The following is a 72,089-nucleotide window of genomic DNA, read 5'->3' on the forward strand; positions in this document are numbered from 1 at the left end:
ATTAATAGATACTTAGGGACCACCTACCATATATAAAGCACTGTAGAGAACTAGATTGAGCTATGGATAGAACACAGGACTTGGAGTTAAGAAATTCTGAGTTCAATTCCTTCCCCAGATACTTACTAACTATATGAGCTTAGTTATTTAACTTCTCTATGCCTTAGTTTCCCCGTCTGTAAAATGGAATAAAGATAGTACTTACCTTGCAGGGTCACTGTGAAAATGACTTAACGTATGTACAGCATTTTAAACAATCAAATTACTCTACAGATACAAATAATATTAATTATTGTTGTTACTACTATTATTATTACACTTAGCTTTATGGAACAAATTTGTAGAAGACTATGCCTTATTGCTTAGAGGAGAGCTGAGACATCTATCTATGAATGAATATATTACAAAGTAGTATCACAATGCCAGATGAGTGGTAGACTATGCACATCATGGAACACAGAATCAACAAGCAGCGAGTCTATAAAACAACATCTTATCAATGTTCTAACAATCCTATTGCCCAAAGTAATGTGAAAACTTTGCATTTAAACACTAAACATAAAAAACATCTTATGAGAAACAAATAATTGAGTCAGTGGGTATCATGCTCAAAGAAAGTCAAAACTTCTTTTCTTGGATCTGGGAAATAGAGTTTTTTCTACTTAACTGAACACTAAACAATAAAATACAAACCATAGATGTTAAATGGTTTTCATATTAATCAAATGACAGACTCAACACACCACCAAATGAATATAATGTTCTGATAGAGCTAGCTGTCTAATGTACTGAGAAAGTAAATTTTCATTTTTGAAAAGACTAAAACCCCAGATGGGGGTTTTGTTTACTAAAAGTGTACTACATTCCAATTGATGGTCTATTTGTTGAAATACTCACTTTTGGACTTTCCCATAGCAAGTGCAGAGTTTACAGTTTACTATTTAAATCATTTAGTGTACTACATACTTTATTAGTTATCTAGTCTTATCCACTGATGCATTAAATAATGGGATATGTATTTTGGCAACTTCCCAAAATACTGTTTCCTACAGTAAGGACCTAAAAGTATAGTGTAATGAATAACACCTTCTCTTCTCTGTTCCCTTGTAATGTGTATACATATTATGTGTAGATATGAGCAATCATATATGTGTTAAATGTTTGTCAATACTGCATTCAAAAGTGGAAAGAAGAAAATTGAAAGATGAGAGAATTTTGAACAAAGAAATGACTGGTGACAGAAGAAACCCAAGGGGAAAGAACTTGTACCCAAAAGGAATGAATGTATCAGTGTAGGAGCTGAAATTCCATTTAATACAATTCAATAAGTATTTATTAAGCATCTACTATATGCAAAGTACCAGGAACACAAAATTTAAAAAAAAAATAAATAGTTCCAGCCTTCAATGAACTTACATTATTATAGTGAATATAGATACACATATTTATGAACATACAGAGATAAGTAAAGGCAAAATATATCCAAAATAAATACAAGATAGCAGAGGGAAAGAACTAATAACTGAGATGATCAAGAAAGGCCTAATGTAGGAAGGAACACTTGAGCTGTGCCTTGAGGGGAGCTAGGGATTCCAAGAGTCAGGTAAGAAGTGAAATGATTAAAATCATGGCAGCCAGCCTGTGAAAAGTCACAGAAGTAGAAGGTGAAATATTGTATACAGTGTAAGTGGGTCACTTTGGCTGGAAATAGTATATGAAGGAAAAAAATGTGTTGTGATCAGTCCAGAAAGACTGAATGGAGTCATATTGTAAAGTTTAGTAAATGTCACACAGAGGAATTTCATCCTAGAAGCAACAGGAAACCACTGAAGCTTCTTGACCAAAAGGATGACAGGAAGATCAATTTTAGGAAGATCAATCTGGCAGCTGTGTGGAGGGCACACTGACAAGGGGAGATATTGGAAGCAGGCAGACCAATTAGGGGGCTATCACAATAGTCCAGGCCACAGCTAATGAGAGCCCCAAGTAGGGTGGTGATTGTGTATTCAGAAAAAAAGGGACAGATACAAGAAGTGTTACAGAAGAAAAGTCAACAGGATTTGGCAACTGACTGGAGAAGCAGATGAAGGAGAAGGAAGAGCTGAGGATAACTCTAAGGCTGTGAACTTGGGTGACTGGAAGAACGATGGTGCCATCACAAAAGTTAGGAAGTTAAAAGAAGTATATTTGTCAAAGAAAGACAAGTTCTGTTTTAAACATTTTAATGCCTATGGGACATTCAGTTAAAAATGTCCAGCAGACATCTAAGAACGAACCATTTCCTCTGCCATTTCTTGTAGCACAAGAGTATTTCATCACAATTCTATACAACTTGTTCATTCGTCAACTGATAAGCAACCTCTCAGTTTCCAATTCTTTGCCACCACAAAAAAGCTGCTATAAATATTTGCATAACTATGGGTCCTTCTTTTTTTTTTTATCTTTTTGGAGCAGACCCCAAGCAGCATTGCTAGGTCAAAGGAAAACACAGTTTGGTGGAGTATTTTCCCATATGATTATTGATGGCTTTGATTTCTTCCTCTGAAAACTTCCTGTTCATAGCCTTTGATCATTTATCAATTGGGAAATAGCTCTTATTTTTATAAATTTGCTTCAGTTCCCTATATGTTTGAGAAATGACACTTTAATCAGAAAAATTTGCCATAAATTCCCCCCCAATTTCCTGCTTTCCTTCTAATTTTGGTTGCATTGGTTTTGTGTAAAAAACTTTTAAATGTTATATAATCAAAATTATCTATTTTACCTCTTGTAAACCCATCTGTCTCTTGTTTGGTCCTGAACTCTTCACCTAGCCAAACATCTGACAGATAACTTTTTTTCCTTGACCACCTAATTTGCTTGCAACATCACCCTTTATTTATTTATTTTTAAAGCAATCGGGGTTAAGTAACTTGCTCAAGGTTACACAGCCAGTTATTTCTGGGTTTGGTGCTGAGTATCTGAGCCCGGATTTGATCCAGGTCATCCTGACACTGGAGCTGGTGCTCTTATTCGCTGAGCCACCTGGCCACCCCTAAGCAATTGGGGTTAAGTAACTTGCTCAAGGTTACACGGCCAGGTGTTTCTGGGTGGGCACTAAGTTTCTGAGCCCAGGATTCAATCTCCAGGTCATCCAGACAGTGGGGCCGGTGCTCTTACTTGCTGTGCGCTACCTGGCTGCCCCAGCACCCTTTATTTTTAAAGGGTACCCATGTACCCATTTTAAGCAGATTTTGGTATATGGTATGAGATATTGGTCTATGCCTAGTTTCTGGCAGAGTACTATCCAATTTTCCCAGCAGTTTTTGTCAAATACTGAGCTCTTGTAGGGCAAGGGTTCTTAACCATTTTTGTATCAATAGATAATGAATGTTGGTAAAGCCTATCGATCTCTTCTGTAAGAATAATGTTTTTAAATGGAAAAAATATATATATGACTAGAAAGGAAACTAAAGGAATTATACTGAAATACAGTTATCAAATATTATGACTAGAATTGTATTCTCTGTGACTGTGCACTGCAGTCAAGGCATAGTAAAAATCTAAATTCTAGGCTGAAGCAGATTAGGTCTCACTTGGCTTCTTTCAGCTAAAACTAGTTCAGCTGTGGATGGGGTGGGGGTGGGGTTCCGCCATGAGGGTTTTCCCCTTTGTATCTCAATGTCTTTGATGATTTATTGGTTTTTACTGTTTCACTTCAATATTATTGAATATGTTACTGTTTGTTCCCCTACCTTTATTTCAATGCTCCTGAATACTGGTCCACACAGGTAAGGATACAACAATAAAATACTCAAGAACATCCAGATAAAAGAATGAAAAACCATAAAGCAATGAAAAAAACAAGATAACAGAAGTTCTAAAACAGGACAAACCTATCTATTACTTAGTCTAGTAAGGAATACTTGGTTATGCCCAGTCTCTGGGCTGAAGATAAATAATTTGTGCAAATACACAGATACAAAAGATAAAGTATATAGTTCAGCTAGCAGTCTAGTGTTGTAGGAACAGAGGGTTCATGAAGTGAAGTAAGAGGTATAAAATATGGCTACAATGACATGTGGGGGCTAAGTTGTGAAGGTTCTTAAAAGTTAGGCCAAAGAGTCCCTATCTTATCTTAGAAGCAATAGGGAACACCTAAAGGTTTCTGAGTGGACAATTGATATGGTCAGACTTTTCCTCATAAAGATTATATTGGAAGATGGCGGAGTAAAAACAGGGACTTACTTGAGCTCTCCCCCAAACTCCTCCAAATACCTGTAAAAAGTGACTCCAAATAAATTCTAGTGCAGGAGAAACCACAAAATGAGAGAGTGAAACAAATTCCTGCCCAAGACAACCTGGAAGGTAGACAGGAAGGGTCTGTTGCACCAGTCTGAGACAGAAGCACAGTCCAGCGTGGGCTGCACAGGAACAGACAGGACAGAGCAGGCCTCAGGGCAATGAATCACTGGCAGCTGTGGTGGTTTCCAGACTTCTCAACTCACAAATGCCAAAGACAATTTAGAAGGTCAATAGGAAAGGTCCATGGGACATGGGTGAACAGGAGCATGGTCTGGCCCCAGCCCCAGGGTAGGGGAGGTGGCAGCAGCGGATGTTTCTGGATCTCTCAGCCCACAAACAGTGGGGGATGGAGATGATCAGAGGGGGACTGCATGGATCTTTTGGCTGGCACTGAGGAAGGATTCTCTTGCTTTGCCTATGCCTGGATCTGGGTACCAGACCTGGGTGATGATCCTGGCGCAAGGAAAAGTACTAGCAAGGCAGAGTTTGTGGTGGTAGTGAAGAGGGAATCCTCCTCACAGTTCCAAGGCAGAAAAGAGTGCTTGTGGTCACTCATAGATCAGAGCACAGGCCAGGAGAGGAGTAAACACTTCTCCTTTGATTATACCACCTTTGAAACACTGAAAATTTACAGGTCCCTAGAATTGTCTCTGTAAATAGTTGCACAAAACCCCTTAAGTTTGGGACAGTGTGCCCTCCTTCCTGGAAGCAAAGTCCTACCTTAACAAAGAGTTAAAAAGTCAAGTCATTGACTGGGAAAATGAGCAAAGAGTGTAAAAAAAAAAAAAAAAACTCAGACTATAGAATCTTACTTTGGTGGCAAAGAAGATCAAAATATACAAGCAAAAGAAGACAACAAAGTCAAAGGTCCTACATCCAAAGCTTCCAAGAAAAATATGAATTGGTCTCAGGCCATGAAAGAGCTCAAAAAGGATTTTGAAAAACAAGTAAGAAAAAGTATAGGAAAAATTGGGAAGAGAAATGATAGAGATGCAAGAAAATCATGAAAAACAAGTAAACAGCTTGCTAAAGGAAACCCCCCAAAAAATACTGAAGAAAATAACACCTTAAAAAATAAACTAACCCAAATACCAAAAGAGGTCCAAAAAGCCAGTGAGGAGAAGAATGCTTAAAAAAGTAGAATTGGCCAAATGGAAAAGGAGGTCTAAAAGCTCACTGAAGAAAATAATGCCTTAAAAATTAGAATGGAGCAAATGGAAGCTAATGACTCTATGTGAAGCCAAGCAGTTACAAAACAAAACCAAAAGAATGAAAAAATAGAAGACAATGTGAAACATCTCATTGGAAAAACAACTAACCTAGAAAACAGATCCAGGAGAGATAATTTTAAAATTATTGGATAACTAAAAGCCATGATCAAAAAAAAGAGCCTAGACATCATCTTTCAAGAAATTATCAAGGAAGATTGCCTTGATATTCTAGAACCAGAGGGCAAAATCAAAGATTTAAAGAATCCACTGATCACCTCCTAAAAGAAATCCCAAAAGGAAAACTCCTAGGAATATTGTAGCCAAATTCCATAGCTGTCAGGTCAATAAGAAAATATTAAGAGCAGCCAGAAACAAACAATTCAAGCATGGTGGAAATACAATCAGGATAACACAAGATTTAGCAGCTTCTACTTAAGGGATAGAAGAGTTTGGAATATGATATTCTGGAGGTCAAAGGAGCTAGGATTAAAACCAAGAATCACCTACCCAGCAAAAATTAGCATAATCCTTCAGGGGAAAAATGGAAATTGAATGAAATAGAAGACTTTCAAGCATTCTTTTTTTTTTTTTTAAAGCAATTGGGGTTAAGTAACTTGCCCAAGGTTACACAACCAGTTATTTTGTGTGGGTGTTAAGTATCTGAGGCCAGAACTGATCCTGGGTCCTCCCGACTCCAGGGCTGGCTCTCTTACTCACTTTGCCACCTAGCCACCCCTGACTTTCAAGGATTCTTGATAAAAAGACCAAAGCTGAACAGAAAATTTGACTTTCAAAAACAAGACTCAAGAGAAACATAAAAAGGTAAACAGGAAAAAGAAATCATAAGGGACTTATTAAAGCTGAACTGTTTACATTCCTACATGGAAAGACGATATTTGTAATTCATGAGACCTTTCTCATTATTAAGGAGGAAATAGGTAGGTACATGGATAGGTAGATAGGTAGAGAGATAGATAGATAGATAGATAGATACATACATACATACATACATAGAAAAATAGATGACACAGGGCGAGTTGAATATGAAGGGATGATATCTAAAAAATAAATTTAAGGGGTGAGAGAGGAATATACCAGGAGGAGAAGATAGGGAGAGGTACAATGGGGTAAATCATCTCACATAAAAGTGGCAAGAAAAAGCTTTTACGTGAACTCATTTAGGGGGCAAAACGAGTTCTATTTTAGACATGTTTAGGTTGAGATGCCTACAGGACATCACAACATGTCTGCAAGAATTAAGAGACCTCAGATAACCCGGATTTTCTTAAATAAGTGAGAGATCAGGTCATATGTTTCAAGTGTAGGAGTAAGAGCTTGAAGAGAGGAAAAAGTTTATGACATTGCTATAGGGAATTAAAAAGAAGTTTGGGAAAGACAAAAGTAAGGGATTCAAGAGTGGGAACTAATCAATCATTAAGGTGGCTGCAGAGAGACAAGTGAAGTTGAAATGAAGGAGGCAAACCTGGAGCATAATGGGAGGGTGGGGGTGGAGTCAAGAAATGAGAGATCATCATGCAAGTGAAAAATAGCTTACTATGAATGAAAGGGTAGGAAAAATAGGAGGTTACAGTCAGAAAATAGAAATTCTAATACTCTACCTTGGAGGTCATATAATTCATAAGATGGTGAGGTCATGCAATTTTTAAGTGTGTGACTGCTATTGGTAAGATCAGTCAAGATGGGGGTAAGAATTCCTTGGAATGGTTGAGGACTGTAATGGGAATGTAAATTTTTAAGATCTTCCCTTCCCCTAGGCACCTAATGCACCTGGAGCCTGTGGTGGGAGGCTTGTTTTTCAGGAGATACTTTGTGATTGGGCAGTGGGTCAAGAAAGTTGTTATATTCTCTGAGCCAGGAGAAGGCTATATAAATTCTGTTGTGAGGCATTGTTTTGGGGACTCACTTTGAGAAGTGTGGTGTTATTTGATCAGATGAGACTCTGGGAAGCCATTCAGAGCCCCCCGGCTTTGAAAAACCCAGATGTTGATGTTTCCCTATCTGATAACTGTGATTTGGTATGGATATAATGGTTGGACAGTTTGGAAACCTGTCTGCTTGATCTGTTTCTCTGTCTTGATAATTCTGTCTGTATACTCTGAAGTTAGGGGTGCTGACCTTTTCCCCCTGAACTAGGTAAATGATATGTTTGATTGATTAAAGTAAGCTTGTTAACCCTTTTTGAGTTGTTTTCCTTTAGCAAAGCAGATCCAAGAACCTGTGTTGGCAGCCACCCTGGGAACACTGGGGTGCTTACTGCTACAAGGACTTATGTCACTAGGATGTTAGAAAAGTCAGAACAATACTTCTGAGGAGGGTGGCATGGGCTTGGGGTGGAGAGGAAAATTGTGAGTCAGCTGCTTATGTCAGTGAGGAGGTCAGAAGAATGACCTGGGGGGATCAGTAGATGGTAGCAATAAAGATGGGTAGAGGGTGGTATAATTGAGTTGTTTAAACTTCAAAAGAGGAAAGAGTATTCAAGGAAGATGGCAACAGAATGCTCAAGGGTACGGAGTGGGGGTGGGGAATGAAAAAGTACATTAGTCCCTTTTAGACCAGTGTGTCACTGAATCATAGAATTAGAGGGAGAAAGTACCTCAGAGGTCATTGAACCTAAGGGTCTCATTTTACAGATGAGGAAACTAAAATCCAAAGAGAACAAGTGACTAGGCCAAGGTCATAAAGGTGTGAACCATGTCTTCTGACTCCAAATCCAGGGGTGTTTTTCTCTATGCATTTCCTTCCACTCTCCATTGGCAAAAATAAATGGTAGGACTTATAATATTTGAAAGTAAAAAAAAAAAACAACAAACTGATGACTGGATGTTAAATGTTTTGTTCTAGTTCTTATATCCAATTTATTTGCAGAGTCAGGGCCAGAAGCCAGGTATCCATACTCTTGCCCTTTCCACTGTACAGAGATACAGGACATAGTTAAAATGCTGGCAGCATGACAGCACATCTACCACTATCTGAACTCTGGATAACAGTATCAGTTTATAATTCAAGCTGTCTGAACCTAGAATTGAGATTTTTACCCTCATTTGGGGAGAAAAAAGAATCCTGGTCATACATACTGCAATTATGTAATTCAATGAAAAGGACAAACCTTAAGTTCCTTTTGATTTTAACAACATTGAGAACATAAACATTGAGAATATAAACACAATGTAGACATTTATTCAAAGTATAAGGTGGAAAGAGTTTTATGCAAATAAACTTTTTCAACAATGCAATATTTAATAAGTCACAACATAAATGCTCACCTTCTTAGACTGCATGTGGACAGCAAGTAATTTAATTCTGATGGGTATGATTCTAGAATATAAAAATATTTTTAAAATTTCCAAAAGACATTATAATTATAGTGTGAATTATAATTTCTCTACTTATAGAGACAGACAAAAATTCTGTGCTCAACACCTAGCTTTCACAAATCATTAGCTGGGTATTCCTGTTTATGTTGGTTAATTTCATTCCAGCTCAGTTCACAATCACAGCTGGACAGGTCCTCCAAGTTCATCTAGTCATCTACTCTAACCTGTATCTGAAAAGAAATCTCAGTAGCTTAAACAAATGCTCACCACCTCCAGTGAGGAGGAACCTATTATCCCTTGAATCAACTTATTACATTTTGAACATGTCTGTCACAAAGTTTTTCCTTAAATCAAGACTAAATCTCTCTCCAACTTCTACCCCTTACTCTTAGTCCTGGCCTCTGGAACCAATCAAAACAAATTACTGAAATCACAAAACCAGAACAGAATTCAGTGACCATCTAAGTCTAAAACATATCTGCAAAAGAATCCCCTGCACCTCTAATGAGGGGAGATTCTACCACCTGTCATGGAAACACACTGCCCTCTGAGATAATTGTCATTGTTAGGAAGTCTTTCTTTACACCAGGCCAAAATCTGCATACCCACTGCTCCCCATTCGGGGACAAGCAGAATAAATTTAATTCCTCTTTCATCTGATGGCCCTTCAAATACTTGAATACTATCATATGCCCTTTAAATCTTCTCTTTTTCAGGCTAAATATCTCTAATTACTGCAACCAATCTTTACATGGCATGGTCTCCATACCCCTTTACTATCTTGGTTGTACTCACCTCAGTTCTTTATGAGTGTCCTTCCTAATATGTGATACACCAAATTGAACAAACTCCTGATGTGATCTGGTCAGGACAGTGTATAATGTCACGATCAAGTTTTGTTCAGATACTATGCTTTTTTTAAAATGCTTAAGATCACATTAACTTTTTTGGCTGCCATGCTGTGAAATCATTCTTCAGATTAAGTTTTCTTAGCTTTAAAAAAAATAAAGATGACTTTATTTTCTCTGAATTTATGGGAATTCAGATCAAAGGGATAGAAAATGCCACATATTTACTACTAAGTATTCATGTGTCATTTGAAATTAATAAGTGATTAATTGTAAAGCATTAAATATCTTTTGAAGTCTTCAAATAACAGAACAGATTCCCCAAAAAATAATTTTCTAGCAAAATTGTCTGTTTTTTTTTAAATTGTTGCTTTTTAAAAATGATTAAAAACTGATGAGAATCCTTCATTACTAAAAAAAAAAATAAAAGCTTAATTATTGCCTAATCACAGAGAAATAACAAATTTACTATATTTTTTGCTAGAAGTAATCTTCACCCTATATAAAACAATTCAGAGTTTTATGTTTATTGTTTAAATATATAACTTCACTTTTTTGTGGCTGGAGGCAATAAGCATTAAATGACTTGTCCAGGGTCACACTGCTAATAAGTGTCAAGCATCTGAGGTAGAATTTGAACTTGGATCCTCCTGTCTCCCAGGATCAGTGTTCTATGCACTGGACTGCCTAGCAGTCTCATAATGATGTACTTTTGAGAGTCAGTGGAAAGATCACTGGACTGAGAAGAAGGATACCTGGGGTTTGGGCCTAGATCTACCATTAATTAACTTTGTTATATGACCCTGACCAAGTCATTTCACACCTTTCTGGGTCTCAGCTTCCTTTTCTTCTAAATAGGATAGCTGGACAAGTTGATCTAAGATTCCTCCTAGTTCAAATATTCTAAGATTCTATGGTTATATTCTTTGTGCCCCAATCTCTCAGTTTAGCTTCTGGACAGCAGGCAATATTTGGCTTTTACAAATGTGGATTTACTGGTTAAAGTTACAAAAGTTACAAGGGCATACATTTTTATATCTGCTCCCCACAAAAGCAACATTCCCAAAGTTATACAATTGATTTAATGGGAAGGGTCACCCCTATTGAAAGAAAAAAAAATATATCCATCCCTTTAGCACCCAAGTCTTTATAGGTAGGCCATACATTTAATGACAATATAAATTAGCAACTTAAAAATTAGATAAAACAAGATCTGGGCAGTTCAGGAAACTGCCTGAATCAAATACATCACATCAAAACAAGCTATAAGTTCACTACTTCCCAGTAGTTCTGACTTTCTTAGCTTTTACTCCTGTCTAAAACTTTTCTCAGGCCTTTGTCCAAAAATACCTTTATTTTATTTAGCCCTGAGATAAATGTCTATTTTACATGTTTGTACATGTTTTCCTCATGGCTTTTCCAACCTGCTTCCTCACTTTTATATCTTCCACTCCACCTCTCCAACTATATCTACTTACATCTACTTGTAGATCATCTCTCACCCCCAACTTAAATATATCTGGAAGTGTCTCCTGAAATTCACTATTGGCAAGCTACTCATTCATGCCATACTACTTATACCTTGTGCATATCATCACAGATTTACCCTGCCATACTCATACATCTCCCCTAATTTCTTAAGGGATATATACTGTCATCACCTTAAATGTTATTTCACTGTAATTTACTCACTAATCCTCTCATTCAGTTTGCACACTAATTTATTTTTCTCCTAACTAAATTCACCTTGCCAATTATTTTTGTTTACACTCCTTTTAGACACTTCTAGCTTTGTTTCCCCTCACAGTTTTAATTTGGGTGTCCTCCTCAATGAACTCATTTCTATATGCCAACAGAACCACCTGTATTCTTCCTCCTCATTAACGAATCTAACCTATAAGTACCTAAACTTGAGTTCACTAAATTGTTAGTGTTACCTTTATCAGTGTTTCCCTATTACCTCCTGACATTTCATCTATCTTATCTAGACAGCAGTACTATGCCTTTCTAGAAAAATAATGTATCAAGGAAAGGGTGCTCAATTTTTACTCTGGAGACCGGTGCTGGAATCGCACTTCCAACTCTTAGTGGCTGCGTAACCCTAAACAAGTCACTGGCTTCCCTTCTCCGTAAAACAAGAAGAATACACACCTGTACTTCACAGGGGTGTTAAGAAGAAGACCTTCGTGATTCTTAAAGGATCATATAAATGTAAGGTAGTGTTGTAGAATCTCTTATCAAACTACGTCTGGGTCTTCACTTAAGTTTTAGCAATTCTTGTTTATAATTCAATATATTCCTCCATTCATTCATTACCAAAGGTCATCAAGATGCCAGCACAGCATCTAAAAGCTGCTTCAGCCTTAAGGGCTTCCCCTCATCCAGGGTCTCCTCCCGCCCCACATCTCTTAGTTGGGGGTACAAGTTGGTGAAAGCGGAGCAGGGTTAGCAGGATCACGTGTCCACATCCCATCCAAAGGGACTTGATGCCCGAGCCATCATTACCCATGAACTTGAATCGGACCACCTGCACTTCCAACCCTCGATGCGGAACCCGGCCCGCCTCAGTTTCCTCCTCTGGAAATGAACTGGGGCTAATCTGCTCCGTGCCAGTGAGGGTCACCAGAGTCGCGCCACGCCGCTGCCCCTTCAGGGCTCGGACTCGAGCTCGCCCCGCCCCCTTCGGCTCCCTTTCTCCCCTCCTCGTTCTTCCCCCGCCTCCTCGCCCCGCCCCCGCCCGCACTCACCATCCTCGGGGCTCCACAGGGGGCGGTCGCTCCGTCTCATCCTGGGGCTGTCTCCGGCGGGCCCGGAGCGGCCGGTTCCAGCGGGCAGCCGGGTTCCCGCGGCCAGCGACGAGCACACGCTCACAGTCGCCGCTCCCAGGGCGGGCATGCCCCCGGGCCGGCGGCCCAGGGCCCCATGGGGAGGGCCAAGAGGCCTCCCGGGGCCCGGCTTGTCCTCCCTCACCCCCAGCTGCGCTAGAGCCGACCCCGGTGGGGGCGGAGTCAGCGGGCCCTGCCCGCAGGTGGTGGTTCCGAGGGCAGGCGCCCCCGCCTGCCGCCCTTCCCCCCCCACCCCCACACAGCGCGCGTGTTGCTAGGTGCCCTGGGCGCGAGCGCGGGAGGGGTGGGAAGGCGGGGCCCGAGGCCCCCCCAGAGCAGCTTTAGTCCTCAGGACTGAGGACCAACGAAAAGCAGTCTCTGGGGACCCAGGGAGGGCGGGGGAGAAGAGGGTGGGAGCGGCTAGCGGCTACTTCTTCCGGCGGCTTAGGGATGCAGGGCGAATGAGCCATCTCATTGACCAAATGGCATTAGGTTTAGCGTTCTACTTCAAGCCGAGAAGTGCTCCCCAATATGGGGATAGGCCACTCTCAGTTCTTGGCTCATCCATGAAAAGAGCTGCCAGAAGTTAAGAACCCAAAGCGGAAACAGCATCTGTAATCAGCCAAATGGATGTTCCAGTGGTTGCCAGTGTATTGAAATCTGAACCTGCTTTGGGCTCTTAATAGAAATTGGGCATGATCCTCTTTGTAGATATTGGTCTGATTTTGAGCCACTCGACCAGGATCATTCCGAAATTTAACTGGTTAAAAGCTAGATGACCCTTACCAATAAAGCCAAATAGTCTTTTCCCACTTCTTAGCACCCCGGACTGCTCGGCATTATTACTGCAAATGATGCAAACTTGTCCGTTGACCTGACCCTGGTTTTTGGGTGTTTAGTCCACTAAATGTGGTCTCTTCCCCATTGATTCTGCTTCTTTCTAATCTTCTGGGGTCTTACTCTCACTTCAACTTCGACTCTCACCTCTACAGGTGACTTAGGAATCACACCTCATGCTTCTCTGCCATCAAGGCAGTTCTACTTCAGTGAATCACCACGAATCAAGCAGTTTACTAAGCACCTTATGTCAGGCAGTGAAAAGGCACTTTAAAGTTATTTCCCACTGTGCCAGAATTAACAATTGGGGAGGTAGGGAAGCAGTAAAGATCTTAAAACTTTGCTGAGCTTTTAAGGTAGAGATTGAGATGAATAGTATTATCTAAAAATCTGCTCCCCTCATGTGCTACTCATATAATCTGAATTAAAGCTGCAAGAAACTTTTACAGGTCATTTAGTCCAAACCCCTTTTTTCAGTTGAAAAATGATGCTCAGAAATTACTCGCCCAAGGTCACACAGGTAGCAAATGGAAGAGTTGGATTCTATCCTAGGATAACTCCAAACCCAGCACCTTCTGCCCATAGGGCCCCTGACTGGAAACACAGCCTCCTAGAACCTCCAAGGAGACCCTACACTAGCCAACTTTCATTTCCTACTCCTCTACCATATGGGCCCCTTCCTCAGCCCCATTGGTACCCTTCACCCCTTTCTGAATCCTTTGTTTTCTTCCACCATGGCATTGTAAGCTTCAGGGCATTAAGTCTTGCCTTTGTAATCTCTTAATTCTTAGCACAGGAGATGTTTATTGACTTGTATTCCAGATGATCAACCCCTACTTAAAAGAAATCTGCCCAAATATTCTGCCAGCACCTGTCATTCAACCTATAAGCATACCAGTCCCCAGAGTTAGGTTCATTCTTTTTTAATTGTCCCACTTAGAGAACTTCTATTTAGGGGTTCCAAGCTACATGCCCTCCAATCCATTCTTTCCATGACCAGTCTTCCTAAAGCTAAAACATTGGCTTCTTAATAGTTAAAAAAAAAAAAAAAACCTGGCCATAAGCCTTGTTTCTTCCACTTAAAAGTCTTGCAGCATGTTATTTCACCTTAATTTCCTTAGCTACAAAAAATTTTATCAGTCCAGGCTACAGGATAGGGGTGGGCTTGAGTGACATGTTTAGATCAAAACATTTTGTATACAAAGCCCTATAAAATATGACAGATCTATTAGAGCATAAACCTTATATCACTTCCCATTAACTAGGCATAGTTCCTAATAGGGTAGTCAAAGCCTAACTCTTCTCATAACACATGCTGATATAATCCTTGTGTATTTCATCCTCTCAAATATCCCCCACTCCATTCTTTTAACAATTAGTCTTTGGCTTCTACATTCATTGTTCCCTTTCATCCAATGTTTTCAGAGTACCTATCATACTGAGGTGGGAAGAGCTCCAAAGCAAGGGTCGGAAGTCTAGGTGGTTTAAAGTAAGGGTTGATAATCTGGAATACTTGTCAATAAACATCTACGTAGTGCTAGCCACTGTGCTAAGCAGTTAGAGATAAAAAGGGAAAAAACCATTCCTGTTCTTTTGAAGCTTACAATCTCATGGTGGAAAAAAACATACAAAAGGATTCAGAAAGGGGTGAGGGGCACCTGTTGGGCTGAGGAAGGTGCATGGTAGAGGAGTAGGGATGAGTAGGAAACGTACATAAGTATATAAACTCTGCCAGGTTACAATCCACTTGAGATGATAAACCATGTTGGTCCAATAATGGCCTACTCTTAAAAAAAAAAAAGATTTTAGAAGGCATATTGATGACACAAGTGTAGAGCAGAGACCAAAATGATGGCCCCCAAAAATGTCATGTATGTAAAAGGTGGGGGGGAGAAGGGGTAAGAGTGTGTCTTAGGGATGTGGCACAACTCCTTTTCTAAGATTTGGAAGTTGAAGCTACATAAAGCACAGGGAGCATCCAATTATTGAGTGATTTTATCTTTATCGCTCTTTTGGCCTTCACCAAATTACCTTGTATGGGGTTTGCCAAATGAATCAAAAGCTAAGTGCCTACACAAATGTGAAATAAGACTAAATAAGAGGACTAAGACAGAGACCCAAAATATTATTAAAATTAAGTGTTAAATGTTCAAGGAGGGTACAAAATGCCAGAGGAGATTCCAAGATTGTTTCTGGAAAGTATAAATATTCATTCACTCACATAGTTTCCAGTTTCTAGCATGTCAGTTGGGCCCTGGGTTCTTAACCCTGGAGTCTATAAATTACAAAAAACAAAAACACCAAAAACCCTACTATTGCCATTTAATTGATTTTCTTTGTAATCTTGTATATTTTACTTTATGCATTTACTAAAAAGTCTGACAAAGAAAGTCAACTGCTTTCAGCAGACCACCCAAGGCCCTTGACACAAAAAAGATGAAGATCCCCTTTTCTAGGCAAGGACCATAAAGCAACAATGTGACACAATAGGCTTATGAATGACTCTAATGCCCTGAAATTAAACAAAAAAGTGAAAACTGGTGAAAACCTCTTAAGTTAGACATACACCTACAAGTCCATTTTAATCAAACTTTCTAAATAAATATATCTGTGTCATCAACAATGATGCTGTCAAAACATTCCCTACAAATAAAAAGTTTTCTCCAGTAACAGCTACATATACTTCAGGTAGTTACACAAACTTCTCAATAATCAAATGTTATTTTGTACGGTAATGTCTGAAAGCAACATGCTGATGTGGTCTTAATGGCTTTGATCCATTTGCCACCAAATATACCCTACTCTATTCTCCAGGGTTTCTCTCTCTAGGTCCCTAGACCTGAACTTCATTCAGCTTTAAGGATAAGACCAAACACATAACCTGATTAATCAGAAATGTGTCCAATAAAGCAAATATCAATTCTGTCACAGGCATTTTTATTAACAGACCATTAGAAAAATAATCATGGTGTAGAGACCTGAAAATGAGAAAAAGAAAAAAACATTAAAATTTATTCAAATACATAAACTCAAATCAGCATCAGACTAAATATATCAGATGCAAATGATTTTTAAGGCAATACCCCATCAGAAACGTTTTTCTCTTAAAGTATCCCTTTAAGCATGGGACACTAAACAGGATCCATTAAACAATAATGCAGTAGTCACAACCACCTTGAAATAAGACCATATGACCTAATGATCTCTGCCCAACTAAACAATTAACTTATTCACAGAAACTGAACTAAGAATATTTTTTATTGGTTTTTGCCTTAAAGGTCAAAACATAGCCCTCAAATCCAACGATCAAAATGTAAACCAAAATTTTTCTTCAAAATGCTTGAAACTCACCTTTAGTTCATTCTTCTAATAAGCCTGTTGATCTGGTCTTCCCTGTTACCAGCATCTCCACCTTCCACAAAATGTGTAGTCTTTTTCTTCATTCCACCTCGTGGAGAAGATAATTTGAAGGGCCACAGGAAGTTGTTGGCAGCTTTGAAGTGCTTGCCAACAGTGTAGATCTCATGGATCAAGTCCTCCATGCAGATAATTCCATATTTACCTGAAATTTACTTTACACTATTACTTTTATAAGCTACGATCAATTTATTCAAACATATGCTCGTTATTCGAGTTTTAAAAGTTCAAATATACTAAATTTTCTATGCTTGAAAAATATTGGTAGAATTCACTGGTGAAACCAACTTAAAACATTTTATTTTACTGCAACAGGTAGAGTCCAAATCTTACTCTACTGGGAAAAACACCAGACTTGAAATCAACAGACAAGGGTTAGAATATTGATTCTACTACTATCACCCTGTATAATTAGAGGCAAATGATTTCTTTTGCACATTCTATTAAATGAACCAATCATAATGACCCTTCCTGCTCTAAATTCAACAACAATCTCCCCAAATAGGTCAAACTTACCTAGAGATTTTGCAATAAGGGCATTATCTGTTAGGGCAATTCTCTGTTTCTTGATCTTGCCATAACCACGTTTGTAAATCAAGTCATTCACAGACTTCAGGTTTGGATAACTGAAATAAACAAATGAAAAAATGAGCTGTGTCTATCAGTAAAAGAATTATTTCACTAGCCCGAATGAAATTAAAATAGAACTCTTTACCCCCATGCAATGTATGGTTCCACAATCCTCAGCATGTTAATCGAGGCCTTGTTAAGCTTAACAAAAGTGCCATTGAAGATTTGGCGAAGGCGAAGAAGCTGCAATACTTTTCGGACCTTTGGGCTAACACCATTGATACTGGAGGAGAAAAAAGGATTTAAAAATTTAAAAATTGATCAGGCATTTACTTCCTTATGTGCCCCACAATTATAGAAGAACAGTCACAGAGTCCAAGAGGCAAAGATACATGCTTCAATCCTATGAAGGTTTTTATCTGAATGTTTCCTGAACCAGGGAATCAAATTACCTGGGATTGAGAACTTGGTATTTCACAAATAAAAATTAACCTCCAAAGTCAGGACTCAACTTACCCCCTGATTCTGATCACAAAAGCTAACTTGGGTTCAGCAGGTACGTAGTAGTTGCCAGCTTTGCGTGCCATTCTAGCCAGCCGGATTTCACTTCTGTACATCTGTCTGTACTCCTTATGGTAGGCTTTAGCTTTTTCATAGATAACTTTTCTCCGTATTTTACGGAGCTGAAAAAGAAACATCCAGGTTTCACTAAATATAAATTTAATTCAAACACTATTTCAATCTGTTGGTTGATAATACTATCTATTATCCCAGTATCCAAGTGCTTAAAAAAAAAATCATTTTAGATCATGTCGCTGAAGTCAATCTCAAGGAGATTCCCAACAGTCCAATCCAAAACTGCTGCTCAGGAACTTTGTCTCAACCTAAATAGTAAATATTAGTTCTATCTTCTAGGTGATGAAGCAACCAATGAAATGCCTTCTTTAAAATCCAACAGTGAATCAGAAAACATAATGCACTCATCTTAAAATTCAATCCAAATACCTGTCTATTTATAACATTCAGAGTAAGTTTAATTTTTTTAAAAAATCAAATACCTTTTTTATAGCCATCTTCTTCTTCAAACGTTTGGCTTTCAGTATTGCAAAAGCCTTTCTTTTTTTCAGAAGGGATTCTGGAACAGATGGTAGCTTCTTCTTTTCTCTATTAAAAAAAAAATCCTAACTAGTATTTCTCTTTCAAATAAATGAAATCTAATAATCCAGCTCTAAATACAATTATGCACTAAGGCACACAAGAAGATAGCAGATAAAGTACAGAGTCTGAAGTCAGGAAGACCTGAGTTCAAAAAACCAGACTTTAGACACTTAACTAGCTATGTGATATTGGACCAATCACTTAAACCTCTATTGCCTCAGTTTCCTCTTCAGTAAAATAGGGGTAATATTGGCACCAAACTCCCAAGGTTACTGTATCAACTAAGATAGTACTTGAGAAGAACCTGGCATATAAAAGCACTATATAAACAGGATCTATTATTATATCTACAATATTTTTAAGCCTATTTTAATATCACAGAATTCTGAAGAATTGAGAGGTCAGAAGGCCTCACCTGGAAAGGAATCTATGGTTTGCAAAACACTTTACAGGTATCTCATTTTATCTTTACAAAATGCTGTAAGGTAGGTGTTATTATCATCCCCATTTTATAGTTGAGGAAACTAAGACTGAGAAAGTAAATGGCTTGCCTATGGTATAACAAAATACCTGAACTATTTGAACCAACATTCAGTCTGCAATCCTACCAAAGTGGCAGGCCTTGGAGCCACTGAAGAACTGAGGTCAAGGGCTTCCTTTAAACATCTACAGGTTATGGGCAAGTCACTTAACCTCTCTCTCACTGCTCTAGACAACACACTTAAATCACAAGTCCAGCTCCCCTAATAGGTATGCTTTACCACAGATAATGGAATCCCAAACCAAAGACACATTACTCCTTCAACTTACTAATGTCCAATAAGCATTTATATCACTCATGTGCCAAGCACAAAAAGTTCAAGCACTGCCTTCAATTAGTTATTCATTAAAGGGAATATATGTGTAAGTGTGTATGTCAATGTGTTGCACGTGGGTACAAGAGTAAAAATAGAGAAAGGGGGTAGGGGGCGGGGATGCTTGGAAATTACTGTAACTGAAGGCAAAAAGGCCTATATTCACTAACAGTAGCAAAAGAAGAACCCTGCACTGATTTCTACCTGGATCCCTTGGAAACAAAGAAAAAAAAAGAATTCTGCTTTTAATTTCTGTTTCTCACAGACATTATCTAATGTAGGGAATAACATACTGAGACTGGATCCCAAGTCCACGACTAAGTGGCTACTACGTGCACGGCACTGAACGCCACTCATTCACGGGAACGTCCTGCAGAAAATTAATGGACTTAATACCCTTGGGCTCTGAGGAACGGTCGCTCCGTACTTTAGGAACCGGCCCCTTTCGGCCAAACACGGTCTTCTGGCCACAAGGAGAGAACCACGGAATGACGCCGGCGATCTGAGGCGGCAGGGGCAGAAACGAACGGAGGAGCGCGTGCTCGGGGGGCCTGGCAGAGCTGCGGCCTTTGCCTCCCCAGGCCGGGCCCCCTCCCTGGCTTGTTCCAATTCCTCCCGACACCTTTTCTCCCTCCACCCCAAGGAGGCCTGCATCCCAGCCCGGTTTCGAAGGATCCTACGTCCAAAGGAAACTCAAACTACATGAATAAGAGACATAAAGTCCAGGCTACCGCAAGACTGAGGGAATAAGGGAAGGTAGGTCTCCATTCTCGAGGATGGAAAAGGATTGTCAAGAGGAGCGGCATTTACTTACTCTACGCCCGCCATGATTCCGGCCGGAAAAAGAGGAAGTGCGCGCATGCGTACTGAACACTTAAAGACTTGGCAAGAGTTGGGGTCCTAAAACGTATTGGTGGCTAATGTAGTGCCTGAGTATAGGAGAGAAAGATTAGATAGCTTTTGAAAGCGGAAATCGAAATTCAAGCAATATCTGGTTGGGGACTCTTCTGACCAAACTACGGAAGGAAACAGGTACTGTGGAAAAGAATACAAATAAACTTTTCCATCAAAATGCTAATATTTTTGTGTTATCCTACTTGACAACCTGAGGTCCTAAATCTCCGTCTCGCATTCATTAATCGTGTTTGGGTAGGGAGTTCTCTACCGTAATTACAACTTGCAGAAAAAAGAAAAGAAAAAACCAAAACACTCCCCTTCCTTTGAGCTACCTAGTTCTCGAAGACTACACGTCCCAGTATGCCTGTCTCACGTTCTTGCCCGCCGGACGGGAAGCACAGCATGCTGGGGAATGTAGGCAGATCCAGGATTGGGAAGATTAAGGCCACTACCCAGGTTCCATTTTAGGGATGGCGGCGATTAGGCATTGCTGCAGCGGATGTGCTTGTTACCGCCTCCCCGGCTCTGCCAGTACTAGTTATAGGCTCTGGTGGAGCTCTGCCGAGGCCCTTCCTTCCCTCCTCCCCGGCTGGCTGGGCTGTCCCCCTTAAGAGCCTGACCCGTGGCCGGGGGCAGGAGCGAGTCTGGGCCATGCCTGCCCTGGAAGCTGGTGTGGCTGGAGGGGGTCGGGGCGGGGGGACCACAGAGGGAGATGGCGGTGGTGACTTCCATGTACGGGGCTGCCGGACTGGGCAGGCAAAGGCCGGGGCACCCCCTGGCGCGGGGCGTGAGCGGGGAAGGGAGGTGCGAGCTGGCTGAGCGGCTGCGGCCCGGGCCAGCGAGAGGGGCTGCCCTGGCGCGGCGGCCGCTGTTGCGGGGCTGGCGGGCGGACTGGGGGGTGGGTGGAGGGGGTCGGGGCGGGGGGGGGGGGGGGGGGGGGGGGGGGGGGGGGGGGGGGGGGGGGGGGGGGGGGGGGGGGGGGGGGGGGGGGGGGGGGGGGGAGGGAACGAGGGCTGCCGCCGCAGCCGCCGCCGCCGGCTTTTCCCCCCGTCCCGGTTTATATAGCGCAGAGCGTGGAGCCCGCTCAGTGCGCGCGGGCAATCCTGCGAGTTGCAAGCTGCGCTTTGCTCCGGACTCCCGGTGCCCGAGTGACAGCCGCGGAGCTGAGAGGGGAACGAGGGGGTGGGCGACACGAGACCTCTAGGGGGCTGGCAGGTACTGGGGGTACTTCAAGCCGTTGGGCTGCTCCTGCCTCTGGGGAAGGACTGACCACTTTCTCAGGTCCCCCCTCCATACCCCGCTCTTTAAACTTGGGTTAAGTTGACAACTCCTCCTTCAGCCGGCCTGCAGGTCCGGGCAGTGCACGGCTCTTGCCGGGCCAGGGAGGTGCGGCCGCCGCCGCCGCCGCAGCAGCAGCAGCCACAGCGGCAGCTGGAAGCATGAGGGCAGCTTAACGTGTGGCTGTCACCGCAGCTGGACCCGGCGCCCCGGTAGCGACCGGAGCCTTGCCGAGCGCTCCCAGGCGGGCGGCTAGCCAGCAGGAGGCGGCCCGGGGGCGACTGCACCGCCCTGGGGGGGCAACAGCGCCTAACTGGGCAAGGGGGTGGCACAGCCGAGGGCGTACGGCAGCCTCTGGAGCAGCAGCCGCGCTCCAGTCCCCCCGAAAGTCAGGGAGGCAACTTGGGGGGAGGGGGGAGTTAGGTGTGGGGTCTTTTCTCGAGTCCTTCCTTCCCTCCCCCGGGAGCTTCTCGGGCTCAAAGGAGGGCGGCACTCGGCCACCTCCTGGGGCAAGGAGCCAGGAGGGTCCCTCAGCCGTTCGGCTGCAGGAAAGCAAAAAGGCCAGGGTCGGTCAGTGCGGGTGCTGCTGCTGCCGCCGCCGCTGTCGCTGGACTGGGCGTCGCGATGAATATCGTGGTGGAGTTCTTCGTGGTCACTTTCAAAGTGCTCTGGGCTTTCGTGCTGGCCGCGGCCAAGTGGCTGGTGCGGCCCAAAGAGAAGAGTGTGGCGGGACAGGTGTGCCTAATCACCGGGGCCGGCAGCGGCCTGGGCCGCCTCTTCGCCCTCGAGTTTGCCCGGCGCCGGGCTCTGCTGGTTCTGTGGGACATTAACACCCAGAGCAACGAAGAGACGGCGGGCATGGTGCGCCACATCTACCAGGACCTGGAGGCAGCTGATGCGGCTGCCCTGCAAGGTAACCCGAACGGCACCCCCATCCTCCCCATCACCCCCTCCTAAAGGCTGTGACAGCCCTGTGATGCCTCCCTCCGGGGAGAGAAAATGGATCTGAACCAGAGTCCCTGCTAGTATCCCTGTCCTGAAAAGTGAATATAATTTGCCTAAAGGATAAAGCAACTGCGTATTTGGTCATCTCACAGTATTAAGAAGAAAATGTGCTGCAATCCAAGAACAATACTGGTGTGTTAATTGGATTTCATTTAGTTCCTAAGGAAAGAATAGGGTTAGCAGAGCTCTCCGAAGACTTAAACACTCCTCTCCTCTCCTCTCCTCTCCTCTCCTCTCCTCTCCCTCTCTCCCTCTCTCCCTCTCTCCCTCTCTGTGTCTCTGTCTCTGTCTCTGTCTCTGTCTCTCTCGTTATTACCAAGTGCTTAGGTTCTGTGGGGGGTTTCTCACACCCATCTGCCATGGGAAGGGCACACATTGTTGGGAAGTACTTCTGATTGCAGGTATCTGGTGGCTACAGTGTAGCATCTTGTAATCCTAAAAGGTTGGTCTAAGGGCAGGATTAATTGCATTGCAACTGTCTGCCCAGGAATATGTTCAAATTGTTTCACTGAAGATAATACATACATGTTTGCATATACTTATATACACATGCAATATATATTACCAAGTGATTGAAAATCCCCTTAGATTTGAGCCTCATTTTTGGAATCTCTTTCCTACCTTTGGTAACCTCAGGGACACCACAGCATTGTGTACAATAGCTGTTCTTAAATTTGGTTAGTTTTTGATGGAATTAAAGCCCACCTTAAACTCACTTCTTGGTCTAGAAAACTTGGTATTGATTTTTTTTTAATGAGATAGTTCATTTCAAAGGACATGATCAGATATTCCCCTCTCCCTCAAGGAAATGTACAACATTTAGTCTTTAAAATTAGATACTGCATTTTTCAAAAAGATGAATTGGGCTGCTTTTTATGCCAGAAAACCTAAAGTACAAAATGTAACTTTAAGCATTAAGTTATTAATATTTGGGGGCATAAAATCTAGGTCATATCCTTGTTTGCGGAGAAAACCTAATGAATAAATGAGATTTTTCTAGTAGAGATATTTAGTTTAAATGTCATTTACCCAGAATTTAGCATAAGGGAGCTTCATATTCACCTGAGATGTTGACATTTGCTGGGGTATCTTTTTGAGAGGTTGGTCTCTCTAAGATTAATAAATCTCCCTTATAATGATCAGTTTCTTTGGCACATGTGAGACATTTAGATTACTAAGAATTTTTTTTCTTTTCGATCCTGAAGTGAGTTTCCATTTTGAAGAACTTTGTATTGGTTGTGAGAAGGAAAGGAGAATGCAAAGAGATTTTGTTCCTGACCACCACTAGTTCCCAGAAAAGGGAAGGGAGAGAAACTTTCTGGAATGAAGTCAGTTGTTTCCAGGTGTTTTTAGATCCCAGTAAGCTGTTTTCATATAGTTCAGGGTACTGAACCTTATTGCAGATGGTGTGGGGTTTATTCTGGCTTGTATTGTACTTGTCACAATTATGTTATTTTCTCTTAAGTAAGAGTATCCAGTAAATTGCTGTAATTCTTCAAGACTGTAGGGGGAGAAAAGCAGCTGTAACTTTTAATAATTGGCAAACTTTTTGTTTATAGAAATTGTTGCTTGCTGTAGTATTTTTACTTTGTGTGATCTTTTGTCAGATTACCACTCCAGTCACTTTTTCTCCCTCCTTGTTCTATTCTTTCCCCTCATTTGTGTTCCTGAGAACAGCTGGCAATGGTGAGGAGGAAGTTCTACCTCCCTGCAACTTACAGGTTTTTACCTATACCTGTGATGTGGGAAAAAGAGAGAATGTCTACCTGACAGCTGAAAGAGTTCGGAAGGAAGTTGGAGAGGTGTCAGTCCTGGTTAATAATGCTGGTGTGGTCTCTGGGCATCATCTCTTGGAGTGCCCTGATGAACTTATTGAGAGAACCATGATGGTCAATTGCCACGCACATTTCTGGGTAAATATGAACATGCTTGATTTATATCTTTTTTTTCCTTTTATGGGATGATTGGGAGGGAGGGAAGATTTGGGCACATAGCAACTGTATACCACTTTGTCACCATAAAATATCCTTATAAATAATTATTTGCTTGTAATACTTCTGCTTTAGTGTCGATGTTGAATATTTTATACAAGAATGTTGACTTTGTTTTACAAACTGGTTACCTAATAAGATGAAAGTAGGCTTCATTAACATTGTATATATTTTCAAGGTTGCAATAAAAACAACCAGGTATAAAGGAAATGTTGGTACTATATTTTTCTTCATGCTAAATTTATATAAGAGTAATATTTTTGTTCTTATATACTTCTCAAGTTTGAGTTGAGCCATGTATATTTTCCAGTTGGTCATATATATCAACAATTTGCCTGAGATTTTGAGATCAGTATTTGTGACTCAGTAGGGAATCGTTCTGTCTGTCAGAGCTGTCCTGTCAGTCAGTTACCATTGATTGAGCATCCACAGGGTACATACATGGTGTTGTACAGTATCAGGGGTAGCCCATCGCCTTCTTCTCCTACCCCTGATGATCTGAGGTCACAGCAACTTTGAAAATGCTCCGTGTGTAAGCGTAAAGGTCATCTTAATTCTGGCAGTTAGTCACTACTGCAAGGTAGGGGACAGGACAAGCCAAGGATTTTCAAAGCAGTTGTATCTCTTAACCAACAGGGGGCTGCTGCAGCATCTAAGAAAGTAATAAGAATTCCACTTCCTCAACTTCCCTTAGACGACCCCCGAGTGGTCCTTATTTTCCGAGCATGGTTCACAGGGCACTAAAAGACTTTATCTTTGGTTTCTTTCTGATTCATGCTTTTTCTTGCATCCTTTTCAGATAGTTTTAATTTAGGGAAGAAAAGTGGGGGATGGAGGACTTTGTGCTTCTTTTCCAAGTGGATAAGGCTTATGGTAAAATATGACAAAGAATTTTCTTTCCTAATAGGGCACACATTAAAAATCATTAATTTCTTAAAGTAACTACTTGAAAAAATTATGTCTTTGGAAATGCCTATCCAAGTTCCATTTCACAAAGTGGACTACGCTGGATTCATTTGTCAGTTAAGGGATGTGTGTTTGTGCCTGTGGAAATGTGTATATACATATACACACACTCATACATATATATTTTAGATATATAAGTGTATATATAGTTTGTCTCATAGAGATGAACATAGGTGACTTTTCTACTAATGTTGAAAAAAACTGAGATTCCTTTTTGGTACATTTCTTAAATGGGGCAAGGTAAAATGATTCCTAGTTAAACCATATCTCTAGTCTATAGCATTGCTGGTAATAGAGAAATGATTCTAGGCCAAGATGTAAACTTTAAAGGAAAGTAGCAGGGAGGAGAAGATAAAGAGGCAAAAGACTAATTGAAGAGGTGGTACACAACTAACCAAAAACTGTTAACAGTATGTGCACAGGATTCCCAACAATGTATTTTGTAATCTACTTTTAAGTAAACCAAAGCACTCCCATTTGGGATAAGGGGACTTCATAGACTATGCAAAAATGACAAAAACTTTAAAGAGTAACACATGAAGCTGCTATGATCTCCACTTGAATTTAATTACATGTATTTTCATGCCATAAAGATAGAGTGAATAAATAAATTAGAATAGGACAGGATACTCAATGAGTTAGCAACAAGCCACAGTTAAAATTAGAATTGTTCTTTAACCTTTGAGGTGATGCAAGAATGTTTCATAAACCATTAACTTGAATGACCACTAAAGACTGAAATTCAATCTATCTTTCTGCTGTTTTAGCATGTCATTATATTGTAAAGCTTTAAAAATTTCAAATACATTGTTAAAATACATACCCTAAAGGAACCCCATAAAACCTGCTTAACAGTAGTCAATCTCTCCTAGACTATAAAGCTCATCCTGTTTTTAAGGACTTTCATAGCCTTGACTATGAAAATGCACCTATGTCGAAACACTTGTAATTCTATGTTTCTCTCTGCCTTGTGGAAAAATTGAATCAAATATTTAATTGTAAAAACTATACTTAGATGGAATTTGTGCATTAAGCAGGATAATATTGGCTTTCTGGAGTTCTTGATCTTCTGGATGTTGCTTAACTACAGAATTTAGGGAGTTCTTGGAAGCTTTGTCAATTATGACATCACTTCGTATTAAAATCTGGGAGGCTCCTGAATTCTCCAGCTGTTTTTGCCTTAGGCATCTAAGCTAAATAAATTCTTTTCAATATTGAGTCAGCTCATTATAAAGATGCCCTTTCCAAATTCTTGTAGTCTTTTAATCCTTCAAGTGAAAACTGAGTTCTATCAGTTTAAAATTTTGATACAAAACTTGGCAGTGCATTTGGTTTTAAATGTTAGCAAACTCACTGACACTAGAATTTGACTTAATACAAAAGTCATGATTCCTTTTATAGTACCAAGACATAGATAATCTCTGAACAAAGGTATTTTCAAAGGTACTAGTTTCAATCCAGAATTCTTTCTACTATATTTGGGTATGGGAAGGGAGTTGATACAATTGAAATGGGAAAAGGGGTAGAATTGTAAGAGGCAAGTTTATTTCAAAAAGTGAACCAGCCAGACAAAAGCTGCATATGCCATTTGACCAGGTGATCTTGAACCTACTTCTAAGTATAAGTATGTGCCTTTACAGGGATAACTAATAGTCTGGATCCTGACTCAGAGATCATATACATGTACAGTCATACACAGTAAAACAAAGTCATTATGGAGGCTCATCTGTTCAGTACACAGAACATAGCTATGACTTCCTGGACTGTATACCATGGCTCCCACCATTCCTCCTAGCTGAAATACCTTAAGATGGTTCTTTAAAGGAATTGTATGACCTGGATTAAAAAAGAAAGGAAAAGGAAAGGGTGGGTGTCTTCTATCTCGCTTCTATAGAAGTGCTTCTAGTTTGCATTTCTGTTTATCTTTTTCTGCCTTTCCTGCTTTCCCAATTAGATTGCAAACTACCTGAGACAGAAATTGGGCCCTATGCATCTTTGTATCCTCAATTCTCTAGTAAATTCTCAATATATTTACATTGGCGTGGTCTACTCTAGACCATTGTCCAAATCTTTAAAGGAAAATAATTTTCTATTAGGAGAAAATCTTGTGTATTCCCATATTCTTAAATCTGAAAAGGTAAGCATTTCTTTAGCCCAATAGTCAACAAGCATTTATTAATCTCCTACTGTGTGCTGGGCACTAACAGCTATGTATATGTTAGTGTCTCAAACTAGGGTTCCATGAAAGTCTACCATTAATGGTTATAGAATATGGAACCACTGCAAAAAAAAAATTTGAAATTGTGACTTTGTTTTTTGTTTTTATATCCTTTTGCCATTTCCTTGCCTTACTGCTCCCACCAGTAATAATAGTATACAATTTTTTTGTTATGAATATGCTGTGTTTACTGTGGTAATTGGTATTTAATGCAGCAGTTTAAGTAGCCCAAGTGGTACTACCAGATTGTCTGGGACTTGACTCAACTGCCTAATATCAAGTAGAGGAGTCAGTACTGCAGTTTGTCTCTTACTGGGTCATTCGCAATTTATCTGATGTTGGAAATTTTAAAGATTGATGGTACTAGTCTTTGGGATTCTTACAAGTCTGTTATATGACTTTACATCTGCCAGTGTTATATTACCATTGGCAGCTTTCCCAGTAACCTTCTTTTTGGTCAGCATTCAAAAAGTGATGGATTTTGGGTAGATCCTAGCCAGCATAATCTGTTGGGAAACAATTTAAGGTTATCATGAGACCCTGGACATTGTACATTAGCTAACACTCTTTAACTTCGGTACAAGTATTACTGGAATGTATCACTTTGGGTTTTTCTTTGCTTCATTGTGACACAAATACTTGAAATAAACTTTCACTGTTTTGAATATGGAAAGTTTTCCGAGTATGGGATCTGCAAATCTGTTTTCTTATTCTTCAAATTAGCATTGGTATCTTTGTGAGAGGTAGGAAAATCTTCCTAAGAGTGTTTATCTGAAGATTCTTTTTGGCCAAAGGACAACATCTGGCCTTTATACAAGAGCAAATTGATCCTTGAATAACCAAAAGGGGGAAGCAAAAGCATTTAACTCTAGTCCTTTTATGTTCTGAAGGAATTTTGCATGGTAAAAGACTAAATCTGTCAAAAAGCTAGTCAGTAATTTACTTCTATTGACATGGTAGGCAGACAAGATAATTGGTAGTTAATTAATAGTCCACTTAACTTAAAAGGTTTCACAGTTTTAAAATAGTAATTACTGAATTAGGCATTTATATCCAAATGTCTAAAGCCTATTTAGGTAAAAATCCATTCAGAAAAGTAAAAGCTAGGTCTGAGTAATGAAGCACTTAAGGACATTAGTGCTACTACTGTACCTAGTATTAGATGTATGGTCCCTGGTCATTAATGTTTTCCAAGTTCTTGTGTGATTTACCTGATTTTAATCACAAGTATACTGTTCGATGGTTATAAGGAACCCAGTTTTCTTTAGACTTAAGATAAAAATCCCATTCTATAAGTAATCAAATCAATAATCATTTTAGGTGTTTTGTTGAAGATTTTTTATGCTAATATTAAGGATTTTTAAGGTATGGTATGTTATAGAATTTTACTGCTGAGAGACCCTCAGGAATTATTTAGCTCAACCCTTCCTCATTTTACAGGTGGGAAAATTGAGACTTAGGGAGGTTAAATAATTTTACTGTGGTCATGGTATGTTGCACAGCATTGTTTATCTCTAAGCATAGCTGCTAGGACACTTTGAATGTATGACTTCCTCAAAAGGAGATTAGATGCATCTTTGGAAATTTTAGAGTGCCATTTTCTTCATAGACTTTAATTTTTAAATGCATACTTAAAACAAAATTACAAGACTGTGTCTAAGTTGGACTGAGTTGAGCTGAGGAATAAGACTTTGGTGGTTTACTGGTAAATATTACTGGCTTGTCATGTGAAGTACAGCATTATATGTACAAAGTAACTGAACAGGGAGTTGTTCTCCCTTAAATATACATTTCTATTAATTAGTAGTTTTGTCTTATTGTAGGATGTGCTACTTTTCTAACTTCCTAGAAGGAAGTTTTCTTTATTTCTGATTTTTCTTTGTTTCCCCTTGTTTATAGGTAGTTTGATGTGTGCATTACAGACATTATTCATTCTGTTCTCAAGAAGAAGCTGATCTATAGAAAAAGTCCAAGGAAGCATTCTTGAACTTAGACTAAACATTCCATTGATTGAATAGCTTTTTCAAAGGACTGGTTTGATTACCCCTATATATAGTTCTCAACAGTTCATTAGCAGGATCTAGTAGTGATAAGGGTCTAGTAGATCTCTTAAACCCTATGGTCAGATACTGAGGACTTTCTGACAGTATTCTCATTTTTTTCCCCCTATCTTAAATTTGCTTTTCTAATCGACACAACATCTGATGTTTGTATTTTCTCTTCAGTTAGTATTTGGTCCTATTAATAAATCTAAATATGTATTCTATTAGGCATTTTAGCCCTTCTCAAACTAAAACAATTTGTGATTTGATTTTCCCCCAGTACTAACTCTTCTTTTCTCATTAAGATATATTGTTGAGTTGTTCTGGGCTGAGGTTGTTTGCTTGTTTTTAGAATGTTAGTAGTAGAATTGGAAAATGTTTGCTCTGGGTTTCATTGAAATTTCTAATTTTAGATTCCAAATTAAAATAATATATAGGTCTCTGGGCTCAGATACTTAGCACCACACCCAGAAATAACTGGCCATGTAACCTTGAGCAAGTTACTTAACCCAGATTGCTTTAAAAAAAAATAATATATAGGTCAGCAACCTTCATGTTTGAAAACAATTCAGATAGGGATGGAAGCAAAAATAGTTCATTTGAATGGTTGATGGACGTGTTAGTTTGTTCTGACAGTTATGTGATAGAAGTCAGGTATAGAAAATATATTTCAAACTTGTACTAATGGTAATGTAGCTTGAGTAGTTTTTCGAAAGGAGTAGGAGGATAATGCCCGGAATGCTAGGTCAGGATATAGTCTCGGCTCCCAGCTTGAATCCTACTGAAATTCCACCAGGGGGAGTGTAGTCAGGGTGAATTCATATTTGCATACATTTCCTTCCACTTATGTAGGTACCTGCTGTCTCTCTATGAGACTGTCATTCAGTTTATCTATTTGATTCTAAATGGTTTAATATTCTAGTGGCATTTAAAAGAAAAAGTGAAAATCCTTTCAGAGATGGTCTAATTCAGTTTTTTGAAATTAAAATTCAAAACTGTGCATCTTGATTTTATTCTGTCTAGGTTTAATCAGTGATTTCTTGTAAAAGATAACAATGACTACCAATTAAGTATTCAGTCCTATTCAGAAGGAGTTCTCCTAGTCTTCTTCACAATTCTGTGGAGTTCCTTCTGGCAGGAGGCTGTTTGTTATGATAATATTAGAGTATGTTTGTATACAATTTTAATGTTTGCAAAGTACTTTACATATATTATCTCACTAGATCCTTACAACAACCCAGTGAAATTATGATCCCAAATTTACAGATGAGGAAACTGAGGCTTAGAAAGCTTAAATGATTTACCCATCCTCCTAAAGCTATCTAATAAGCATCTGAGGTAGAATTCAGGTCACTTGAATCCAAGTCTTGTACCCTAACCACAACACAAACTTCTTATTAACACACGTTGTCATAAGCTGTCAGTTAAAAGGGACTTCAGGTTTAGAGTTCATGAACTTTATGGAAATGAAGCACTTGGTGGCAGAGGGAAGATCAGTTAGCTGTATAACTTTCTCTGCATGCAGCTGAAGTGAAATTAGAAGAGTAGACCACTGGAATTGAGCAAATCAAGAAAACAGAAGTTAGGGTAGCTGAGGGGTTATCAGTATATGTTGAAGTTGCCTAGCATGAGGACAGAAGTTGGATGAAGAAACTGATTAAGGCATCGACCTCATTGAGGAAGGTAAAAGAATGTTCTGGAATTTGATAAGTAAAGGTTACAAGGACTTGAATTGTGAGATAAATTTGAATAGCATGAACCTCAGAGGAGAGACAGCAAGTGGCAGTAGGGAGAGCAAAGAGTGTTCTGACTTCTCTACTATGAATATCGGGGAAGAGGAGTATGAGAGAAAATATACTCATTAACCTTTATCAGCATCCTCTGCCTCTTTATCTGAGTAAAAGTTAAGTTGAAGGGATGCTGTTCATTTTAGTATTCATGTTTAAATCCTGATATCTCTTTGCCTTTTGGTAATTTTTCCTAATTATGCTCTTTTTTTCCTCTTTTCTTCTCTAGTTCAACCCAGATAACCTTTCCTTAATATATAGAATGTAGCTACATTTCCTACCAAAAAGGGTCAAAATGGGAAACAAAGGAACAATCTCCCATTTCCTTAAACCAAAAGGTACAGTGTCAGACTTGGTGTCCTTGGTCCTTAGTTCTTGCCTGGACCTTAATGATTCTAGCCCTTTGTGAGTTTAACCTCTTAACCACCATAACAAAAAAGAAAGGAAAGAGAAAAGGAGGCTACTGTAGAAGTCATTTCATCTAATCCATGCCTGAGTGAGAATCCCCTTCTACAACATCTTCACACTCACACTCACTCTCTCTCTCTCTCTCTCACACACACACACACACACACACACACACACACACACACACACACACACACACACACGGCATGCCAAAAGGGTCTCAGGACTGTTTTCAGTCTATGTAAATGTAGATAGGAATTAGGCACATATTTTACCCACAATCAAGTGGCCTTGGAAAGGTACCTTTTGTCATCAATTTACCTAACATATACTGTAATGTTCTACTGTGGAGATTGAGTTAGATTTTACTTTTACATATTCTACTAGCTCACTTTAAATCCCTTTTACTAGTATTTTTTTAAACTTTTTTGAAACAAGATTCTTTAGAGTCTTACATAACTTTATTTTCATCTTAAGAATTCATTTTTCTAACAGCTCTTTTAGAGGGGCATGTTGCCTAACTCTTTTTCATTTTATTCATCTATAGTCTGCCAAAATATCTAGTTTACAACTTTTGGAGACTGCCTTCCTGCAGGCCTAAAGCTTAAATAGCAGAGTACAGGGAAATAATTGAATAATTATCATAAAAACTTTCAACACTTTGCACCAAATGCTCCTAGAATATGTTAACAAATGAAGAAAATTACTGGAGAAGTTTAGAGTTATGTCACAGAATGTGACTCATACTGTTCACCCAATTGACAAGTCACTTATAATGAATTCACATTTGGGAAAAAACATTATTAGATTGTTGAGACTACCAAGAGAATAGAATGTAAAAATGTTTTAACTTTCACAGAAGCATTTTAGGTATGTTTTCCGAAATGCAATGTTAGTAATATTGTTTCACTTCCATTTGTCACAAAGATGTGAATGTCTTATCTTTGCTGCAAATAATTTACTAGTAGGCTCCAAATGGTGAACTACTAAGTTCTTCTGAATATTAACATTATATAACTTAGTATCAGTTTAAATGACAGAGCCCAAAATAACACTTTTCTTCAAATAAATGCAATGGAGAAATACTTGCGTTATAATTTACATAAGTATGTGGGTGCTTTAAGGATATTAAATTCAAACAATTGCCTCCAATTTTGCTTCCTATGAATTGGTAATTAACATACTTCTTCCTGTATTGAAAAGTTTGAATGGGATCTTTTCTGTAGGTGAATTAGATGTAGAGGAAATAGAGAAGTATGAGATATCAGGCCACATTTGAAAATTTTCTTTACTGATTTTTGGATTCCTCAGTCCTTAATAAACAACATAATTTTTGTTCCAGCAATTTTTAATTGCCACCTTTTGACTTTTAAATCACGTTTATTTTCAGATATGTCTCCTGAGAGTCAATTTTTGTAATAAAGAATTAAAAGGATGGGTTGGATGCATCGGGGACAGTTAAGAAAAGATAAATTGCCATTAATGAAATGTCTCTTCTCCCATAGTTATCAAGGTTGTTTCTAGAAGGAGTTTGGAGCTTCTATTCTAGGAGCTTCTAGAAATCTTTTTATAGGCCTCCCACTATAATAGTAAGCTATCCATGCTTCATGCTAGCATAACTACATTTGCCTGTTTCCAAGGAAGGCCCTCCTATTTCTAAATGTGTAATACATTGCTCAGTTAAAACATTAGCCAAAGAATTCTTTTTCATTATAGTGTTCATTTCAGTTTATGTAGTTTCCATTCCTTCTTTCTTTCTTCCTTTTTTGGGGAGTTGGGGAATAGCAGAGACCAGACCTATGATTTGATACAGGAGACAAGCTTGCTCTATTCAAATAGATCTGCACCTTTATCAACAAGCATTTGTTTTGAGTCCTACTATGTGCCAGGTACTGTGCTAAAATTCTGAGAGACTTGCCCCAAACACTCAGAGGTTAAGTAATTTACCCAGGGTCACATAACCAATACATACTAAAACATGCAGTTTGGAAGTTGGAAATGAAAATTACGCAGTCTGCAGAAAAAATATTTAGCTGCTGTCAGGAATCAACCAACAGGCATGCATCGTTCACTTACTTTATGCCAGTTCCTGGGCTAGGTGCTATCAAAAGTAAAACAATCCCTGCCCTTCCTGATATTATAGTCTAGCAAGGGGAGAGAATGTGTATGTAGAAAAGGATATACCAGATTGTTTGGTTGGGGCAGGTGGGAAGCACTGACAGCTGGGAAATCAGGAAAAGCTTCATGTTAAAGCTAGTACTTGAACTGAGCCTTGAAGAAAGCTAGGAATTCTGAAAAATAGAGGTGAAGGAGTGCATTTCAGGGATGAAAGAATGCCAGAGCTAGGGCATTCGGAGAGGCAGTATATGTGAGAAATGGCACAAAGGCTAGTTTGTCTGGATTGTGGAGATCATGGAGGGGAGCAATGTATAATTAGTCTGGAAAGGCGTTCAGTGATTACTATGTGCCAAGCATTCCGCTAAGTGCTGAGGATACAAAGACAGACAAAAACACTATCCCTGCCCTCAAGGAGGCCACATTCTAATGGAAGAGACAACATGTAAAATAGCTGTGCGTTTGGTAACTGACTGGATGTGGGGATAGTGAGGAGCCAATGATGACCCCAAGGCTGGAAATCTGGATGGCTGAAAGAATGGTTGTCCTCTAGATATAGGAAAGTTTGAAGGAGCAATAGGTGTTAGGGGAAAAACATCATGTGTTGGACATGATGAATATGAGATACCCATAAAACATCCAGCATAGTCTAATAGACATATAATAGTCTTAATGGACATAAAGTCTAAAAGACAGTTGATGATACAGGACTAGAACCAAGGAGAGAGTTTAGGATTCAATTTGTGGATCTCAGAATTCTCAGTATAGAGAAACTTAAGGCAAAGGCTTAGGAGGAAGTTTGGGGTACCTCCCCCCAGTTTATGAAGCAGGAAGCAAATGATGATCTAGAAAAGGAGACTGGAACAAAAAGCGATCCAGCAGGTAGGAGGAAGATGAAAGCAGTGTCGCAAAAACCCAGAGAGGAGACAGTATAAGGGAGGGGATGATGGTCAGTAGATCAAAAAGGCTGAAGACTGAAGGATCTTCACATTTGTCTTTAAGAGATTGTTAGTAATTTTGAAGAGACCAATTATAGTTGTGATGAAGTCGGAGGTGAGATTGCACAGGGTTGAGAAGAGATTAAATGAAGGTGATGGGAATATAAACAACTTTTTCTAGGAGTTTGTCTCTGAAAGGCAAGAGAGATAAAGGATGAGAACCTGAAGGAATGAAAGGCCTTAGAAAGTGCTTAGGGTTTTGGTTTTAGTTTTCTTAGGATAGAGCTGACTTCAACGTGTTTGTAGACAGCAGGAGAGGAACCAGTGGCATATAGGCAGAAAACAAAAATGGGAAAAGGTATGGTTGTAAGGGTAGTTTGCTAGAGAAGATTGGTGGGGATGGATCAAGATTACATGTAGAGGAATTGACTTTATAGAGAAGGGCTTCCTCATTATTAAAGACTAGAGAAAAGGAGAGAATGGGGGATTATGCAAAGAAAAGGTTGTGAGATATAGAAAATGGGCAAGAGAAAGCTCTCAGTAAATGGCTTCTTTTTTTTTTTTTTAAAAGCAATCGGGGTTAAGTAACTTGCTCAAGGTTACACAGCCAGTTATTTCTGGGTGTGGTGCTGAGTATCTGAGCCCAGATTTGATCCAGGTCATCCCGACACCTGGTGCTCTTATTCGCTGAGCCACCTGACCGCCCCTAAGCAATTGGGGTTAAGTAACTTGCTCAAGGTTACACGGCCGGGTGTTTCTGGGTGGGTGCTAAGTGTCTGAGCCCGGGATTCGATCTCCAGGTCTTTTCAACCCTGGAGCCCGTGCTCTTACTCGCTGTGCTACCTGGCCGCCCCTAAAATGGCTTCTTTTCACTGTAAAGTACTAACTGAAGTTCTTAGAAATATCTCATTTAGACCCTCATCTAATACATACTGGTTATGTGTGTGACCTTGGGAAAATTACTTCATCTCTTAGTGCCTGAGGCTACTCTCTCAGATTGCCTGGTACATAGTAGGGCTTACAACATGTTTGTTGATGAAGGTATAGATCTGCTTGAGTAGAGCAAGCTTCTGTCCTGGAGATCCCTATAGTAAATCATAGGTCTCATACTCACCCTGCCCCACCGCCCCAAAAAAAAGAAGAAATGGAAATTACATTAACTCAAAAGAACATTATAATAAAAAAGGATTCTTCAGTGTTTAAGAGGGCCTTTCTTGGAAATAGGCAAACATTGTTACACTGGCATATATTAACTTTTAACTTACTAGTTGATTTCAATGTCACTTATTCTTCTGACTTTGAGTACAAAATTGAGTGTCTTTGAATAAATTTTGAGTTTGATTAGCATGGCAAATTTGGCGTTGATTAAATGACAACTTTTAAGTTAATATCGCCAGAAAGTTTTTCCCATAAATTTGGCAATTACTTAACACTATAATCCTAAAGAACCACCACCATGCTGGTATGTATCAAAATCTAATATTCCTTTTTTACTTTTATCTTCCACTTTTTTCTTTTTTTCATTTTCTAGTTCTAATAACAAAGTGTAGCTTTTACCTCAGAGATGGTAGGTTCCATCCCTACCAGTGATCTTATTTTTCCTGCTTAAAGCATTTGAATGTTTCTCCTCTTTGGCAGCTCTGGTAGCCTCCCCTGTAAGCAACTGAGCAGGTAATGCTGAGATTTTCTGTAAGAAAATGTCAGATATGTCACTGTTGTTATCTGACTTTGCTAGGCATGAACTCTAGTTTTACAAAAATTCAGTACGCATGTTGAAGTATGATAAATTGGGCAAGAAAACGTGAAGGATGCAGTAGCTCTTGTTGATTGGGATAGGAAAATTTCAATAAGCAATGAATCTTACATTGGAAGAACTAGGTTATTTCAGTACTTAGCACCAAGGGGTTTTGGTTTTTTTAAGGATTTATTTATTGTAGGAGGGCAGTATGATTTTCAGTCTATCCCTGTCAAAAAAGCTAAGCCTTTAATCTGTTACATAATAAAGTCTTAAGGTACCTTGTTGATAATTCAGCCCTAATTCCCAATAACTACTTATACTTTGTCTTATGAAATCAGATTTATTTTCTTTTGCAAAAACCAAGCGTCACAAGACCACAAATTTCAGAAATTATGACAGTTGTGCCAATAATGAGGTTTATCCTAGCATCTGTTTTAAGAGGATTTTTTTCTTAAAATGAAGGTCATTTGGAGAGTAGGTGTACTTTTCTGTTTCAGAAAAACACCATTAGAGAGTTGAAGTCCTCTAATATTGAAATAGACATTCTCAAGGACCTATCCCTAGAGTAAAATGAATTGGGCAATACTCCAGGAGGCTAAACTGCTTGTGCTAGGATGAGATAGGAGAGGGGCGACAATAAAGAAGAGTTCTACCAGCCAAAAAGAAATGGGGGTAATAGAGGTATGAGTAGGTGCTAAATGTCCTCATCATTTCCAAAAGCTGCCTTTCTATTCTACTCCCAGAGTTGCCTATTATCCTTTTGTGGCTTTTTTTTTCCACTTTAAAGCTATTGATGATTGATTTTAATCTGATTTTTCTCTAGTAGAATTATAGTCTCATCAGTATGATTGATTATTCCCCCAAAGCAATGCAGACCAAAACCCACCCATACCTGCTTGTCTGTTGTGTGTTTTATATGTGTTTTCCCATGTATTTGCTCCAGGGGGAGGGAACAAGTTTTTTCCAACATACTTAAGTACCTTCCTTATCTTCTTGAAGTGTGGATATGAAAAGCATTGTGCACCATCCATTGGATATCCCCATGATATCTTGCCACATGACTGGCTGACCTTTTCTGATTGCTCATCTTTTATACCACTTTTTTGGACTGATTCCTTATTTTTAATGTGCTGCAGCCTGCTCAAACCCTCCATATATCTTATTTCCCTATGAACCATTTTCACTTTAATTCTTAAAATAATTAGTATTCCATGACTTGTAACTATGTGATATCACCAGAAGAATACTGATATTAAAAGGTGAACCTTTACTTCAAGTAGAAGCTTAGGGTCATTAAAGGAATTGTATAACTTCCCAGAACCTGTTTATGCCTATATAAAAACTTTGAAGGAACAGCACATATTACCTTTTCCCCAAGAACAGCCTTTATCCAAACATACTTGTATGTGTGTGTACAAGAGCAAGTACACAACTCTTGAAGTATATAATGTCTTCCCATCTCCCTCCACTTTATTGTAAACCCACCCATTTTCATGTGGTCTTCTATACCAGGGATATTCTAAAACAAGCTACTTGGGCTCACCTGGATCCTCCTAAAAGACACCACAGGTTTCTAAGGATAAGAGATGGGGCTACCCTTCAGATTAGTGTTCATTCGACTGCTTTTTGTTTGGTTGTAGTTTCCCTGGATAAATATGAAGCATCTTACGTGAAAAGTAAAGCCTTCCCCTTAGAGACAAAATAACTAATGGAAATCCTGATGAGAAAATTGTTTGCAGTTTAGACGGGATGAGAAATTTGCTGTTGATGACAAACTGTCTTTGTATTTTATTAACAACATAAAAATATTTTAGCAGTTTATGGTGGTCTTAAATACTGGAATATAGCCACAGTTCTGATTGTTAACTGATTAATATTGATCTTATTTCTTTTTACTGTGGTTTTCCTTTTTGTTTTTAAAGAGACTTATGAAAGCAATGAGCAATCGTGAACATATGAAAACAATACCCATTATTTACCAGACAGACTGAATTTGTATTACTGATTTTTATAAACAAGCTATTATTTTTTTAGTTTAGTAGTAGGATTGTAATTGTATAAATCATATAAACTGAAAATTACGTGCTTCAATCTAGATTTAAATCCAGATTCTTTTGTTAGAGAAGTTCTAAACCCCTGGAAAAATAATGTGGAAAAACTTGGGCTATAAAGGAGAAACTCAAGCTCCTTCACTACTAGTAGGGGTTTGTCTTCTTTGGAATCCTGGGCCAGAGAAATGAAGTAGTAATGAATAGTGTTGGACTTGGAGAGACTTAAGATCTTAGTTTGAATACTGCCTTAGGCACTTACCAGATCTGTGACCCTGGGCAAGTCACTTAATCTCTCCCAGCCTCATTTTCCTCAAATGCAAAATAGGGATAGTAGCATCTACCGCACAGAGTTAGGATTAAATGAGATAAAATTTATGTAAAGTTTTTTGCCATCTTTTAAGTGCTACATAAATACTACCTCAGGTTACAGATGCTTCTGGCAGATAGTATAAATTAAATTGATGTTTTTCTGACTTAAAAAAATAGAAATTAATTTGGGGGGGGCTTTAAGTTTTGCTTATATTTATCACTTCATTGAAACTGGTTATTTTACTCTTTGAAGACCATCAATTAGCCTACTCCCCCACTACCCCTGCCAAAAGGCCCTAAATGTCCAAGGAAGGCACACTTTCTTTTTAAGTCTTGAGAAGGAACTTGTAGACTGATGACTTTTAAAGAGGTAGAAGAAATATAAAAAAAAAAAGTAGTATATAATCATAATAAGGAAACACCTAGTAATTTGCCACTGATTCCAGAGGCAAGGGGAATAGAGAGCAACTTCTGTGGCTTGAACAAAGTTAGCATATATCCATGCCTAAGATAAATGGTTATTTATAATTGGGGTAGTTCCAGTATTTCTACTTTTTTGGAAACCTGATTAAAGTTCTCAAGAGTTGTGTGCTGATTTGGGGTGAAAGAAAAAGGAATCATGATCATCTAAGCCCTTCTAAGAAGCTATTCGGAGGGTTCAAGAATAGTCCTGAGGTGTATAGGGAGGAAAGCATTAGCTAGAAGGAAAAGAGGTCTGGATGTCCCCCAGATAAAATCATTTTCATAGTTCTTGTATGAAATGATTTAATATAGGAGGAAATAAGCATGAGATCATCCAGGTCCAGCCCTTAAAGTAAATAAAAAGTTAGAAGAATCTGGTATTCTGTTCTTGAGGTACAATGACATTGTTGAAAAGGAAGAGGAAATAAGATTTCATAGTGTTGAGCATTAATAATTTTGGCTGATATAATTACTATGAGCTTTGTAGAGAAAACCAATTCTCAAATTATTAGTGATTTCTAATCTGCAGATTGAATTAATGATCTCTGATGTACCCTGTCTCCTGATTATAAATAGATCTGGGACTAAGTTCTTTAGATAAGTGACTTATCTATTGAGTTATAGTTGATCCTGGTATGCTGTACATAAACTTTCAGCTTCAGAGGAAGATTACCTACTAAGCTAAAAAAGGGTAGGAAGAACATTCATAAAATCTTGAGCTTCTCACCTGAGGGAAAGGACTGTCTTTTCCCTTTCTTTGTATCTCCAGTACTGAACACAGAGCATGGTGCTAGTAGGAAGACTTGTTGACTGAACTGGAAATTTGAATTCTAATTGCCAATATGATGAAAAGAGAGAAATGACTTTTTAAACCGTTAAATATTCTATTTACTGACTGTCAAATGCTAACAGTTACCTTTTTTTTTTTTGGAGGGCAGTTGGGATTAAGTAACTTGCCCAAGGTTACACATCTAGTTTTTTTGTGTGGGTGTTAAGTGTCTGAGGCCAGAGCCACCTAGCCACCCAAAGGAGGACTTCAAGGAACTTTTTTTTTTCTTTTTGGAGAGGGGAAGGTAGGGCAATTGGGGTTAAGTGACTTGCCCAAGGTCACAGGTCTATTTTTTGTGTTAAATGTCTGAGGCCACATTTGAGCTCAGGTCCTCCAGAATCCAAGGATGGTGCTCTATTCACTGTACCACCTAGCCGCCCCACCAACAGTTATCTTAATGGAATTGATACCTCATTAAGTCATCCAAAAAATTACAAGTTTTGCTCTGAACTCCATTTGGTGTTAAATTTTCTCTGTAACTCATTACACTTATGTGTGGAGCCAAGCAGAGCCTCTGGATGTATCTTGTATCATGCACCTCTTTGCCAGTCTGGTGAAACCCAGAGGACTCCCTTTGAGAATGTTTTTAAATGCACAAAAAATAAAATGAATAAACTTTCAAAGAAAACTAATTATATCAAAATACAGTTATCAAAATATTTTTTTTTAAAGTTCATCAACTCTAGGTTAAGAACCCCTGATTTAGTTCAACCACTTAATATTATAAATGAGAGAACAGTTTTAGAGAAAGTTAGTAATTTATCCAAGATGACACAGTTAATGGTAGAACCCAGGTTTCTTGATTACATCCAAGTTCATCATGCTTTCCAGTATAACACATTGCATCCTATAAAAAGCATAAGTCAATTAAAATTTTTAAGTTAACATTTTATTGATTACCTTTTTCACCTCATGGTTATTTCTGGATGTATCTCCCTACCCCACCCCATCTGAGGAACTTTCCTTTGTAACAAAAAAAGTTAAGTAAAATCAGCTAGCAGATCAACCATGTCTGACAATATAATATAATTAATATAATATAATATAGTATTCTTCACTGTAGGATCTCTGCTCCCATCCCCTTCTCCCCTTCACTACCACCCCCCTCCCTACACACACAACCACTTTACAAAAAAAGGAGGAAATGTATTTCTTCCTCTCTTGGGGGGAAAATGTTTATTACAATTAGTGTTCAGATTCACTTAGCATTCTCTTTACATTTACATTATTGTAATCATTATATATATATATATATATATAGTCCTGGTTCTGCTTACCTTGCATTGGATCAGTTCATACAAGTCTTCTCATGCTTCTCTGAATTCCTCTTTTGTCATTTATTGTGGTACAATAATATTGCTTGCATTGCATTAATATGTACACAATTTATTGAGTCACTCCCCAATCAGTTACTTTGTTTCCAGTTATTTGTACCTACCACAAAGAGTAGTGCTATGAATATTTAGTATTTATGAGACCTTTCTTCTTATTTTTTGACTTCCATTGAATATGTGCTTACGGATCTGATGGCCAAAAGTTATGAATAGTTGAGTGATTTCTCTTACATATTTCCAAACATTTCCAGAATGGTTGAGTCAGTTCACAGCACCACCCACAGTGCATTAGTGAACCTGGTTCCTGTAACCCCTTCAGTACTCTTTCCATCTTTCCCCACCTTTTCCAATTTCATGATTGGGAGGGTAAAGCTTTAGAGTTGTTCGAATTTATATCTTTTATTGCTGTCTTTGGACAGTCTTTTATATGTGATTATTGGTGATCTTTTGAAATTGTTTCTTGTTATTTTGTCTCTTATCTATTGGGAAGAGATTGAATTTTAAATATGAGACTTGAATTGGAGCAGTAGATATACTAGTACTGTTGTGAAATTTTTGTACTTCTGAGTCACCATTTGAAGTAACATCATCCCATCCTTTAATAGCAGCAGTCACTGTTTAACGAGCACTTATTTTTGCTGAATTATTAGTATTGCCATCATTCTAATCTTATCCACTTAAAGTCTAGCAGCTTCTTTTATTAGCTTTTTGGCTGCAAGGCAACTATAGAAATGTTCTTGCATATATGTATTAGATATTAACTGCTTCTGCAATTTAATTTGAAATCTCTCTAGCCACAAAAATAATAAATCAAAAGCCATAGGAGGGGTAACTTGGTGAAAATTTGACTCTTGGGCTTTTTCTCTTCCCTTTTCTTTACTTAAATAATAGAGACAGAACTATAGTGTGCCTTATATTTGTAAGGAAAAGATATCTTGCCTTAATTCAGAAATGACCGACCTATGTCTAGGTACCTTAGAGGATGCTTAACCTTTTTTTTGTATTATAGATCCCTTTGGCAAGCTGGCAAAATCTACAGACTTTTTCTCAGAGTAATGTTTTTTTGTTTTTGTTTTCTTTTTGGAGAGGGGAAGGGAGGGTAATTAGGATTACATGACTTGCCTAAGGTTACATGGCTAGTAAGTGTTAAGTGTCTGAGGCTGAATTTGAACTCAGGTCCTCCTGACTCCAGGGCCAGTGATCTATTCACTGCACCACCTAGCTGCCACTTGAGTAATGTTTTTAAATGCATAAAATACAAGATGTAGGATTACAAAGGAAACCAATTATATTGAAATGCAATTTTCAAAGTGTTTTCTTAAAAATGCTCATGGACCCCTACCTTAGAGAGCTACACCTCCATTGTTATCAATCTCGAAAGTCTTGGGAATGTATCACACAATTTGGTTAAGCATCCTTTCTGTCACTCTATATGTCCATTTAGATAACTCTTGATTGCTATCATTCAGTGGTACAAATTTCAAAATAGCTGTTTGCTAGAACTAAAATATGATTTCATAGAGTTTATATATTAATAAAGGTTAGGTTTGTGTTTAGTTAACATTTAAAGGTAACTTCATAATTGAGAAAAGAGATTTTCTAAATAGTTCTATGAGTATAGTAAAGTTTCAAAGTTTTGGTGGTCAGCATCTTAAAACATTAACACTTGCAAATTTAAGAATCCTAGTTCATTTAACCCGTATCTTTTTTCTAGGTTCCCAACTCTCTGATTTCCCTTCCCCCTGTTTAAGCATTTGACTAATTTTTCACCTATTTTTAGAATTTTTGAATTAGTTTTACAAAGTTTTGTATGTCTTAGTGCCTTAAATAGAGTTCTGCACCATCAGTACATTAATTACATAAACTTTTGAAATGGAGAGGAGGGATCTTAAAAAAAAGAACCTCAAAATATCACCTTACTTTCATATAAGAAGATAAAATTTCCTTTTTTACATTTTGTTTATGGATGTTTTTTGTTTTGGTACAAAATGCACTTCTCTAAAAACTCCCCAATAAAATATATTTCTCCAAAACAGATTAACAAACCTTCTAATTACATGATTGCTAATGATTAGAGAAATGCTAATTAAAACCATTCTAAGTATTATCTTACACTAATCAGATTGACTAACATGGTAGAAAAGGAAAATGACACACACTGGAGGGGATGTGAAAAATAAGTATACCATTACACTGTTGATGGAGTTGTGAACTGGTCCAACCATTCTGGAGAACAATTCGGGGCTAAAGAATTAGAAATTGTGGGGATGCCCATCAATTGGGGAATGACTGAACAAGTTGTGGTAATATGATTGTGATGGAATACTTTTGTGCTATAAGAAGTGATGAGGGAGATAATTTCACAAAAACATAGGAAGACGTAGAAGAATTGATGCAAAGTGAAGTGAACAGAATAAAGAAAATATTGTAAACAATAACAGCATTATTGTAAGGGTGAGCAACTGTGAAAGACTTTAGCTACTTTGATTAAGACAGTGATCCAAGACAGTTCTAAAGGACTTATGATGAACAATGAAAAATCTCTACCTCCAGAGAAAGAACTGATGAATTTTGAGTGCATATTGAAGCATGCTTTTTCACTTTCTGTATTTTTCTTGACTTTTTATTTTTTGCAACATGACTAATAAGGAAGTAAGTGTTTTTCATGAGCATCTATATAATGTTATCATATAGCTTGTCTTCTCATGGGGTGGGAGAATTAGAGGGAGGGCAAGAATTTAGAACTCAACATTTAAAAAAATGAATTAGAAAGTAAGAATGGTGGGCTAGAGCCAGATTATGAGAGCTGTAGGGGTTTTATTTTATTCATCCTATAGGCAATAGGGAGCCACTGGAGATTGTTGAACACAGGAGGGATATTATCCTACTTATGCTTAGGAATATTTATCTTGGAGGTTGTGTAGAGGGAATTGTAAAATCGATTGCAGAGGTAAGAGACTCAAAGTTCAGTTAGAAGGCTATTGTCCAGAGGATAGGTGATCGGACCTAAACTAGGAAGATCACTTGGTGGTGAAGAAAAGGAAATGGATACAAGATATGTTTTCCAGGTAATAGTAATGGCAGTAAGATCTAGCAACTCATTAGATGTGGGTGGGTGAGTAAGGGGGAAGAGTGGTAGATACCTAGGTGAACATGGAGCCAGTTAGTGATATCAGACAGAGGAGACCAAACCACGTAGTGGAAGGAATGGTAGGTTTAGTCAGGAGACCTTAGAGCCCTAAATCCAAGTGTCAGAGAAGTGAGGAAACTGGGCCATAATCATAGAACTAGTAAGTGTCATTTCTCATTTATAAAACAGAGGCAGTGTTTGTTACCTATAGGTAACCATGGGGTTGTGGTGAGGAGAAAGGGCTTTGTAAATTAAAAGCACTTCATGTTTTTAATCAGTTAATCAGTCATGTTTGAGTCTTTGTGACCTCATTTGGAGTTTTTTTGGAAAAGATGCTGAAGTGGTTTGACATCTCCTTCTCCAACTCATTTTACAGATGAGGAAATTGAAGCAAGCAAGGGTGAAGTGACTTGCCCAGGGTCACAGAGCTAATAATTTTTGAGGTTGGTTTTGAACTCATGTCTTCCTGACTTCAGGGCTGGTGCTCTATCCATTGCACCTAGTTGCCCTTTAAAAGCACTACTAAACATGTAAGCTAATAACAATCATATTCCTATCCTAGAAGTACTTTATCATCATTCATCACATTTTTTTTGTATTTTTGATTAATAACCTGCCTGCTTCTAACAAGAGTGTGAGGCAGTAAGGTATTTTTTCCTATTCCTATCATAATCTCCATTGTGTTTTTTAGAATATTATGGGCCTAACCTTGAGATTCTTCCTCTGATTAGTATAATAGGGAATTAGAAAAGCTCTGAGGAAGGATGCTTTTTAGAAGTGTTTTCTTGATCAAGAGAATACTATACATATGCGTTAAGAATGTTTCTCTTTTGAGAATTTGAATTTCATTAGTGTCCATTAATTTGATTTATTCACAAATAGAAATTTAAGTATGCTTTTGTCTACATCTTTAAAATGTCATCAGTCTCAGAATTTCAAAGCCACACTTTGCAGATACAGCATTTCTTTGCATTTGTTTAGTTTTCAACTAATTTGTCCTGACACTGCAGCTGCAGTCCTCTTTGTGCTGTAAAATCTTTCATTAAGGACCCCAAGAATGAACTAGAGGACTTTTGGAAAGGAGAGGGAAGGAGTAATAGACTGTTAAGAGTTAATTTGCCGTAAACCTGTAAGGACAAATTACTGAAGATGTGACATAGCTTATAATTGTTCATTTAGTTTCACTCATGTGTTTAAGAAGTCATTAAGACTATGCAAACATAGGAAAACATGAGGTTTACAACTACCATTGAAAGTTACTTATGGGGAAAAAGAAGTTGCTTATGCTTTTAAGAGAACTGTTGAGATATTATGGAAAATATGTGGGATATTTCACAAAATGTTGTAGCATCAATTAGAATTTCAGTGTCCATCTGTCTTCCTGTTTATACAAAACTTTCTGACTGAACTATTTAGTAAGAATTTGATATTGTAGCTTCTTGGTAAAACTCTTCATTTCAGAATTCAACTTTTAAAATTTGTCATATTTGGCCAAGGTTGAAATATACAATGCAACCATTTATGTATAGCTGTAGGTCTTTATAGTAAAAAAATGGCAAATTATATACCATGTGAAAAAGGATAGATGACCTTTTAAGGTCCCTTGCAACTGCAAACCCTCCCATTTTATAATGTGACAAAGCATTGGGCAGTTCTCTAGAATGTGAAACCCCCAGGGATGAGGGCCCCAACCTTTTTCCTGATGTTCAGACCTACTTTGTATTTTCCCGAAGTTCTGTGATGGTTGCTGAGAAAGCATGCAAGTCTCTGCCAATTGAACTGCCTGCTGGTATCCCCTGCCAGCTATGGGGAAGCAGGCATAATGCCAACAGCCAGCTTGAGTTCTGCCCAGGTAAGTCTGACAGTCAGTGATAGACTGCTGTCTACTGTTTGGGGAACCCACTGACCTAAATAATCACTTATTATCATCTGGGTAACAAAGCCAAACTTCTTTCAGGTGGACAGTGTGGACTGGCAGAAATTCATCTGGTAATTGTGTAACTGGTGTTTTCCACTTTGGCACCACAGCCGTAGACTCGTACATAAGCTGTTGGATTGTGCATTTCAAATATTTGCCAATATCTTTTTTTCTCATGAGTATTCTGAAACAAGAGAAAAGCTCTCAGAACCTTACTCTGAACTGACTGGTGTCATAGCAACTGACATTTCACCCTTTGCTGATCCCTACCTCATTCTTGGTGTAATATTTGTGTGCATTAATAATGCATTATGAAGTGCCACATTTCATTCTGCCATCAAACCATGTCAACCAGTGAATACCTTGTACTAGTCATCTCATACAGCATCTACCAAACTGCAGGGGACAAGAATAATTAGGAAGATAAACTAGTACATAGAGTCAGGCTGCTTTTGAAAATTACCAAATGTGATGCTTTCCATATAAAAACATGTAAAAATAAAAAGTACATAAAACCTTTTTCTTGTTTATGATAGGATTGATGTTGATTAAGTAATTTGCTGTTGTTCTTGTGAATTTAAAGCCTGAGTTTATTTGTAAAAGCATAAACAACATAGTTGATTCCTTCCATACAAGCTGCTGAGGAAATTTAATGGAAACTCAGCACTCAGTCACATATTGTATTATGCTACAATGTGAAACCTAAGCCAGGGTTTAGAAAGGAGACTGATTAAGTGGTAATGATTTGAACATCCTCATCCTAGTCCTTGCTGTTGGGTGTTCATTCGTAGAGTAGTTTTGTGGTGCCTACAAAATGACATTCTTTCTAAAGAAAGGCCTTCAACTGATTAGCCAAAGAATGTTTATCTTAGAGCTATAGAGAAAGCTATAGCAAATTTAGCTTTTATTCACAGAAAGCCAAATTTATCCTTGATGGGGAACAGGATTGGGAAACTGCTAACCAGAAACAAAGTTTCCTTTTGTAAAATGCTGTTCGGTACAGTTTTTTGTTAGCTGTTAAAAGTGGGACAACTCACTGAGGAGTTTTTCTGGTTTTATCCTCTAATTATACTGTGTCCACAAGATACCAGTTGAAAAGCAGAAATCTCCATCAAACCAAGGTTGTTTTTCATGGATTTCTTGAAGTTAGTTACTCTTAAGTTGGGGGGCATACTTGGGGGGGAGGCAGTAAGGTGGTTTTTCTTTCTGTATGAAATTGACCTAAAATGATTGACTTTTGTGACAGATGGACATTTCCTAGAATGTTTGACCCAGTTGCCACATTATACAAAAAGATGCACAAACCAAATGCTAGTTTCTTTTTTTTTTTTGAGGGGGAATGGCAGGGCAATTGGGGTTAAATGACTTGCCCAACATCATACGGCTAGTAAGTAAGTGTTAAGTGTCTGAGGCCGAATTCAAACTCAGGTCCTCCTGACTCCAGGGCCAGTGCTCTATTCACTGCTACCTAGCTGCCCCTCAAGTGCTAATTTCAAAGAAAAATATAATCTGTTTAAAGATGCCATCACAACTGGGAAGAAGTTACCATTATCACTATCAGAATCCGATAGCCAATGAAGCAAAAATAGAACCCAGTTAAACTTCTCTCTTCTACCAGATGTACAGAGAAGAAAGTATCTTCCAAGGTCTACAGGAATGGATAGGCCATTTAATACCTATAGGCAAAAATGTCGTATAAGAATATGTAAAGATTATTAGAGCAAAACTACTTTGCATTTTTCTAAACACAAAAACCAGACACCTAGAATTAGACTGTAAACAGCCGTTGTATTCTTGTTTGCAGCAGACATGATTCAAAGTGTCACTTAACCAAGTAGCAAATGTTAGGATTTTATATCATGTAAATTTCTCAGGAGTTAATGTTGGACCATTTAGCACATATATATGTAGAAATTCTTAAAATTACTTTGGTTAATTCTCTTCCTTTCAATCTAGTCTTAAAAAGGTAATAAGAACTGATTTAGAATTTGTCCTTAGTGGTTCTTGACCTACTACTACTTTTGTGATACATTTAGAGACTATAAAGACCATCAGCCAAAACAGTATTTGTTCCTAACTAAAGACCTGGAAACACACAAATACTTTTCCTGGCCTATTTTGAGGATATGTGTGCTCTGTAACAACGTAACTTTATTTTATTTATACAATTGAGTATTCATTCTAGAGTTTAAGCCAGAGCCTGAAAACAGATTTTAATGTCCTGAAACAGGGGTTCTCAAAATTTAGGGTTCATGAACCATTTCAGCAGAAGACAATCAAGATAATGACATGACCTACCTACCCCAGCCACTCCTACTTGACGGTGCTAAAAAAAAAAAAAAAAGTCAAAACTTCTGCAAACTATATTATCTTTAACTTGTGGCCACCAAGGGCCTAGTATTGCTACTTATTTTAGGAATACTAGAAAAATTAATGACACAGTCCATACCGTTGAGTGAAAATCTATTTGGGGGGGCTGTTAATACTGGAACAAACAATGCTACAAGGCAGTCTGTGTACAATTAAGTACTAAACCGTATAGTACATAGTGTCATATAGGATTTTGGGGAAAGGAGGATCAGTTATTGTGGACGGGCATATTCTGAGAAGACTATAAACAAGGTTGAGTTAAGAGTCTATGATGTGGGATTCTTGTTGGGATTAAGTGAGAGAACATCTGTGAAGTACTTTGAAAAGTGTAAAGCACTATACAAATATAATAGTAATGCCACTGGCTTATTTATATAGCTCTTTATAACTCATAAAGCAGTTTCACATAATTATTTCATTTTGATCATCCTCATAGCAACCCTGTGAAGTAGAAAGGGCAGGGGACATTTTCATCTTATGGATCAAGAAACTGAGACTGAGTGCTATGACTTGCCTATGATCACACAGCTAACAGCCCCTACCCCCCCCCCCCCCCAAGGGCCTCCAGCTTGGGCTCCCACAGACCTAGATTTATCTCAGGGGAAAGTAACTAGGGAAGTCTTTGAAACAAAGCTTAGCTATGGCTCATATTTAGGATATCTCCAAAATGTGGGGAATAAGGTCCCTTTTTGAAAACATATTCACTATAACATATGAATATTAGATAGAGGATAGAGGCTTATTTTTTCCACCATAGAAAATGCTTAACCTGTAAAAGACTCACAAGCCTGCATTAACAAATGCAGGAACATGAAACAATAATATGCTCATTATATTCTCCTGGGAGGTAAAAATAACTGTAAAACTGTCAAACAGATTTTTCAATTTCACATTCACCTTGGACCTGTGTTGCCTCAGTAGTTCACCAGGGTGGCATTCGGGATTTTGCACTGCAGGGTCCTCCTGGCTGTGGTCATCTTCCCTGAGAAACATTGTGCTGTTCTGGAAATTGTCGTCTGCTAGGCAGCCAACACTCAACTCAAAATGCAAACTTTCTGACTCCAAGTCCAAGAGTCTTTATACCCTATACCCTGTGCGATCTTTCTTTGAAAGAGATAATTAAAAAGGAGATCATCCCAAGTGAATATCAGACAGTAAGACAGATAAGGAGACAGAAGCAAAAGTTTTGCATTGCTTAGTAGTGGAAGTTAAGCTTGTTGGGTTTTGTTTTGTTTTGCTTTAATCATTTATAAGAAGTGGGATAGAGTGGATACAGTACTAGGTTTGGATTCTGATACCACTCCTGACAGTTACTAGTTGGTCACCAAGGGTAAGTCACCTAAACTTCCTGAGCCTCATCTGTTTATCCATAAAATGGGGCTGCTGTTGATAACAGTCCATAAAGTTCTTTGCAGACTTAAAAATGTTACATGTGTCGGTTGCTAACATAATTTTTTAAGTCGTCTGGGACCAGATTATGCAGGAAATTGAATGCCAAGCATAATATAGATTTTAGAGTATTTGCTAAAGAGCCATTGAAGATTATTGAGTAGGGTGAGGACATGATGGAGATGGTTTGCTAGTAAAATTAATCCAGCAATCTATGCAAGATTTACTAGGGGATATAGGGACAAACTTCACTGCTTTTGACAAGACACCAACAAGGTTGTGGTGGAATAAGCACTGGATTTGGAAGCCAAAGATTTGAGTTCAAATGCCAACTCTTGCCAATTAGGATGTGTGTGGTGTTGGGCAAATCATATCCTGCCTCTGAGCCTTAGTTACCTAATTTCTTTAAAATAGAGGGGTTGGATTAGATTTTAAAAGCACTTACTTTGCATCTACAATGTACTCTAGTACACTCTGCTATTCATTGTGGCTAAAAAGACAAAGATCTATTTGATCTGTACATGTGCTCATATAAGTATATTAAAAAAAATATAAAAACAAAAGGGTAATCTATTGGAGGCCAGTAATTAGGTGGGGAGAGAGGAATTAGGAGAGGTCTCAGGTAGGAGATGGCTCTTGAGATGAGCTTTGAAGCAAACTAGAGATTCTGAGCGGTGGAGATGGGGAGACAATTCATGGTGGGTAGGGACTATGCAAAAGCCACTGAGATGGACCATCTCGTGTGAGGAACAGCAAGGCTGATCAATTTGACAGGACTGTGGAGTTCTTGAAGTAAAGTAATGTATAACAACGCTTGAAGGGCTTTAAATGCCAGACAGGAATTTGTCTTGTGAATATGATCAAGAAGCCTTTAAAATGAAGAGAGGCAGAGAATAATAGGTATCACATAGAAAGGATAGCTGAAAAGAGGATCAGTAAGTCATTTATGGGATCTGAAAACCAGCAGATTAAACCCATGAACTCAAATGTCTATACACAAAAAAGCAGAAAGTATGACAAACAGGATAAACTAGAGATCCTGATGTAAGGAAACACGTTTGGTCTTCCAGGCATCACTGAAATTAGAACTTGTCCCTGAATGTGGTGCTGGAAAGATAAATCCTATACAAAAGGAATAGAATAGATAAAAGGGGTGGCAATGAAGCATTGTATGTACCCATAAGACCCATTTATGAGGAAATTCAAGAACCCAAGGAGCAGGCATAATGGAGAATGTTTGGGTTGATGCTCAAGGCAATGCATCGATGAAACATGTAAGATAAAATATAAATAAAAATTTAACTCCTCGAGAACAGGGAGTATTTTGGTTTTATATCTGTAATACACAAAACAGTACCCAGAACATTATAGATGCTTTAAAAGTACGTTTTGAATGATTAAGTCATCACCATAGGAGAAAAAGAAGTGATTTGTCACTGAAGTATACTAGAGAACTGAAAGAGGAATTAAATGAGGGATCTGGGGAAAGGATATCTCAAATCCATCATGAACGAGTAACATCCTAGCAATGGGAGATTTCAACGCTAAACATCGACTGGAGTTCTCTTTCCGCCAAAACGGTGGCTGAGAAGTTTGTGGCTTGCCTGTATGGTAATTTCATCCGTCTGAAAGGATGGCACCCAGTGCTAAAATAGAAAGGACAGGAATCTTTGAGTTCCTGCAGCTTGTGATCAAGGAAAGGAAAGATTAGATTTGGGCAGAACAGATTTCAAAGAGTTCACAGTGAGGATAGGCAGGATCCAATGACCTAATATAAGGGGAGTTGGCCCAAGAGGGATAGAAAGATCTCAAGAATGAAACCCTGAAGATAAAAAGAGAAGTTATTCCAAAGAGGTGAAAAAGAGGAAGAGAAATAAATAAGCATAAAGAGAACCCACTGACCATTCCAGATTTTTAAAAGCTATATGAAAGATGGAAGATAGAGTAGGTGATTGCATAAGAACATTTTTAGAAGCACTAACATGCAGAATAGCTGAGACTAATTAAGAATCCTAAGGACAACAAAGAAGGGTTTCCCTGGGATTTTTTTTTAAAAAGTTGCATTGAAGGAAAGGGAAGTATCAAAGAGACAATAGGATTGCTACTACTTAAGAGTATTTTGGGTGGTGAGAAGGCCAAACTATTCAGCTCTTATTTTGCTTGATATCTTCTGGAATTGTTCTTTGGAGTGGAAATGGTAGGATTATTTTTTAAAGTTAGGAGGGAGTTAAAATTGAAGTAAGATGATAATATAATAACTGTCTTTAATGAATCAAGTCACCAGAATTAGATGGGCTGTGTCATCTGGTACTGAACTAGCCAATTAAATTGGCAGTGTAATTGAGTAATTGTCAGAGACTAGGAAGATGTGGCTAGGCAGTACTTCATGAGAAGAAAAAAAGATCTGGAGAGTTTAGTAAACCATAACTGAATGAGTCAACTCCTTTTTTTTTTTTTTTCAAAGATACATAGTAATAGTGACTATACTAGACTACATTAAGGGGCAGCTTCCAGAAAGAGAGGGGTTTTTGTTCTTGTGATCTAGATATCTAGAACACTGTTCACTTCTGAAAGCCACATGTTAGAAATGACATAGACAAGGTAAAGCATATTCTGGTGGTGGCCAGGTTTTAGAAACTGTTATGTGAGAATTGGTCAGAGTTGGTTATGGGGAGGAGGAGGGGAAAGAAGAGGGATTTTCCAAATGAACATCTGGCCAGTGGTTAGGTTACACTTCTACGAACTGCTGAAGTTAGGTGATAGAGGGACCAGGTCCTGGTATAGAAGTAAGGAGTCTGGAACTGAATTGTAAAGGCAGCAGGGAGGAATATTGGAGTATCAGGGTAGGTGTGGTTGTATTGGCAATATATCATCTTGAGGAGTAAGAGTCAACCATCTTCCCACCCTTAGGCTGATCATGTAGCCTTTGTGGAAGGTCATAGCTTGGCCCCACTTTGAAGATCACTGATCTAGACCACTGCTTTAAAGAGCTGCCTCCCCTAACAGTGCCTCAGGATAGATGATCATACATGAAAACCCCATTATCTGCAACTGGTTCCAAGTCCTTGCCATAGGAGTAATACATTGTTGTATTAAGTAGACATTTACAGGACCCACTGTCTTTCTGATAAATGTAGAAGTTTTTGTTTTTGTTTTACTGAATTGGGAAAATAAAACATTTTGAAGCTAAAATTGAATTTCTGTTAACACAGTTTTATGTTTCAGATGAATTTCAGATAATATTAAGAGTAATTGTTGACACTCACTCAACTTTCTTTTTCAGACCACTAAAGCTTTTCTTCCTACAATGCTGGAGATTAATCATGGTCACATTGTGACAGTTGCAAGTTCCCTAGGATTGTTCAGTACGGCTGGAGTTGAGGTTTGTCAACTACAAATAAATCTGTATATATTGTCAAGCTCACTTGTAGCAATAGTAGTACTCTTTAGACAATGAAGCTATGAAGCCCATTAATGGCTCCCCCTGACCCCCACCCTGGAGAATTTCTGATCTTGCTAGTTAGAATGAGAATGACTTTTTGTAAAATTTCCCTTAAGAATCCAAACTTTTATCACAATTGACAGCAGTTATCAGTACTTAAACCTCTCAGTTGACAGAACGTTGTTTGTGCTAGTACTGGACCAGACAGAAGGACAAATACAGCTTCTACCTGGGTGTCAGGGAGGTTAATGGGGTCGATTTGTAGCTGCTAATGCTAGTGGCAACAGGAGAACCTTGACCAGAATTTGCCGTCCTGGACGGGACACTTGCAATCCCATCCAGGCAGCACCTGTAACGTACAGGTCACCATATAATACATTTTTGACCCCAGAGAGCAAAACTGAAGCAATACTCCCTCCCCCCCAGCCTATCCCCACCTTACATTGATATAGCATATACAAAGACACATACATACAGGATCATTTAAGGAAGGAGAAGGAAGCATTAACAATCAGGGGACCCAGGAAAGCCCTCCCATTGGAGGTGGTCCATAAGCTGACCCCTGAAGGAAGGTACAGAGGCAAAGAAGCAGAAGCCAAGTCAAGCCCTTATTAAAATGGATGGGGGAGGCACATGATACTTGCTTACTTAGGTTAATTCAACCCTGTTTCAGTGGATCAGAAGAGACAGCTATGGGAGATGGGAGATGTAGCCCATAAACCTCCTAAGAGTACCTTTTCATTTAAAATGACCTTCCTAATCACATACTAATTTTATTTTTTTTTAATTTTTTAAAATTACTTATAGAAACAATTTTTAACAAAATCACATTTTAAAAATTTAGTTCCAAATTCTCTCCTTCCCCTTTTTCTCCTCCTCCCCCATTAAGAAGGCAAGCCATTTGATATAGGTTATACCTCACAAATGAATGTTAAAGGTGAGCATGGCACAGTACTGGGTGTTACTAGGCATGTAAGAGAGCCACTGTGTCTTCCCTATAGGATTCTGTAAGACAAAGTAGAAAACATAGGTGCAGATGGACATCTTAAGAGAAGAGGCTGAACAAGACAGCTTTCAATCGAGGTTTATGGAAAAACAAATCTTTTCTACTCTGGTCAGGGGGATAAAAGTCCTGGTTTTGGTCTTAAGGTGTAGGTAATGAAGAAGGACATCCTTTTCACTATGCTGGGGGTGTGAGTTTCCCAAATTAGCGTTAACTTGAAGCCAAGCTATTTAATATATTTTTTTAAATTTGAACTTTAGCTTTAAAAAAGTCAGAGACTCAAACAAGTTATACTCTTAGCTAGACTAGTCTGCTTTGTTCTAGCCTTAATTTAAACAAACTGGTTTTTCAGTCTCATTTACTGAACAAGAGACCATTTGTAAACTTTCCAGACACTTCAAAGGCAACCTCTCTCCATCTTTAACTTTAGCTTGTTAGCTTTCATAGATCTTTGTGGTAACTTCCCCAAAGTAATGTGATACTTAGTTGCTGTGGCCAAAAAAAAAAAAAAGTTCATCTCTCTGTTGTCACTTTGGAAATATTATTTCTGCACTGACCCAAATCCAGTATCTGCCTTGAAAATAGTTTCCTTTTCTTTGTTCATTCACCTGTAACATTGCAGACATCTAACTAAAGTTAATAGGACCAGTACATCTAACCTGCTTTGACTTGGGGAGACTACTTAATGTTTCTATTCTTGCCTCTAACACAGGATTATTGTGCCAGCAAATTTGGAGTTGTGGGTTTTCATGAATCCCTGAGCCATGAGCTGAAGGCTGCTGAAAAGGATGGAATTAAAACGACATTAGTTTGTCCTTACCTTGTAGATACTGGCATGTTCAGAGGCTGCAGAATCAGGTAAGAAAAGCCCACCTTTCTCCTTTTCTATAAAAGGGGGCAAGAGGTGAGGGGGACTTGGCAATGCACTTGGCATTGGTTTTCAGACATTTATGGACTGCCTTGTTACCATAACTATTAGACAATGATTGCTAGTCTACATGTAAGAAAACTCATTAATATGTATTAAAATTAAAGTATAGGACTAAGCATCATATTGACAAGTTCACAAAAGTTAATATGAAATTATCAAATAGGAAAACAGAAAAGCATTCTCTTTCCTGAAGAGTTAACCTAAGCATTAAAGGTTTCTTCCCTTAGAGGTTATGTTTTTTAAGGTCTCTCCTATATTTCATTCAGAATTTCATTGGCCAGAGAAGACCCTATTACAGATCCCCTCTGCTTCCAAAGGATAGAAAGCATACCTATAACATCAAGACAGAATTTGTCAAGATGACTACTAATTTTTGCTTAAGACAAACAATTGCAGGATTTTGAGAAGTTATAACTTAGTTTCTATGTTACTGTAAGGGCAACAGTGGACAGCAGCTTTCATGTGGGTTTTGATCATATAGAAGAGAAGTCATGACAGCAGAGTAAAAATGCACATTTCTCCCAAGGAGGTTGTAGCCTAGGTTGTAGATCACCTGCTTTCTTCGAAAAAGGTGAGAGAAGAGACTGTCCTCCCAAGTGAGCAGATCCATGTGGGGTTGCCCAGAATGTCGCAGGGATGCCATTCCCAGGTGGAACAGACACTGGAGTGGCTTTCACTGACTTGAGCTAAGGATTAACCACTACAACCCATCCATAAGAAGATAAATGAGAGGCTTTGAGGAATTTGTTTAAATGACTGAGCAAAGAAAGACAGCTGAACTTGTTGCAGCTTGGTCAGAGCTTGTTCTTAACATGTTGCTTTTAACTGGAACATTCCATCAAAGCAGGTGGGTGGACGACTATTGCCGCATTTGCAAATGGGACACAGTTAAATGATCTGTCCCATTCTTAAAACTGAGTCAGAACAAAGAGTAGGATATAAATAGCCTTACTCCTAATTAAATTCTGTTTTCTTTTTTTTTCCAAATTTTGTTTCTGTTTTACTCTGAGTACTCCGCTGATGCTGTAGGTCTTGAGAAGCTCCCTGTAGCACTGAGCATTGTGATAAGCAGGGATTAATTAGCATAGTCACCTTCCAGTTACCTACACTAAGAGAAGAAGGAAGAAATAGTGAGTCCAAAGATGACATATGTTCAGAGATGGTGTAGACTCAAACACCAACCCAAACTCAGCTTTACTTCATCAGCCATGGATCTGATAGGTATTAGTGGGTAAATGGATAATAACCTTTAAAAAAGGATACATCAGGCTAATGGGGAAAGCACTGGAAAAGGAACCAAGGAGCCTGAGCTCTGCTTCCAGCTCTGCCTCTAGCTGTTGGTATGACTTTGGACAAGTCACTTCCCATTTTGTTTTGTTTTTTCCATCTATGAAATGGTAGGGATGAACAAAATAACAGAATAAATGTTCTTAGACTACTTAAGAAAATATTTTAGCATTTGTTCTTCAGTCATTTAAAGAAAGGTTCATTTCTCATGATAGCCCAAGCTATGCCATTGCTCCAACAACAGACATCACCCCCATATTTAGTGTTTGCACTTCACCTAAGTGCAGCCTTAGCCTTGGCCTCCCCTGGAGGGGCTACAAAAATCATTTGAAGGAATGTTTTTAACTTTATGATTTTTATCAAATTTAACTCTGTTGTATTGTATTAGAAAACAGGCACACTTGGCCTTTGTTCTTATTTTAGGTGTTTTTTTTTTTATGTATACCATTTTCAGGAAAGAAATTGAGCCTTTTCTGCCACCTTTAAAGCCAGATTATTGTGTGAAACAGGCCATGAAGGCCATCCTCACAGACCAGCCCATGATCTGCACCCCTCGTCTCATGTACATTGTAACTTTCATGAAGAGGTAACTTTTTTAGAATATCTTTGCATGCAACGTTGTCATCCTGGATGTCTTCTACTCCAGATGTTTTCTGAAACTAAGATCCTGTTTTTAAAATGATGATCAAATCTTCTCATTTCCTTTGCAGCATCCTACCTTTTGAAGCGGTTGTCTGCATGTATCGGTTCCTAGGAGCAGACAAGTGTATGTACCCCTTCATTGCGCAAAGAAAACAAGCTACAAACAATAATGAAGCTAAAAATGGAATTTAAGAATTTTCTGTCCAGATAGTCATTTGGAGCTGAAAACGATCAAAATGTTTCAAGGAGATGCACATCAGCATTTACTCTGACATTTTCTGGATCCTAAGCCTGTGCGAACTTTTGCAAATCAAATTTTTTTTATATAGACTGTAAATTAACTGACTAGAGTACTTGGAAAATGTGATAGGCAAAAATGAACTTAAGTAGCTGCCAACAGTGTCCTTTAATTAGGACATTAAAACAAGTCCATCTTGTTACAGAAATGCACTGTGTGCTATCTTCAGACGATCATTGATGTTGAAAATGAAGAAAAAGTCTAGAGATAGTAATTTTGGTGTATTTCAGGTGTGTTTTTCTTCAAAATTTCTCCAGGATTTATAAATTCATGCAATTGAGAACTCCTTTCAACCAACTTTTTGCAACTTGAAAGAATGATGGCAGTACTATTCTCTTTAGTTGTACTCATTTGCTCCAATTTGCAAAGGTGGTGGTTGGACTGTTTTCATATATGCATGTATCTTCAACAGTTTGCAAAAACAATTTTTAAATCTCCATCTATTGAAAGCTAAAATAATGTTCTTGAGTGTTATGGTAGAAAGCTGAACAGGTCTCTTCTATTAAAAGTTATAATAAATTTTCTAAGCCTAATTCCAAATTTTATATTTGAAAAACTTTATTGGTATCTATCCATCACTCTGGAGACCTAACTGTTTAGGAAAAATTTACATTTTTCTACCTATGAATTTTGCTGCATAAAGTGTCCTTCCCCCAGGAAGTTGCTGTATTTATATTTCTTTACCTGGACTCATGCCTAAAGTACATAGCAGCTCATCAAAGCAACAGTTTATATAAAATTCCCATTTTTGTGCCAACTATGATTATTAAGGAAAAAAAACTTACTCAATGGAGTGTGAAAGGGTGTAAAGATTCTTTCAGAAGTTTTATTCAAATTGTAGAACAGCAGATGACATTTTTACAGTATTTTTTTGTAAAGCAAACTATTTTGTGCCTTGAATTTGGTATCTGTGTATTAGTGAAACATTGTAAAAGTGAACTTCTACCTCTGTATCTAAATGTGTACCATTCACTTGTAAATTACTATAAACTATTCTGTGATTACTTTTTTAGAATGTCTCGTTTAAATAGTGACCAATGTCTTATGGCTATTAAAGAGAGCCATCTTTTATTAAATGATTGGGAAGTTTTGTAAAAGACTGATTAAATTGAAAGAACTAACTTCCAGATAACTGATTGTATGCCTGTCCGTGATTGGCCATGCTGCTGGGAAACACTGTCTTCTTTGACCACCAGGTTATACCTTAGGCTTTAAAAAAATATTTGAATGAGATGATCTTGCTAAAATACATTGTTAATATCCTCTCTACTCAGGTCATTTTAAATATTTCATACTGAATGTAGAAAAACAGGAGGTAGAAAAAAGTAAAATTCCACAAAACAACACTCTCACTACATGGATTCAGTTATGCTATAGATCAGCTCAACAGAACACAGGCCAATCCTTCACCAAGGGCTATGGCGAAGGCTTCCCCAATACCAGGATCAGAGAGGCCCTACTGAATAACCTCTATATGCATATCTTTAAGATCTATATTAGCTATAGATGTGTGTCTGTAAGATACATGTCCTACACATAGATCTTTATTTAAATGATTACATGTAAGTGGTGTAATCAAAGGTATTTGCATCCTCTGTATAACTTTAAATCACAGATTTAAACAAACAGTGGAAGAGTGGGATCATAGGGTTGAGTGGTTGCACCTTAAAAAGTCATTTATTGTCATTTGAAAGTCATCCAAAACAGATTAAAATCTGCCTTTTTTTTAATCCTCCAAAGACAAACATCCTATGGCCCACTCCATGATGTAACAAGCTTCCAAGTAAAGGAGTTCTTTATATTCAACACAATTCTTTCCCCATAATTTAAGCATATTTCTCCAGCTTTCCTTTATTTCTTTGCTAGTCGCCATCCTTGCTGTTCAGGGTTATCTGTCAGCTTTACCTTCTCTAAGCTTGAATGATCCCAGTTCACTTAACCTTTCCTTGTAGATTTTCCTTTCTTACATGCCACACCATTGAATCATTTTTCTGGTTCATCTTTCTCCCCTCACCCGCCCCAGAGTTCTCTATATCCTTTTAGTTGCCTCTAACTGTCAAGAGGTGGCTAGGGCATGGAGAACTGAACTTTTGAGTCAGGAAGACCAGAGTTGCTTTCCTTTATCAAAGCAGATGCAAGAACCTGTATTGGCAGCAAACCCTGAGGACCCTTGGGGTGCTTGCTGTTAGAAGAACACAACTGAGTATCAAATTCTTAGAACTTAGAAGAAGAAAGTTAGAAATTGGAATAAGAATCATAGAAGGCAGAATTAGAATTTGGAACACAGGTTTTGAAATTAGAATACAGAATTAGAACTTAGAACACAGAATTAGTATTTAGAACACAAATTAGTATCAAATTCTAAGAACTTAGAAGTAGAAAGTTAGAAGTTGGAATGAGAATCCTAGGACTCAGAATTAGAATTTGGAAAACAGAATTAGAACTTAGAACACAGAATTAGAATTTAGAACACAGAATTAAAACTTAGAACACAGAATTAGCCTTGACACCTATGAACTGTGTGACCCTGGCCAAGTCATATAACCTCTCTCCGCCTGTTTCCTCAACTGTAAGATGGGAATAATAATAGCACCTACCTGGCGGGATTGTTGTGAGGATGAAGTAAGGTAAAATTTGTAAACCGCTTAGCACAGTGCCTGGCAAGTATTTTTGAACCAAATAACCAAAGCTGAGTCTGATGGAAAGTCACGACAATCAACATGTTGGGCCTAGATTGAACAAGGAGGCCAGAAGATCCCTCTCTAGTCCGAGATTCTCTGTTCCATCATCCATAGCATTTCCACGTTCTATACTACATACATATCTCAAGAGCAGACTTTATAGACAATGCTACATCACACACAATTCTTTCTTTTGCAATCTTTCAGCCATACTTATTCCTGCTCATGTCCCCTTGTGTTAACATTACTTTTAATTCAGATTAACTTCATTCACTGACTTTGTGTTTTCTTTTCCATCATCTTAATACGTTAGTTCATTTCTTTGCCAATATTTTAAATGAAACTTAGACGCCTTTTTTCCTGAGTCACCTTTTTTTCTAGTTAAATATAAATACTACAGCAATTCCATCTTCCTGGTCCTACACAACAGATGAGTGCACTCATAATTGAGTAAATCACATCTCATGGACCACTTTAGAATTGTGGAGCTGTCCTATAATGAGTCAGTTAATTTGCATTGTCTTTTTGATCAGGTAAAATGATGAAAGTCAAAATTCCTAGGTAATGAGGATATCTAATCTCAGTAAAGGCACTAATATAATCATGGGGTTTTTTGCATGTCAGGAGCCCTGCCTTTGAAAGAGAGGTCAGTAAGACCAAGTCTGCTGTGAACTAGAAAAACTTGGGAATCAAATTCAGTTCTCCTTCTTGTCCTAAAAGTGATAACTCAGAATTGGGTCCACAACCCAAAGTGAGACCATATTTAAGACACAAGCCTTTTCCTGGGCCTTATTCATTCTCAGACTGAGTGCTAGCAGTATTTTCCCCCATCTGGACCCTAGGCCCAAAAGCAATCTCTATTCCAACTAGGATTGGTAATATTAGTAGATATAAGCCACAACACCATTATTAGGTCTCTAGGAACAGAATCTATTCAATTGTTTAAAAAAAATAATGGAAAGAAAATTTCTTCATGAGTGGAACCTGAACATCTTTGTTGTTTGGTTTTTTTTTTTATAAGGGCGGGGGGCGGGGTGAGGTTGGCTGATTTTCTGAAGCATACCTTGTTTAAATGTGAAGACTATTTTGTGAGAACCCTTTGGTTTAGGAAAATATTTTTCAAACATCACCAAATGAATATATGTTCAGTTTAATGGACCACTTTTGTATTCTAAGTGATGTGACAGAGGACCTGCCACTATCAGTCCTCTAAAATACAATTTCCTATCTGGTTATTCATTAAATCACTAAAAAAGAGCTTGCCAGCAGGTGCCCAGGGACAAATTTCCTGTGATGAAATTTACATCTATTTTACTTTGTGGATATCTCACCAACCAGCACCCAGCTTTGAGGCAGAGTGGGATATATCCATCAGCATAGACCGTGTGATGAACCTCTGGCTTGAATTTCACATAATATAGTAGCTACTTTAGTTTTAATTTAATAGATTCAAAACACTTAAAACATTCAAAACATTCTGCTTAGATGAAAAATAAAATGTGTTGCCAGTTTTCAGAATTATGCTCACAAAACAATGGTTTCCAATGTGAGTTCCTGAGCACATCATAATCCTCCAGGAGCTTCTGACAAGAGTTCCAAGGCTTTTAGTTATGAGCATAGTTTTTTAAAAACTTTCTATTCTCAGCTAAAGGCTGGTGAGTAAGCCCGATATGAAGAAGGAAATTGACTATCAAAGAGCAGGAAAGCCTCTTTAGCCCAGACTCGCAGGTAATTAAAAACATATTGATATGATGCTGCGTTTGCATAACAGACGTGCACATTGCCCTACTTGCTGGCCATTCAGATTGGTCTCCCTACTGTCCACTTTGAGTTGTCAGTGGTCAAGAGGGAGAGGAGTAATGAGAGCCTAGTTAGCCCTACCCACTCCACCATCATTCACACATACTTTGCCTCCCTTTCCTTCATACTAACCTTGCCTGTATTTTTGTTTTTGGTGTTTTTTTCTTTTGTGGAATCTAGCCCTGGCTAGCTGGGCAAACAGTATGTTTGGTTCTGAACATGGAAATACACACTGTTCCTGATGACTTTCATTCAGCTTATAATGCCTCTTTTTTTCTTTTTGAACCAAATCCTTGATTTCATTGACATAGGGACCTCCAACTATTCAACGGGTCTTAGAGACTTAAAGCAGTAAAAGGTTAAATAACTTTCCCAAAGTCATGCAGGCAGGATGTGACCTGAACCAAGTCTTCTTGACTTCAATCAGCTCTAGCTATTGCACCACACTGCCTTTTGCATATCACTTGAAAATAAGATTGCTTTAGGGGCAGCTAGGTGGCGCAGTGAATAGAGCATCAGCCCTGATGTCAGGAGGACCTGAGTTCAAGGCCGGCCTCAGACACATAACAAAAAAAACTATCCATGTGACCTTGAACAAGTCACTTAACCCCAACTGCCCCTCCAAAAAGCAAAAAAAAAAAGTAAGATCACTTTATAAGTAGAGAAAATGACTTGCCTCTGTTTTACCTGAGACAAGAGACTCTTCTAATTCTCTAGCTAGGTATCTTTTGGACTAGGGGATGCTGTGAATAGAGTGTTACGCTAAAGTCAGGAAAACTTCAGTTCAAATCCAGCTCTAGACATTTACTAGCTGTGTGACCCTGGGCTTAACTTAACCTCTCCCTGCTTAAGTTTCTTTCCTCATATGTAAAATAGCACCAACACACTATGATTTTTGTGAAGATAAAATAGATATTATTTGTAAAGCACTATGTAAATATTATCCCCAATATTCTAACATCACTTAGGGTTTGGGACTTCTCATACTTCTTTACATGAGTTCCTGCAAACCTTTTGATATTTTCTGCTTAGGATCCTTTTTATACATTCCCTCATTAAATGGGGCAAATTTAGAATGCAAAAACAAAAAAATTTTTAAAATGCAAAATCAACTGCTCTCTCACCTTGAGGTAGAGCATTCCCCAGCAGGGTGCCACAGTAAATGCATAAAGAGGAAGTTTTCTCCTAGGCCCTCAGAACACTAATCAATGAGCCAGTTAGGTTTTGGAAGGTTATCAACAAAACCAAATTTATCCATACTACCTGTATGAGTTCAGGAAACAAGTATTGGAGTTGTTTCAAATTTTTTTTTTAAATATAACCTGACTTGCCTCTGATTTGGAGAGCATTTGAGATTTGGAGTATCTGAGAACATAGTTTGATCAGAAATGCTTATTCTTTTAGAAGGAAAATCTCCATTTCCCCAGCTCTCTTTCTTATAAAACAAGTTCTCTTTTTTTCCAGATGCTACATTTTATTTTTGGTATCTTTTTTCCTAACTTCAACAATGGGGAGGTGTTGTCAGTTTTCCTGGGACCTACCTCAGGAAGCTGAGCTGTCTGTGAAATTTTTGGAACTGGACCCAAAATGATTCTCTCACAAGGGACCCCCTAACACAATCTGCTGCCCTCAGCATTCCTGAAGTACAGGACCTGGAGGATTGAGGGAATCGGGAAGCAAAGGAACTGGCCGGAAAGTAAAGAAATGAATACGGCTGTCACTGAAGGAACAAGATGGAGAAAAAAGCTAAGCCCCATGGGGAGATTCCCTAACCACAGCTCCTCCAGCTGCTGCAACTTCCTGCTCAGGCATGGCCTGGGGTTTGTCCCTGAAGATAATTCTCACAGCAGTCTGAAAGGCTAGAGAACCATTTCCTCTTCTTACCTGCTAAAGACACAATTTTGAATTTGAATGTGTGTTGAAGAAGAGCTAAACAATTTGGCTTCATGTTTCCTAGTCATAAAATCCCAGATTTAGAGCTGCAAGGGACCTTGAAGGTCATCAAACCCATCCTTTCCTTTTCACAGAGAAGGAAACTGAGACCCATAGCAGTGAAGTGACTTGCCTACAGTCACACAGGGAGCAAAAGTCCTTTGAGATTTGATTTCCTTCTTCTGGGCTTACATTTTAGAACTTGTGCCTGCCTCTAGATTTGGGCAAAATGGGCTGAGGAAGCCCATGACATCACTATCACCATAACCATCATAGTTGACATCATTATACCACTTCATGCAGTCACTGAGTTTGAGAGTTAGAAGAGATCTCAATGGCAATGTCCTATAACCCAAACATGAAAGGCATCCTTACTATAGCATACCTGGCAAATAGCTGCCCAGCCTCTGCTTGAAGATCCACAAGGAAGAGGAGCCCACCACCACTTGGGGCAACATATCACACTTTTTGTCAGCTAAGTTATTAGCAAGCTTTTCCCAAAATCAAGCTTAAATAAACTTCCAGGCAACTTCCACCCATGGCTTCTATTTCTTTCCTCTGGGGTCAAATAGAAAAAGCCTAATATCTCCTCCACATGACAGCCCTTCAAATATTTGAAGACAGCTGCCATGTTCCCTCTGAGTCTTCTCCATGCTAAACATGTCCAGCTCCTTCCACCAATCCTCATGTCACACTGACCTTGGGCTTGTCACTATACTGGTTACCCTCATACTGAGGGACCATCACCTACCTATTCCTGCAAACTATGACTTTCTTAATGTATATGTAATGGCAAGCAAAGGAGTACTTTGCTCCTTGTTTCAGCTATTCAAATGCCTTTGAGCCTCGCCTGTGATTACATCAAATCTTTGTTGGAAACAGTATACATTGTGTTGCCCTTAATAGGCCTAAGGGAGTGTGGGGACCTTCCCTGCCCTTGATAGGCCTAACATCATCACATGAAGCCCATGGTGGAAGGAACTTATCAAAAGAGCAGAACAGGAAGGGAGGAACAGGAAGGAGCAGAGCATATAAAAGCTTGAGGACAAGCTGGGATCAAGCAGAGCCGAGAGAGAGGATGTTTGAGATATCACACTCTGTCTGTTGTTCTGTGTTGGTGTTACTTTGTCAGACAGAAGTAATCTGCCTGTTGATTTGTGTTGATTTCTCAGACAGAAAGTGAATTGAGCTGATAATGCCAGCAATGTGTGTGAATATTGCTGTAACTCTGTCGAGCTTAAAGTGTGTAAATACTGTTGTGGCCCTGTTAAGCTTTGTTTTCCTAGAAACAGAAACTGTGAAGGGCTTGGCATGGACCCATCCCTGTGAACTGTGATATGGAACAGGAGCAGAGAGCTGCCTACTTGTGAATCGAGGCAACAGTAGGGAGAATACAGGTAAGAGTTGGGAGTGGTCAGCCCATGGAAGAGGGGTCATGGGCTTTGGAAGTCAGCCTCTAGTGGAGATGAAAGAGAATTTTACTTGGGTACTCAGTAGCAACTAATGATACCCTAACTTACTGTGATGTAGGGGTGGATGGCCATTGTACTTTCCACTACCCCTTAAGAAGGGTGTTTGTACTTTCTGATTACCTTTTAAGGATCATTGGCTTAAGGATTATTGGAAGCCAGCCTCTAATCAAGATGAAAGAAGACTTTAGATGGGTACTTTATACTGATTGAAGAGATTGTGATTTACTTGAATGATATGTTTTGTTTAAGGCTATATGGCCACCTTAGTAATAAGTTATTATGTTATATTGTTGTGAATGTTGTACTTTAGTTTCTTGCATGTTTTGCTTTAGTTTATTATTGCTGAATAAATAGAGAGCTCACTATACTATGTGATCAGAACCTTGAAGTTATTCACAGCAGCAGTCCTCAGGAGAGCTGCTCATGCTTGGCTTTCTCAGAGCAGCCACTGTATGTCCATGTCTCCTCCATCCTATACTTGTGAAGCTGACTTTTTGTTGTTATCATTCCCCATTGGAAGATTTATTTATCCCTACTGAGTTTCTCCCTGTTGAATTTTATTAGATTCAGCCCAGTGCTCTAACCTGTCGAGATCCTTTGGGATCTTGACTGTGATCTACTGTATTAGCTACCCCTCCCAGCTTGGTGTCATCTGCAAATCTGATGAACATGCCAGTTATGTCATTATCTAAGTCATTGACAAAAATGTTAAACAGCACAGGGCCTAACACAGATCTCTGGGCTGCTCCACTAGAGACCTCTTGCCAGGTTGACATTGAATCATTAATATTTGCTCCTTGAGTCTATTAATCCAACCAGTCCTGAATCTATCTAATTGTATTTTAAGATTTCCAAAGCACTTTACACATATTACCTCATGTGATCCTCATAACAACCCTATAAAGTAGGTACTATTATTATTCCCATTTTATAGACTAGGAACTCTGGTTAATTGACTTGTCTGGTATCACCCAACTCAGTAAATGTCTGAGATGGAATCTACACCCAGGTCTTCCTAACTCCAAATTTAAGGCTCCATCCACCACATCATGCTGCCAGTGACATTTAAAATGACGGGCCAATCACACTGGAAAGAAATCTGGAATTATGTTAAGAGAGGGCTAAAGATGCCCATTGACTCAGAGATCACACTGCTGGCATATATTCTCCAAGGAGATAAAAGACAGTATTATATAAATAAGATATTTATAGTGGCAAAAAAAATTTTTTTTAAATTGGAAAGATAGTAGATGTCAACAGATTGAGGAATGACTAGACAAACTGTGGTATGTGAACATAATGGAATGTTACTGTGCCTTAAGAACTTGATGAACATGAATCACACAAAAAAGAATGCTGAGACTTATATGAATTGATACAAAGTAAATCGAGGAGAACTAATAATGAACAATGCACCAATGTAACACACAAATGTGCATGCATGTGCATATGCATGCATCCACATACACCCCTAAATGTTGTGTAATTGTAAAGACAAAATTTGGTCACAAAAGATAAATGCAACTCCCTTCTTTTGAGAGGCAGGGGAACTACGGATGTGGGATATTACTATACTCTCCCATTCTGTTGATGCTTTTCCCCCTGTCTTACTCTTTCTTAAAGAGGATATCTCTCTAGGGAGGTGAGTAGAGGAAAGATATATTTGGAAATGAAGGTAATATTTAATATTAAAAAAATGATAGGAACTGGGTTTCAATTGCTTAGGAAGAAGAAAAGCTTCTAAGAAAGTGGATCAAAATCACATAACCTTGTTTAGTAATGCCTGTGAGGAGAGTGTCAACCAAATAGAAAAGGGAAAGATTAAGATGGGGTTAGAAAAAAAAACACAAAGCTCTAACACATTGGGAGATGGCCTTTGGCTCTGGCTATTTTACTCCCCCTTCAAGGGCCCAAAGTGATGGCCAGGTTGACCACCCAAGGTGTGAAAGCAAGCAGGAAATCTGCACGGGTGTTATGCATACATGCTTCTCCTGGGTTTGGGGGCTGGGGAGTGAGGAATGGTTAGGAAGTTCCATATGTGGCTATTTTGATTATTTTCCAACAGGGCTTATTGTGCCTCATCTTGGTTGGCTTTTGTGGTCAATGCCCCTTTTTAAATCCCATCTCTTATCAAACCAGTCCCAGGAGGATCTGATGAGGAGGAAGAGAGAAAACGGATTAAAAATTTATTTGAAGATGAAAGAATATCTTTCCATATGCTAATGAAACTTATCTAGGAGAAACATCTGGAAGGACTAGATGTCTGTGTAGAAGGGGTTGGATCCATTAGAAATTTATGTTATTTAATTTCACTGCTACACAGAAATTCTTTAGTTCATCTCTAATTGACTCCCAATCACACTCTTCACAGTAGATTTTCCAAACCTACTTTCCCATCTCAACTATACCTACAAGTACCCTCCCCCACCAAAAAAATCCTTATGACCTGGATTCTTATTTTACTGAGATTAAGGCACTCTGATCTCTGTTATCTTTTCTCCTCCAAACCTCAAAGCCTCTCTCTACCCTAACCCATTCTCCAGTCTCAGAGGACAAAGTGGTTCTTCACTAGTGGCCAGGGTGGGCCCCTCTCCTTGTCCTTGATCCTGTCTCCTCCCATCTCTTTCAAGAATTTGTCCCATCAATCATTCTCTCTATTTATAATCCATTCCTACCTACAGCCTTGTTCATCTCCTGTCGCATAAACATGCTCAGCTCTCTCCCATCCTTAACACCTCCCTAACTCTCTCCCTCAATAACCATCCCCAGCCCCTTTCCCTTGATCATGCCTTCTCAAGTTATCACATCCTATATTTCTTTCCTTTTCATTGCTAAACTACTAGAAAAAGTTATCTTTAATGCCTTTACTTCCTACACCCTTTGCAACCTAACCTCCAAACCCACTACTGGCCTGAAACTCCTTTCTCAAAGGTCACCAATGGCCTCCCTATTGCCAAATCCGATGATCTTATTTTTAGCCCAAATCCTCCATGACTTACTCATTTTGCAGCACACAGCAGTCTTCTTGGATAATTTTTCTTTCTTTGGTTTCTGTGACTCTCCTGCTTCACCCTCTGTATGCCTGGATACTACATTTTGGAATCCTTCACTGGCTTACCATAAGCCCATGTCATAAATGCGAATTTCAGTCAAGTCAACAAGCATCTATTAAACCCCTAGTGTGTTCCACGTACTGTAATAAATGGTAAGAACACAAAGAAAGGTAAAACCAGTCCCTGCTCTCAAGGAACTCGAAGTCTGACAGGGTAGACAACATCCAAACCGCTACACACAAATAAGCTACATACAGGACAAATTGGAGATAATCAACAGAGAAGAGGTACTAAGATTAAGGGGGGTTAGAAAAGGCTTCGTGCCGAAGGTAGGATTAGCTAAGACTTGAAGAAATCCAAGGAAGTCAGGTACCAGAGAGAGTCAATGAAAATGCCCAGAATTGGGAGATAGTATATCTTGTCAGCCAATGTTCCAGAATTATTGTAATACAGAATAATTACAGAATCACTTACAAGTAAGCCAATCACAGAATGTGTAGAAGGGAATAAAGTGTGAGAAGACTAAAAAGGCAGGAAGGAGTGAGATTATGAAGAACTTTAAAAGCCCTTCAGGATCAAATATAAAAAGAAGACTTTACATTTTTTACTGGAGGTCATAGGGAGCCACTGGAGTTTAATTAAGTGGAGGTGGGGGTGGTAACGTAGCCAGACTTGTACTTTTGAATTGACAACTTCATGGAGAGTGGACTAGAGTGGGAGAAAACGAGTCAGGAAGATCAACCAGAAAGTGTACATTGATGAGGGCCAGCACCAGAATGGAAGCTGTGTCCAAAAAAAGCAGGGGACACGTGCAAGAGTTTTGGGGAAGGGAAAGTTGAGAGAATTTGGCAACTGGTTGGGATGAGCAGGGGATGGAGGTGAAAAAAGGAGGAGGTGAAGTTGACACCTAGGTTGCAAGCTTGGGTGACTGGGAGAGTGGTGGTACAATTGACAGTAAGAGGTAAGTTAGGCAAAAGGGAGAGTTTGAGAAGAAAGACGAGTTCAATTTTGGATATGCTGAGTTTAAGATGTCTATGAGACATCCAGTTCCAGATGTCCGATAGACAGTTGGAGATGCAAGACTAGAGGGAAGTCAGGAAGTGTCCCCAAAGCTTCTGTCCTAGACCTTTCTCCCTCTACTCACTGCCTTGGTTGTCTCATCCCTTCCCATGAATTCAGCGATCACTTCTATACAGATGATTCCCAAATCTATACCCAACATTACTCTTCCTCTTGAATTACAGACCCGTTATCAGTTGCCCACTCCTATATCACCACCAGGATGTTTCAGTGGCATCTCAGACTCAACATGCCTCCAAACTGAATCTATCATCTTCTACTCTCTACCACAATCCTGCCCCATTCTCCCCGTTTGCCTATTTCTTCTGAGGCCACCACCATTATTTTTGGAATCCAGGCTCAAAACCTCAATTATCTTTAATTCTTCCCTCTTCCTCTCACTCTCCTTTCCCTTCCCCCAATCCACTTAATTTCCAGGATCTCTTGATTTTATCTCAACAATATCTTTTATGAGAGCACAGTGGATAGAGGGCAGTCCCCAGAGTCAGCCTGACTCCACCTCTGACATATACTAGTTGTGTGACTCTGAGCATGTCACTTAACCCTGCAGTGCCCCTGGCAATTCTCTAGGATGATAAATTACAGGGCAAGTGGCAACTTCCTTTGGTACAAGGATCTACACTCAAAGTTCCTTACATCAATGAAATCAAATCTGAATATTTTTAAAAAGGGAGGGGTGGAGAAAGGCTCTAACATACACTGTCTCACTTTCATCACTTCTTATCCAGGATACTGGATTAACTTCTTAAATGGTCTCTGTCTCTTTAGTCTCTCTTTTTTCTAAGTCATCCTTCTTGACACAGCTACCAAAATAATTTTCTTAATACACCAATCTGATCATGTTGTTCCCCTGCTAAGATTCCCCATCAGTGGTCTCCCTAACTCCTCAAGAATGAAATGTACACTTTTTAGTTGGGCATTTTTGAAAGGATTACTAGACTGGAAGTCTGAGGACTGCTGTAGATATAATTTCACTTAAGTTTTAACAAAGCATTTAACCAGGTTTCTTATGCTATTTTTGTCAATAAGACAGAGAAGAGTAGGCTATATAATAATATTTAAGTTCAGAATTGGTCGAATGGCTTGTTCAAAAGAGTAATCATTAGTTCTAGGTCAACTGGAAGGATATCTTCATTCTGGTGCCCCAGTGAGCTGTGTTTGACTCTTGGATAATTTAAAAGGTCTTTTAGTGATTTTTATAAAATTTAAGGGTGGCCTCAAAACAACCTCATACATTTTAGCCTTGATAATTTAGCTAGGTAAGAAACGTCTCAATCAAATCAGAATAGGCTTTGGATTACATGCTAAATGGTCTTTGACCTTGCATAAGAATTGTATTTATGTTTAGACAGGCTTGTATGCAGAGGTAACTTGGCCATGCCAAGTTATAAATTATCAAAGGAGTCAAGAAGTGATAGCACTCCAAAACTCAGAGCACATGGTTTTCTAGGATACTTCTATAAAGGAACTACTTGAGGAGGAGGAGAGGCCTTGGCCAAGTCTCTACCCTCTCCTCATCATCACCATCTTCTGTCACCTTCCCAGCTTTGAAGTGTCCAGAGGATACTGGGCTGTCATATCTTCCTGTTAATGTCCTAGCATATAACCCTTGGACAGGAGAAGCCAGCATTGGAGTCCTAAATGACATCTTGAGACCACCTGGCTTTAGAGTCCTCAACAAGAGCCAAGAACAGATTGGACTCACAGCTCTACAAGAAACTTAGAGAACAAATATACAAGGCCTAAGGAGAAACATCTTGAGTACCTCATGAATGGGAGAAAAGGCCTTCTAGCAACCAGCAACTGTGAGTTTCTCTGTGGACATATGTGCTCTCTCACCTTGAATCCCTAATCCCCAGGTCTCTGTATATATTTGATAGAGAATGTGTCACAAATGTTGGAGGATAGGCAGATGAAAGGTATTGTACCAATTGTTCTTGCTATGTCACCGTTA

At 38.8% G+C, this 72,089-nt stretch overlaps 3 protein-coding genes across 4 annotated transcripts in view; 1 reads left to right on the forward strand and 2 right to left on the reverse strand.

The window, feature by feature from the left end:
* The window catches only part of CUNH8orf89 (chromosome unknown C8orf89 homolog), an 88,213-nt gene extending 75,548 nt beyond the window's left edge, over positions 1 to 12,665 (reverse strand). The window contains exons 1-2 of one of the 2 annotated variants that reach the window (XM_069100118.1): positions 12,426 to 12,665; positions 8,780 to 8,831 (exon numbers count right to left, since the gene is read on the reverse strand). In XM_069100118.1, coding sequence (XP_068956219.1) covers positions 8,780 to 8,831; positions 12,426 to 12,573 — 200 coding nt within the window. In that variant the 5' untranslated portion in view covers positions 12,574 to 12,665. Of the gene's footprint in view, positions 1 to 8,779; positions 8,832 to 12,183; positions 12,342 to 12,425 lie in introns of those variants that run through there. The other variant, XM_069100119.1, reaches the window with a different exon arrangement.
* A 3,591-nt stretch (positions 12,666 to 16,256) lies between these two features.
* Positions 16,257 to 20,274, reverse strand: RPL7 (ribosomal protein L7). The gene is made up of 7 exons (XM_069100121.1): positions 20,154 to 20,274; positions 18,386 to 18,491; positions 17,844 to 18,010; positions 17,473 to 17,610; positions 17,274 to 17,383; positions 16,692 to 16,902; positions 16,257 to 16,318 (listed from the first exon to the last, which is right to left on the reverse strand). The coding sequence occupies exons 1-6, from the start codon at positions 20,198 to 20,200 to the stop codon at positions 16,694 to 16,696; spliced, it is 777 nt and encodes a 258-aa protein (XP_068956222.1). The 5' UTR covers positions 20,201 to 20,274; the 3' UTR covers positions 16,257 to 16,318; positions 16,692 to 16,693.
* An 843-nt stretch (positions 20,275 to 21,117) lies between these two features.
* Positions 21,118 to 59,249, forward strand: RDH10 (retinol dehydrogenase 10). The gene is made up of 6 exons (XM_069100122.1): positions 21,118 to 22,427; positions 24,197 to 24,432; positions 53,798 to 53,896; positions 55,672 to 55,817; positions 57,632 to 57,763; positions 57,888 to 59,249. The coding sequence occupies exons 1-6, from the start codon at positions 22,139 to 22,141 to the stop codon at positions 58,009 to 58,011; spliced, it is 1,026 nt and encodes a 341-aa protein (XP_068956223.1). The 5' UTR covers positions 21,118 to 22,138; the 3' UTR covers positions 58,012 to 59,249.
* Positions 59,250 to 72,089: the final 12,840 nt, after the last annotated feature.

Source organism: Petaurus breviceps, unplaced genomic scaffold (assembly GCF_028583685.1).
Source record: "Petaurus breviceps papuanus isolate PSGF00001 unplaced genomic scaffold, PetGlider_PUasm1.0 38, whole genome shotgun sequence".
NCBI lineage: Eukaryota > Metazoa > Chordata > Mammalia > Diprotodontia > Petauridae > Petaurus > Petaurus breviceps.

Coding starts and splice junctions, on each gene's coding strand:
- RPL7 (XM_069100121.1), bottom strand. CDS start 20,200: ATGCGCGCACTTCCTCTTTTTCCGGCCGGAATCATGGCGGGCGTAGA. Junction 18,492..20,153: donor GGAATCATGGCGGGCGTAGA/GTAAGTAAATGC, acceptor TTTTTTTAATAG/AGAAAAGAAGAAGCTACCAT. Junction 17,611..17,843: donor TTTGTGATCAGAATCAGGGG/GTAAGTTGAGTC, acceptor TTTCTCCTCCAG/TATCAATGGTGTTAGCCCAA.
- RDH10 (XM_069100122.1), top strand. CDS start 22,139: ATGAATATCGTGGTGGAGTTCTTCGTGGTCACTTTCAAAGTGCTCTGG. Junction 22,428..24,196: donor TGATGCGGCTGCCCTGCAAG/GTAACCCGAACG, acceptor TCCTGAGAACAG/CTGGCAATGGTGAGGAGGAA. Junction 53,897..55,671: donor TCAGTACGGCTGGAGTTGAG/GTTTGTCAACTA, acceptor CCTCTAACACAG/GATTATTGTGCCAGCAAATT.